General features: G+C 33.6%; 1 protein-coding gene across 1 annotated transcript; it reads left to right on the forward strand.

Annotated features, from left to right (window-relative positions):
- The first annotated feature begins 15,391 nt into the window (after nt 1–15,391).
- On the forward strand, nt 15,392–16,833 carry LOC134279097 (uncharacterized). The gene is made up of 5 exons (XM_062761453.1): nt 15,392–15,462; nt 15,594–15,646; nt 16,037–16,271; nt 16,379–16,495; nt 16,778–16,833. The coding sequence occupies exons 2-5, from the start codon at nt 15,599–15,601 to the stop codon at nt 16,831–16,833; spliced, it is 456 nt and encodes a 151-aa protein (XP_062617437.1). The 5' UTR covers nt 15,392–15,462; nt 15,594–15,598.
- The last annotated feature ends 55,256 nt before the right edge of the window (nt 16,834–72,089 follow it).

The following is a 72,089-nucleotide window of genomic DNA, read 5'->3' on the forward strand; positions in this document are numbered from 1 at the left end:
TGTAAATTTTTATATCGGATTCATAAAGATTCTACTGTAGGCACTAAAATAAATATAGTATTTCCCTTGATTTGTAGTTGGATACGATTTTTATCCAAAGAGATGTGTTATTTTTTTAAACACACGAGATGAGTAACAATCATATCCAACCACAAATGATGGAAGATTCTTTTTATCCCATGTTTAATATTTCACAACTGATATTTTACATATAATATACACTTATTTAATAACTACGAGGTAAGCAGTCAAACTGTTGTCCCGAGGTAGTGTGGAAGACCTGGGAAACTGTTGCCCGAGGCCAAAGGCCTAGGGCAACAGTTCCCCCGTCTTTCCCACTACCGAGGAACAACAGTTTGACTGTTTCACCGAGTAGTCATTGAATAAGTGTTTTATTACATAACCTACTATATAATTATTTAAACTGGAAAAAAAACACATAAAAAATCAATAAAGAGTATTAACAACATTACTCACATACTTATTATTATTTCTATTAATTAGCTGAAAACATAGTATAAAGATTAAATTAATATCTATTATTTAATAATTTAAGTAATACTTAATAAATTGATTGATTGATTGTTTGTGTGTTTTATTTCAATTTAATTGGTTTTATTGCAGATGAATAGTGATGTCGTGATCATCAAAACGCTTGAATATCACGATGACGCTTTAAACAGGCAACCGTTCATTCTGTGGCCCGGTCAACAGTTCGACTGTTTCTTGATCACGAAAAAAACATAAAATAAATCATGAAACAGTTTAAAATACCTAATTACATTTTATGTAGTAGGTTTGGTAATACTGTTAAGTATATAGAACTCCACTTTTATATTTTACTTCATCACGCAAACTCAAAAACCTTTGTAATGTCATGACTGCACTTAGTTCGATGTCCAGGGGGGAAGTTTCGACTATTAATCCAATTCTTAGTTCTTACAACACTGCAGTATAAACCTACAATGTAGGGCTTAAGAATTCTACAAATAAATAAATTTATTGCATACCTATCACTCAAGGACATAATAAGTGCAATTAAGATAAATAATTTGGAAATTTGACTTAACGAATACAGGTAGGTATATTGGCAAAAGTATTGGAAGGTTTCAGAGATCTCAATTCTAAGGTTTCTAAGGTATTGGAGCAGTGCAAGAAAAATCATTCACAGCATTTATATACAATTAACAATTAGAGGGGAAAAATGGCTAACTATATAAAGGGGCAACAGCTCTCAGGGCATTTTGCGTATTAGTTATGTAAACCCACTAATAAGTCAATTGTTTTTAGGGTGCTCTAAAACTTTTCATTTGGGAAAAGGGGTGTAAGTTCTGATAAATAACCATGGTTCAATTATTTACCCAATGCAGACAATGGCTAAATTTTGAAAGTAAGGCCAAAGACCCTTGTTTTGACATTTTGGAGGAATATCAATTCTCAGCAGTTAAAGATGAAGTCATTGTAGATATTAGTCTAGCGAGCCAGTATTATGTTTCATTCTTCCAATAAAGAGGCTGCATTTATCACATTCAATTGTACTTGCATGCATTTGTTGATAAATATTACAGGGTTCCTCAAACCAGGCAAAATTATAGTATGGATTTCTGGCTCTGCTCATCAATTATATAAACAGGGAAGGTCATCAATAGCAGTGAGTGTTAGACCAGGGTGGAGGCTTGGGCTAAAACAAAGAGGGATATAGATTCTGATGGCAAGGGTACGGGGGTTAAAATTTATTAAACTAGTTTAGAAGGTTAGGTACTTGGAGGATCCTCCAACATAATTACTCACACACGGTGGGATCAATGATGTGGGTCAAATTAAGCACATGATTATTGTAAAGAAATAAGTGGGATATTTAATTACTCTCTAGTATCTTCATGAATACTACTCTTACTATATTTTTAGTTTTTTCTCCTACCCTGTATTTCATTGAGATACTCAAGTAATGTTAGAGCAATGTTGCAGGCAAGGAATAGGATAAACTGATGGAAAGCAAAACGGGTACTTCAAATTGGAAGGGGGGGGGGGGGTTATCATGCGTTTCCAATTTATTGGTGAATCAGTACAATATCGTATCACTCAGATGGAACACAATTGTCAGAGTTAGGAAAATAAATTTCCCTCATCAATATTCAGGGGTCTTTTGGGGGTGTTTTGTCAGATGGGTGAAAGCAAAACATTTCCTTGTAAATAACTGCAAAGGCATATTTAGTCCATAGACTTTGGTATTCCTTTTGGCAGAGATAAGTGGTCAGCTTGAAGGTTCCTACCCCCACCATGTGGCGGTGGGCAACCTGAATGTATGTCTGCAAATGCACACATTCCTCATGTGCCCAGTTGTGCCCATATCATCACCTTCAACTTGGTTGTGAAATATGATGTTGACTGTTGTAACGTTGATGTTGACTGTTGTTACGTTGATGTTGATTTGATAATATTTGCATATGTAAATAATTTAAAGTAAAGTGGTGTATATTTAATAAAATGTTGATGTGTCGGTAGCATGATTGTGAAAGCCAACCCAGCATGCTACTTGCCGTTTCGGACGACACATAAAATGTTGTTGTAGGGGGTGAGCCCTAATGTCTGGCGGCCCCAAAGTTGATGTTGATTGTTGAAATACATTTATCTGACCACTGTGGCCAAAATCTGCCATACAATAAACAATAAACTTTTGATGTGTTTCTAATTCTGAACAGATTCATATTAAGCAATGTAGCAAATACAAGCATAGGGCTTATGTTAGTCCATGTATATTATGGATGTCTGGGTAGGATATCCAAAAGGGATTCCTGTCTTTGATAAATACAAAATATCTTATATGAAAAGACACCCCCCCCACCAATCTTTTCGATTTGGGTGCGAGACTAACACTTATCAGTTGAAAAATGTGTATCAACTCTAACCTAAATGACATAGATGGGTGCAGGACTAATCAAAATCAGTCCAACAGTGTGCAAAAAATAACCATGATATATCTCGGGTGGGTTCGAAGAAACAAGTTCGTGTTCCAGGACTTACCACTTATCAGTCAAATGGTGTATGAGAAAAAAAACGTAGTACATCTGGTGGGTGTAATCAACTAAGCAAAATCAGTAAAATTGTATGCGAGACGAAGACTAAATCAAAAAACGTCATGATGTCGGACATAAACATTGATTGTTCCTCCGCACCATCGGACCTTGGCGTATCACACAATTACACTTTAACGCAAAATGTCTCATAGGAAACGAGCCATCAGACTTTGGCATGACCATCGGTCTTTGGCGCACGTAAACACAACGAATCGTTTGGGGTTTGGCGTGCCCATCGGACTTTGGCGTGACCATCGAACTTTGGCGTCGGTAAAGGCAACGAGTCATCGGGGTTTGGCGCAAATCATCGGGTTTTGGCAATTCCATCGGACCTTGGCGTCATCATTGCACTTTGGAGTCTTACATATATACATAAATAGATGAGAATATTAAAAAATGCGCTAAATCAAATATACACTTACATATTTAAAGATCCATTTATATCGTACATGGCAAATAAGTAATACATTTACAGTGTCTGAACTCTTTAGAGGAAACTTTGTAAAACAAAATGAAAGCACTTCATCTCCACTTTAAATTGATTATGAAAAAATGACATACACTGTATGGCGTTAGTCAATAAATTGGTACATTGACAAGGACATTTTTTGCAGAAAGTGAACTTAGCTCTTTACAAATATATTTTTATAGGTCTTAAATTGACTTCCATAAAATCTCTTTAATGAAAACGAAAGATATATTTCATTTCGTTTTTTTACATGTCCGTGCAATAAAAACTTGAATCAAAAACTTACATATTAACACACATCCTAAGGAGAAGTCACACAAATCAGATGTACATTGACATTCTCCTTGACACTGCAGTCCAAAGCTAGGAAATCTGCAGGTTTGACTGCAGTTTATTCCATCATATCCGGGTTTGCACGCTGAAAAGAAAATAGTTATCAAAATTTCAAACTAAAAAATTACAGAAACGTTGAATACTTAATAGGTGAAACATGTACATACTTTTATAAAAGCATATAAAGTCAAAAAGCATACTTTTCCCAATTGTCATGGTACAGATACAATATTAAAAGTTATTGTAGTAGAAAATATATTTTAAATAGATGGCCAGTCTAATTTCTCCGACGAGCCAAAGGAGTTCCTCATTGCATTTTATCTTCCCCAAAGGGATATCATTTAACCTTTCTGACAGGGCGTAATTGAAGAATTCTAAAGCATTCAAACCCTATACCATCAAGTTAATCCGACAGATTTTTGATTGAGGAAAAAAGATAAAGTTAACAGAATCAAGCCGTTTGGTTATTGTAAATGTCTGTGAAGCCCCATTTACACGGTCTGACTTGTAAGATGTGATCTCAGATGTGATTTCAGATCTGACTTCAGTGTTTCATTTACACAGTATGATTTGTCAGACATTAATATTAAAGTTCATTAAAATTTCCATCCAAAATTTTTCTAGTTTACATTTCACAATGGATGATGATAGTTTAATAGCCATTTGTGTTTTAATAAATCTACTTTTTTGATATAGTTCTAATAATCTTTCAGTCTGTTCTGTGTTAAAATTCAGTTCTCTCTTCTGTCCAGCCAATAAAAAATGTCCTCCCAGGATTTCAATAGATAAATCAATATCACATTTTTATTGCAATATACGTTCTCGTATGATTAATTGATATTGATTTATCTCTGGAGAAAAAGTGCAGGAAAAATTTACGTTATTTCTTCTTTATATAGATCAACCTCTCTGACCTTGTCAATGATTGCTTAAAACCATCTGACTTGCCAGACAGAATACAGCATGTCTTTATTCCATCTGAATCCATCTGCATTCATATCTGTTTTATGAGTTTTCCTATTTACACGGTATGATTTGTAGGAAATTGGCAAGTCACATCTTACAAATCGGATCGTGTAAATAGGGCTTGACGGACATTCGCAATAACCGAATCTACTTAATTCTGTTAACTTCATCGTTTTTCCTCAAATATGATTGATTGATTGTATATTGTTTAACGTCCCTCTCAAGAACTTTTCACTCATATGGAGACGTCACCGTATGCCGGTGAAGGATTTCAAATTTTGACCTTTACTCGGCACTCAGGGCCATTGAGCAGTGAGGGATCTTTATCGTGCCAACACCTGCCGCTGACACGGTGCCTCGGTTTTTAGCTCACCTGAGCCAAAGGCTCAAGTGAGCTTTTCTGATCACAATTTGTCCGTTGTCTGTCGTCGTTGTCATTGTCGTTGTCGTCGTTGTCGTCGTCGTTGTTGTTGTAAACTTTTCACATTTTCGACTTCTTCTCAAGAACCACTGGGCCAATTTCAACCAAACTTGCCACAAAGCATCCTTGGGTAAAGGGGATTCAAGTTTGTTCAAATGAAGGGCCACACCCCTTTTCCAAGGGGAGATAATTATGAATTAGAGAAAAATTAATGGCATTTTTAAAAAATCTTCTTCTCGGGAACCACTGGGCCAGGAAAGATGAAACTCATGTGGAATCATCCTTGGGTAGTGTAGATTCAAGTTTGTTCAAATCATGACCCCCAAGGCTAGGTTGGGGCCAAAATGGCCGACCCAAGTTTTACATAGGAATATATAGGAAAAATCTTTAAAAATCTTCTTCTCAAGAACCACTGGGCCAGGAAAGATGAAACTCATGTGGAATCATCCTTAGGTAGTGTAGATTCAAGTTTGTTCAAATCATGACCCCCGGGGCTAGGGTGGGGCCAAAATGGCCAACCCAAGTTTTACATAGGAATATATAGGAAAAATCTTTAAAAATCTTCTTCTCAAGAACCACTGGGCCAGGAAAGATGAAACTCATGTGGAATCATCCTCGGGTAGTGTAGATTCAAGTTTGTTCAAGTCATGACCCCCGGGGCTAGGGTGGGGCTAAAATGGCCGACCCAAGTTTTACATAGAAATATATAGCAAAAATCTTTAAAAATCTTCTTCTCAAGAACCACTAGGCCAGGAGAGATGAAACTCATGTGGAATCATCCTCAGATGGTGTACATTCAAGTTTGTTCAAATCATGACCCCCGCGGTTAGGGTGGAGCCAAAAAGGCCGACCCAAGTTTTACATAGGGATTTTTAGGGAAACCTTTAAAAATCTTATTTTCAAGTACTTCAAAGCTATGATTAGTGATATTAATATGGAATCATCTTCAGGTAGTGTAGATTCTAGTTTGTTCAAACCATGAACCCCTGGGGGGTTAAAATTCAAGCCCCCCCCCCCCAGTAAACTTTCAGTTCTGATCTGATATGTGCTTTTTCCTAGCCAATGTGCTCAGGTGAGCGCTGTGGCCCCTGGGCCTCTTGTTAAGGTCTCATCCGAAAGACCCGCAACTTTCACTTCAAAGTTCGAAGGGCATGGCGAAGGAACAGTTGCTACTCAGTTTAACGACTAGGTCAGTCGCGGCCGAGATACGAACTCACGACCTCCCGATCACGGAGCGAGCGCTCTACCGACTGAGCTACCGTGAACGGTATGAGATCACATCTGAAATCATATCTTACAAGTCAGACCGTGTAAATGGGGCTTAAGAAACTACATTTTCCCGGTGTGACAAACAAGGAAAAATCAGATATTCAACGCATGCGTGGGCAAGTGAGAGAACAACAGAGCAAAGTTTTCGAGATCATAGACCAAAATAGACTAATGAGTTTCTGTCGGTTGTAGAATAAATGTTAGGAGTTTTATTGCTTACTGTCTTAATTTCAGTTTCAGTTGTTATCCATTGACGTTAACAGAGTTGGCACAATGAAAGCTCTATCTTGATGTGACGTTGTTACGCGTTAATATTACTGTCATGGTTTGTTGAAAACCTTTTAAATGTTCTTTTGTGAAAAAATTTAAAACAAACTGCACCGCAACGCGTTGTTGTCTTTTGATTCACTTATGCAATTCAAACCTAGACCCAATAAGCCATAACATGCTTGCAAGAAATTCATACTGACTTCAAATATGCAAAACGATGTTAATACCCAGTGCATCGATTTGTACTACAAAATGTTCACAAACCTAACATCATCAATATTCACGTGTTTATTGGCGTTTTAAAAACTTTTCCTACGTAAAGTCATACATTTCATGGTTAAGTAGTTGTGAGCACCGATTTAAGTGCACAGTAACCAAATAACACCCCTGACCAGTTTTCATAATTCTTGGCCATACAGAAAAAATTATTTCGCATACTTCCTATTTCCCTTTGTATTATGTAATTAAATGAACAAGTCTTACGTTTGCATTTTAAGTTTGTAGAATCCCATGAGAATCCAAAACAGCACTCAGCTCCCGTTTTACTATGCAAAAAGGTAATGAATTAGATCAATATTTCATTATTACCATTTTAATATATCGTAAAACTAATTGATTTAAAAAGAACATACCCTAAACACTCTGATAGTGCACGGTTTTGAAAAAAAGCAGTTATTATCAATTTCCAGACAAGAAAATCCATTTTAATCACAAGTTAGATGCTGTAATTAAAAATGCTGCATCTTTAGCCTTGATATAGAATGATATATATATCCTTATTGATACTAAAAAGAATTATTTCCGCACAGGATTGAAAGAGATCGATTAGATCTGTCGCACCATGTTTTGTCACTTTTACAGCATATCTGACACACATTAGTGCAATTCACTTCCGAGCTAAATTAGACCGATAGATCAGATTTTCAAAAACTTCCTGCATTTAAACGAACACATGTGTTAAATTAGTGGAGATTCACATAACTAATACTCGAGGTGTAACTTAAAACTAGATCATAAGTTAATTGTAATCTCAAGTTCCCTTACATGCTGAGTACTATTTTAATGTAAATAATAATACTTATGAAATATTTGTTCCAAGTTGTACTAAAAGCATTAAAATGATTGAAGTATATGTATGAGAGGGAAAAAAGGGCTCTTTTCTGAAAAGAAAAAAAAAATTGGTCTACCCAGCATGAGTTCTTTAAAAGATACATAATTTATTTAAATAAGTATATGTACATGTATCAGTAAAACTTGTCGTTCAAACGGACAATCTGTACATTTTTGCCTCCTTAAGAAATTTGATTTGGATAGTAGCATACTCATTAATAATACGTATAAAAACCGTTCACAAGAAATATTCAAAAAAAGTAGGGTTAAGGTTGTTTAAAAAGATTGTTGATAAAATTTATGAAATCATCCTCGAGAAAAAAAAAAACTGATAAGAAAATGGCCAACACCTGGAAATTGAACATCAAAATTAAGGGAATTGAGGCTATTTTAGCTTTCTTCATTTCTGTTTTGTTGCTGTGGGTGATAACTCTAAAAAAAAGAAGACCAAAGCTCTGAATAAAGTTTGCGCCGTTTATTGTTGAGTTTCCTATGGTGGCATATTTATGCCATCCACATAACTTTTTGTCAACATAAGATATCACGTCATGTCAAGATAACTTTCGCGTCAAGTCATGATAACTTTCTGATTTGTCGTCAGACACCGACTTTTATCTTGTATAGTCAAGATAAGCTATCATATTTTTGCGATAGCAATCTCGCCACAACGAGATAATTTATCTTGTATCGCGATTAAAAGTTATCTCGTCTTGTCAAGATAGCTATTGCAACAAAACACGATAGCTTATCTTGTCTTGACAAGATATAAAGTCGTTGTTTGTGGACAAACCAGAAAGTTATCATCACTTGACGAGATAGTTATCTTGACTTGACATGATATGCTATGTTGACAATATGCCACCATAGTTTCCAGCTCAAAAAGAAAAAAAACACATAAGTTCAAATATAAAATATAAATCGAATATGCAAAGTTGTTTAATTCAATTTCATATCGATATTGCTTAAATAATGCATTTAGTTCCACCTTTTGATCACGACAGATTTTTAAAATATAACACGTTTACAGAAAGAAAATTGAAATATTAGGAGAAACATATTTGGTATTTTATTTAAGAATTTAAATTTACCATCTTTTTGTCAAAGTTAAGACAAACGGCGTTTTAAAGAACCTTGTTGTATGAAAGTCCAGTTTCACAAACCTAAATTATATAAGATACTTCTGGGAACCTAATTTTTGAAGATTCCAGTATTATGCTGTGATAAGGAATGCAATCGTTAAGTTTTACATAACTGTGTATGTTTTGCTGAAACTATTGAAGTTGTTTTCGAATTGTTTCCGCAACATTGGTTTTCAAAATTGAAATTAATTTAACACCAGTGTAACGATACTTATTTAAGTGACAGTACGGCGCCTCTCATCAAAAACAGATTTGTTAAAATTTTCCGGTACGATTTGGAATCTTTTACTAATGAATGTATACATTTTTAGAAAATTACAATTTTCCTAAGATTCCCAATGTCGAGAATTCAATCTCGGGCTGAGGCGGAAATGGGTATCCATATAAAAGTGAACTTCTTTGCTCTTTACATATATATATATATATATATATATATATATATAAAGCACATTTTACAACAACTCTTAAACTAACATAACTGCCCTAAATGAAGTAATATTAATATAGAAAGCACAAAGAAATTCACTTTTACATGGATACCCACTTCCGCCCCGGCCCGGGGTTGAACTCTCGACCTTCGGAATCTGTCTCCTAGCAGTGCAGGAACAGCGCGCTAGACCGCTCGGCTATCTAGGCAAGTCAAAAAACTTGCTTTCGTTGCCGATGGTATTCTCGCGGCGCTGCCCTACACTATACACGGTCATTGAGAATAGAAGTGAGATACAGTTATTTGGACATTAGTTTTAACAGAGGATTGTTACCAATACACGTTGTAATGAAATTAATTATTATTTATAAAGCACATTTAACAACAACTCTAAAACTAACATAACTGCCCTAAGTGAAGAAATATTAATATTCCGGGGCGGAAGTGGGTATCCATGTTAAAGTGAATTTCTTTGTGCTTTCTATATATATATATATATATATATATATATATATATATATATATATATATATATATATATATAGAGAGAGAGAGAGAGAGAGAGAGAGAGAGAGAGAGAGAGAGAGAGAGAGAGAGAGAGAGAGAGAGAGAGAGAATAATAAATATTAGTGGCTTTCTCGGCAACAATATATTTCTAATAATTCCAAGCATACGATGCTCATTTTACCAAACTATTGTTTTATTGTACTTTTACTTATATTACATAATTTGCTGTAAAATTATTTAATCAAATAGGCCGTTAATTACATTATTTACAATTATTACTTGATTAAAACAATGTAGCAAAAGGGACAGGTTCTAGAACCTATTGAGATCGGTGATTGACGAAAATAATTTGCACTTTTGCTTTTTAATCGGTAACCACAACTTGTCTCTTTTATATCATTTAAATCTAGTTTTGATAGAATAATTCAGTGATGACATTTTATGAAATAACTAATCGATTATTTGTTGTCAGTTTCATTAAAATTTGCCAGTAGCTTAGATCCGCCAACCGGAATAGCCACCATATTCACATTGATGCTATTCCATGGCTGTGTTTAGAAAATTGAAGTAGACTTTTAAATTTACGACACATCAGACATAGGTGAATCCTTTTTAGGGTCAGTAGGCATGTTATGTAGATTTGCCGAACGAAGGTCATTTTGTGCGCACGTGCTTGCAAGAGCGGCCACGTGTAACACGTGAAATGGCCAGTATAATGGATATTGCCGTTACTGTTCTAGTTTTGATGAAAAGTTCTGAAACACATGATGTTAGGATATATTTGTAGTATAGACAAGACGACATGATCAAAATAGCAAGATCTCAAGTGCATGCATGTGCCCTTTGCTCTAATTGGCTGACACTAAAATCTTATTATCTTTTTTTTCATTATCCTTTGAAATTTTGAACATAGTCATACATTATGAAGATCTACAGCATGATGTGTAAGAATTATCATGAAAGCATGCGCATTCACTTGTGTTGCAATCTGATTGGCTGAAACTTCAAATGCCTATAACTTTCTTAGTTTTCAACAAAACGGGATGAAATTTAGAATATGAACAGGTATAATGCTATTAATGATATCGAATTTCTACATTATAATATTGTTAAAACTGAATGCACGAACATGGTATGTGTGCACGTGCGCGCGCAAAATACGTAAATTGACGAATATATTTGAAAAACAGTAGCATGTATAATTTAAAGATTTTTTGTTGATTCTTACGATATATATATGTTAATGGTTTAGACAACATGCCATGATCACATCGCATATGCATCCACGTGCACTGTTCATACAAATGTATTTTGAAAAATGTTTTGCAGGAATTAAGAACAAAAAGGAGTTGGGGAAACTTTGGGGAACATCTGTAGTCCCCGTTACAATTTACACAAGTTATAATATGTAAATATATAATAGTTCGTAACTTTTTCTAATTCGGACAAATGGGCCTTCGGACTAGTGGGCCGTCAGACTTGTAAACCTTCGGCCTAGTGGGCCGTCGGACTAGTGAACCTTCGAACTAGTGGGCAGACCCGATTTTCATCACAACATTTAATTTCATATTTGGAAGTTCACGGTTACTAGATGTAAAATAACTGTTTAAGAGTGAAATATTGTCTATAAATATGTAAAATTCCTTTACTAATTGGAGCAAGTCATTTAATTACCAGATATGAATGCGGCGTGTGATCAGGTCACTTATGACCGAGGCATGGCTTTTGAAAAAACTTCATACAGGTATGCAGATATTTGCCCTTTATAGGTTTATATAATAGAGAGATTGCACAATTATATATAATTTCAATGAAATCAGCATGCATGTATATAATTAATTAAACACAGATACATTTATTTATTTTGTTTCAACGCAGATACTGCATTATGCTGCACTATAACTGCATTATAGAACATAGTGTGATCGCATATCCAACTACACATTGCCATTTATTTACTGATAGCACAAAGATTTAATTCAAGTGCAGATCTAGAAACTCAAAGAAACTTTTTTTTTCAATATTCAAACTCGACACATAGCATATACAATAAAACTTAAGATAACTGAGCTTTTATTTGATAAATAATGCTTTTGAATGTTGAGATATTTTCATTTTTGATGAAAATGGATGAACCTGCCCAGTCGGAAAGCCACAGACGGGGATTGGTCATTATCAGAGATTTTTACGGTCCAACGGAAGACCTACTCGTTGCTTGCAACAAGATCTGTTCTAGTTTATGATTATCGTACATCTTGTATTTCTCAAATTTTGAAATACTTTGTTTATGGAGACAGATTGATAAACAGTAGTATTTTTTTTCACATCTGATGCCGAAAACGTTATTATTTTTAGTCAAACATTTTCTTTACTTAGCAAATGGATCGATAAAGATTTAAACCTTTGCGGATCAGTTATGCATGGATGATCGGATAACCTAGTTCAAGTTAATTCTTGCCTACTTTTATCGTAAGCATTTAAATGCGAACAAGGTATCCAAGGTAAGACAATTTTTGTCAGTTTTAGTTTTCGTTTTCATTTTGAACATGTTGAAGTTCTATCATTTACTTGTTGCAACTGAATAACGAAATTTTAAGATATTTCATTTTTTAATTTAGCTACGCCATAAAATAAATATAGTTTGACAAACTAACAGAAAAGAAATAATTGCCATCCAACGCATTTGTTTCAAGGACCCCTTTCTCCACGACATATTTTTAACAATTTACATGAATTTTAAAAACTATTACATATGACATCTTATAAACATTTTTCGATTGTTTATATACTCTATAAACATGAGGGATAACGTTTATCGTCATTTTTTAGACTCTGTTACAGCTTAACATTCGTCCTGATTTGTGACCATTTGTTGTTTTTGTGAATAGATTTGAACAGAATGGGTGAAATGCGCATGTCAAGATATAATATGTTCTCGTATCATTCATCACAATGTTCACCAAGCGAGAATCAAAGTACAAATGTAATCATGGGATTTTATAACCTCAAGGAATGTATTTTTAAGTACATTATTATTACTTTAAAGCCACTGATTTAACTATTTTTAGAAGCGAAATCTAAATTGTTATATCAAGAACGTAGACACACTAAAAAATCTTGATATGAAAGGACACACGAGTTCACGCAGATAAACAATAATTTGGAAAGGCACTATATTGGGATTTTCAAATATATATATATATATATATATATTTAAAATATTAAGTGTTTTCACTTGAATTGAGCTCACGATTTTAAGAGCTTTTTTAACATGGGGTGTGGCTAAAAGTGAATAAGAATTGGATGTAAACGTAAAACCTGAAATTAGGATATGCTCTTCTTATTTTCATGTAAAGTTGTATTCCCTGAAATTCATAAAAAAAAAAATACATGCATCAAAGATTAAACATTTGCGAAATTTGGACATTTGAGTTTTTGTTAGTGTACCAATTAAGAGACCATTTGCACATTGTCCTTTCAAACTACAATATAAAATATATGCAAGCAAGCGCATACTAACCTTTATAAATCATGCATGGATAATATTCTATGTAAAAAGTGACTGATCTTTTTCATGTTCATAAATAAGTAAATTCTGTAAGCACGAGTGAAAGAATTTGGTCTCTATCTGGAAGAAATCTAGAGGTAATTGCTTGTAATAACCATGTAAATCTGCTTATTGGTCATAAATAGAGAAGACTTTCAAAGATTTACATTTGACCTACTTTGAATACCTATATAGTTTACATATAATTTTTATAATTAACTTAAGTTCACCCTGGGGTGTAAACTAAAACAAAGTACCCTGAAGATTGAACAGGGTTAATGTTTAATTTAACCATGATATTATATGTTCAGATATATTGATGTATACATTGTATTTATCCAACATTTAAAGACAGGTGATACAAACAAATAATGGATCGGTAAATAATTTTTGCCCTATTTCATTACAAATGATGCAAACAACAAATTTGAATTTCTAGAATATAAAGAAATTGTAAACATGTGATGTTCAAAAGTGTGTCTTTCCTAAACCATCCTTGTTAATCAATACAAATATTTTTCACTTGAAATAAAGCATTTTTGTGACAATTTGAACAAAAAATTAAAAATAACGCACTTACGCGGTGAAACATTCATTTTACTCATTTAAACATGACCCAAATTGTTATTTTCATTTTTTTTTTTACATAAGCTTTAATTGTTTGTATCATCTGTCCTTTATAAGATACTGAGTAGTTTAACGGTGATGTAACTCCAATTTATGATAAAACTTGGCCCAACATGGCACGTAAATAAATGTACAATGTTTTAATCATTTTCTCTAAAGAGCAGAGTGTTTATATAAATTTGGAAAGAATTTGCCTACAAAGAAGGTTGTCAAAGGTGTAAATTAATATTAAAATTTGACTAACTAAGTCGCACCCTGGTGCCTTATTTGATTTGTTCCCATCTCGACTTAACTGTAAAATTTAGCATTCCCTTAGTAAGCTCTCAGGTGAATTAAGGTGATGAAGATTTATTTGTTTTTTTTTTTTAAATACTTGGTATTGCATGTATTATTTTTTCACTGTATTCATTAATTTCTGTTAAATTCAGTCTAAAAATCTTTATCATTTAAATTCTTATATCAACCCTGTAATAATATTTACAAAAACTATAATTCCCATTTCGCCTTAGTACCTTTTAACTTTTTATTATCTGTATTTCACAGTTAAGGCTAAATGGGAACACACCCCTTATTCGTTTACACAGAGGCCACGGTATTCATGCTTTAAGTAGTGGGTTCAGAGCTAGCGCTAGCTCATAAGCATATAACAGTGTGACTGTTTAGTGTGTAAGGTAAAGATTTTTAAGATTGTATTAATTTAAATGATTTTTGGTTTTAACCCTCACTTTGCTACGTCATGTTACTAGAGGATATATGGAATCTATTTTCAAACCATAATTTCATTTTAATTTGTGTAATTTTAGAGTAAAATATCTAGTTATGTTTTGAAGAAAAGTATATATTTTACACTTTAATTATTTTTGATTTGTCGAAAATCATTTGTTCATCCATTCATAAAGGGGTTTTAATGCTCAAAATGATAATGGCTGTGGCGTAAGAGAGATAACGCTTGTTAGCTTTAAAAAAAACCATAAAGGTAATATTTTTAATTCAAATTTAAATGGCACGTTCGGGTTTGCATTGAATACTTAAGTGTCGTTTCCAGTGAAGTAACACATTTGATCAAAACTTCGTAAATTGCATTTAGATCTGTCCAGAGATTGGGAACTTTAAAATTTGTAATCAGATTTGATTGGGCAATTAAAACGTTTGAGAATACGAAAGTAATGTTTTCAATATATCTTCTATAGGGTTTGTATGGGTGCGTGCTTGAGGGTGTATGTGAGGGTGTATGGGTATAGGTGTGTGGGTGACCTTTGAAAGACGTAATAACGACTGCAACGAATACAAAAATATCTTGGTAGGTCAAAGCTCTTTATTAAGAGAAAAATGAATGCAAAACAGTTAATGAAAGAAATCTATGTTCAATAAAATTACAAGATTTTTATTTCAAGGCCCATTGTTTAATAGTAAGTTATGATCGATTTTCAGCTAAAATGAAGATGACAGAAATGAAACTTCTTTTTATCATCTTTGTAGCAGCAGTAAGTACATAATTTGGAGTTTGTCAATTTTATCTCTCGACATTATTTAGATTTAAAGAATAAACATCAATAAGCATAAGATTTGCCATTTAAACGATTTTTTACATATACATGTACTGATGTATATGTATATATATAGTGTAAATTACATTTTTGAAAATTAAGGTTCTACTGTATTTTTTCTATTTTAGTTTTCGCAAGTACCTGATTTCACATTGAATATTTTTGTTTTTGAGTTATGAAATGTTTTTTTATGAAAAAGGTCTGTAAAATGTATTAATGATTAAATCTTTTCTTGAATTCAAAAATACAATTTTGTATTTCTGATAAGTATTATAATTATTCGTAAGAAATAAATGACTGCATTTACATGTATCTTTATTCTTAAAGAAGATTGGTCATATCAAGACACAATGTATAGCATCTGTTCCTACAATTCGCTACGTACCTTCATGCCCCAGTGATGAAGAATCGTGGCGAAAAGCCGAATTACAAAAGAACTGCCAAAGTTTAGCCGAAATCCAGACATGTGTTCAAGATTCTTCTAAATTTAAGTATCACTGCCTTGTGAATACCTTTTTGAATGCAACTTTAGAGGTGTGTGCACCAATTCGGTTTCTCACAGGTAACACCTTCTTATAATCATCATTATTAGATTTGCTCAAAATATGTTTATCAGGGCACTGAAGTTACAATAACAATTGCCTATTCAAGTACTATATCTTTTCATAGGTTATTGTGCCGATTTCAATATCCAGGAAAGTAAAGTAACGGAGAATTACAATATTGATTGTACAAAGCTAAGGCCTGCATGTCCTCCTAGATATGAATCTACAGAGATCTATAAATGTAGGTTCCTTTCATTGGCAAGTTTAGCTAATTTGAATAAGCTCAAATACCGGTTATCAAATTCATTGAAACTAAATGATTGTTGAATTGAAATAAGAATGCATTTTATCATTTCAAGACCAATCCTGCTATAAGCTGAAGGAAAAATATATCAAAATTGAAAATTCTTCTGAATTATCTGACTACAGTACCTTGGAAGTCTCCACAACTTCAATTTATGTACACAGACAACTTGAAACAGGGTTTGTATTATAATTTGTAAATGAAATATTTGAAACACAGTGTTTATCTGCAGTCTCAAAGAAAACTTTGTTAGTTTTGTATCTAGATCAGTTTAAACCGTTGCTTTAAAATAAGGAAGTTCGTACTGAAATCTACTATAATTTTAAGCAAATACATACCGAACTAACCGAACACAAACGAATACCAGAGCAAACCCAACGCACTCTGTGTTCGCTCGTGGGCTGCCTCGTGTCCGCTTTTAAAAACTTTAAGACCGTTCTGAGTGTGTCATGGGTGCACTTCGTTTTTGCTCCGTGTTCGCTCTGGATCTCCTTTCGCGAACCCGGTATACCCTTTCGGAATCGTTTTTCGCCAGGAAGACTCTCCCCTTTTACAGTGAAAGCTGTCTAATCCGACATGCACTGGGAGATAAATTCTGTGTCGGAATAGATAGGGCGTCGGATTACACAGTGTAGAAAACTAGGAAAATACTAAAATGGGAAAGAAACTCAACGTCGGAATTGACAGTGTGTCGGATTAGACAGTTTTCACTGTATATGCACTAGGCAAAATTGCTAACGCATCATCCAAGAGAATAAATATTTTACTTTTGAAATCTTGTTTATGATCTATGTGATATATGATTATGTTACTTTGATAAAACAGAAGGCATATAAATGCCAAAGCTTATAAATACCTACATGTTTATTGAAGCGTTTCCAATTTATAGAAGAAGGATATTGAGATAACGAGCAGTAACTTAAAGTCCATCAAACAATACAAAATAGGAGCAGAGCAAACACGGACCTCCGAAACATCAGAGGTGGGATCAGGTGCCATGGAGGAGTGAGCATCCCCTGCTTACCGGTTACACCCGCCTTGTGCTCCTTGTCATGGTCGGGAAATAACAGGAAAATACGTCGTTAATTCAGTTTTAAATATTAGACTAACAATTAGTATGAAAAACGTCAGTCAGCATTTGATTCAATGATAAATTTTATTTGCTGATGTATCGACCATAGAACTTACGAAATGGTGACTTTAAACGAGACTGCTGATATTCTTGTTTCATCAACTTGCTTGTCAATAATTTACCTTGTTTTAGAAATTGCTCATACGTAGAGCATGCTCTTGCGTATCGAATCAACTGAGATATAAATACTCCGTATGTAGGTGCTAAAGGTATATTGCTGCATAAGTAAGGAAAGTTGACGATAGAAAAGTTAAAGTCATCACCTTTATCATAAAGCTTGGTTGTTAGATTACTAATAACTTCTTTTAAAATAAACTATCCAAGTATGAAACAGATGTATCAGACTCTGTGGTATCTTTTATCTCAAGCTCACCAGGATATATCGCATCGACGTAGGAATAGAAATTACCATTGTTAATTGACAATACGTCGTCGAGATATCTAAATGTCCAGTTGAAGGCCACAGCAACTGTTTTCTTCTTTTCACGCATCAGATTTTGCACAAATTCTGCTTCATATGAATATAAAAATATGTCTACTAATAATGGAGCGCATTTGGTAAACATGGGAATTTAATAGAATGTTGGAAGACCTGGTTTCCGAAACCCATATAGTTATTGTAAATCAGAAACTCAAGCATCTCTTAGATGCCAACAACAGAGTACTTTTGCAATCAGAATGTGTTTTAAGAAAATAATTTTGTAAATGACGAATGACCAGTTAAGTAAATTTACGAGTTCGATTTTTATTGAAAAAACAGCTGTCAGTGATATAAAAAAAATCTGGTCTTTAATTTATTGTGGGGAATAGTTGTGTATAAGGTTGAAAAGGCGTAAGTTTTTAAGCTGTTGATTTTGTGATTTCAAATTGTCCAAAAGTTCTTTGGAATTTTTGAGTATCTACATCTGATTCACGCCACTTCTTGAATATATTGTTGAACAGTACTCTTGAAGTTTTCCCTTCACTACTGTCCATATCTTGGTGAGGAGTAAAGAAAGTGGCTTCGTTGAACATTTACTGGAACCCGCAATGTGTCTTTGTTTTGTAAGGATTTTTAAAAGGTTTTAGAATACAATATATATAGAGTAGTTCAAATTCATTTTGGCTCTGTGGAATATTAATAATATTAAAAACTGACAAATGATTTTGAAGAATTTTTTCCTCAGAAAGGGAAGTATGGGCATAAATAGGATTGCCACTTGTAGAATTAAAACTAAGTTTTTCTAAAATACAATTTATATAATGAGCCTTACAAACGAAGACAATGTTGTTACCTGCTTTGTCGACAGGGACCAGTACGTACTGCTCATGTAATCTATCTAATTCTTTTTTAACTTCTGAATTATTAAAAACACAGAAGGATAAGATGGTTTTCATATTGTCCCTCAATCTTTTAATACGTGACTTTAACATGGATCTGATACATTTAATTCATTCTGACAATGTGTCAACGTCTCTAAGGTCCTCTTTATTAACTATATTGACGTCCCCTGCATGTAATAACATGTCCAGCAGGACTATAGTTATAGGGCGAAGAAGAAAATAAACACGATGGACACGTTGGAGGATTATGTTTCAGAAACTCGGTATCCAGGCCATGAGAGTTTTTTTTTTTTTTTTGTAATTGAAAAGTTTAGAAGTAAAAAATACAAACCGTGTCTAATCCACTTTGAAGTACTTTAAAAAATTTTAAATTTTTTTTTTTTTTTTTTTTTTTTTTTTTTGATGTGTGTGTGTGTTTGTGTTCTTTACATTTGTAATAATTTAGCCCCACAAAGTTACACCATGTGCGGCGTTTGACGCAAAAAGAGCGTTTTAAAGCCGCTAGAATGGCGTCTACGGGTTGTGTGGGGTGTCTTTAGACAAATCTGTAAAGAATGAAATATATAAAAAAGATTGTGAATTCCTTTCATGAAAAATTGTTGTTGATAGATTAACAAACATTAAAATGTTCACAATAGATGATCACGGCATTAAGTTAGCAGAATACAATAAGTTGAAAATTAATTGTTTCACAATACTGGGTCAACCAGAAGTTAAGTGGATTGGGTATTTATCCGGATGCCATAGGCAAACGTCGGCCTACACATGCGCAAGAATGCTACAGAGTTTGTCCCTAAGACAACTTTTCATTCAGAATCATTCGCCTTATTCAATTCAGAATATGCCATTCATTGGAAAACCTTGATTTTAGATATTATGCATATCGTATTTATATATTCATTGGTGGATCTGAATATCTCTCTTATACTGCGATACATACACTTTCATCTGCAAACTAAACATTGATTCTATGGCACAAGCGTTTTAAAAAGTAGGAAGAACTTGCAGTATATAGATGTATAACTTTACAGCTTGAATTGAAAACTTCATTCAGCGATTTGTTCTACTTTTAAAAATACAAAACAAAATCATCACTGGCATCAGTTTGTGCAACAAGGCTTGCAAAATAAATTTATCTACAACATGCCAAATACAGTTTGATAAAGACCTACAGCAATGTTTCCATGTGGAGGAGGGGGCATCTCCAAAACAAATCTGCGTGCTATAATGCTTTGCTTCACGTACACCATCAGATCAATTTTCCAATAATAGATTTCTTCCGAATGAATTCAGAACAGATGTCAAGTCCAAGCCGTTATGGGTCACATGTATCAAAATTTTTATAAATGGCAATATCATAGGCTAATCGGAGATTAAATGAAACAATTTTGCTCTATATGAAAGCACTATTAGTCAAAGAAGGCAGATCATTGTAGAAATGTGAACGAATCTACAAGAATATTCACTAAACCTAGAAATTTTCTTTAATTAAATTTCGGTTAGAAACACATACATGCATATCATGCATATGGTCCACGTATTGTCCCTTTTTAGAGGACGCAACTTGTTTCATTTATAACCGAGGGAGTACTGTGGTAACCTCACAAACCACCTTTATCGATCAAGAATTTCATAGCAGGGCAAAAATGGTGCGCAGTGCACATCTGGATATTGGTTTTCGGACAAGAAAGTCGATCAAGGACATTTAATGACCCCATGACATTGTCAGTCCCACTGTTTTTAAGATAATGACATACCATATATACTAGTACTGATTCCGCAAATGTTCAATTCAAAAATAAGAATTACCACGTGGCGCGTAAGCAATTTTGTCCAGTGTTTTCAAATACAAAAGTGGAATCGTGGAAACGATCATTGATCATGTTGTTGTTTTGCTGCGATCGATAGATATAAAATGTACCTGTAAAAAGGGACATTATAAGGATCGTTGATGAATTTTAAAACATTCGACGAAGAAATATTATTCATTTTCTTTATTTTTTTCGCGCTCGATATTGTATTTTTTAATTTAGAACGCTAAAAAAAGAATAAAGGGTGTTGAATTTATTTTTAATGTATCGGATTAAATACAAGTGAAACTGTCGAGAGCATCTGAACAAAGACCTTTAAAATTAATGCCTAAAATACTTTTATAGCGAGCGCAGAGAGCTCAATAGACTAACGTGTAAGAACAGAGGAAATTCGGAATTGTACATACGTCAAGCAAATTTTGTTTTGAAACATTCCCAGAATTCCTGCACTACTGAATGTCCTTTGCGCGAATAAATAAATAAATAATAACGAAAAGCTTATATATATCAGGCTTTCAGTTTGTAGAAATCTTTCAAAGAAACAAGAAATAACTCTGCAATGTTTTTCGACAAAAATTGCACTAGTTCTATAGTTTCAAATAGACGCTCGGCTTTCTCCGTAAGCTCCGACGAGCTTTGTGACGTTGTATGACGTCACGGCTAGTCGGGATTTCTCGTGCGGCTTGACGTTCGAAGTGGCTGATTAATTTTTTAAGTGTTTTTGATGGTACTGCGCTCGCCCCAACGGTCACAGCGTAAAACATATATTCCAGTTGTTTTGCTAAAAAGTACTGTAGATAACTAGATTTTTGCGATATCTTATTTTCGCGAGATAGTCATTTACTCTTAAGACTTGAACAGTGAGATGGTACTTTTTTACAAATCAATTGAGACTGGTTGTACACGTAATATGTAAAGTTTTATTTATAGCAGTTTTCACATTCATAATACATATTTTTATATATTTGTTATAGGCTTCGGAATTCTTAAGGTTTCTGTCAGAATCAGAGTTGTATTAGAATATAATAAATTTGCTCTGGGTATTTTCAAATAAAAAATTTTAAAAAAGTTTTTGTAAATGTGTTCTTTTACTGGTTCATGACCCCATCCCCACCCCTGTACATACATGTGCACACACAAATGATATGTTTAATAATTCTTTAGCAAAAAATATTTATGGATATTTAAACATAAATAAATATTGGGGAAATAAACAACACAATCACAACCTTAACGAAATAATCATTTTTGGCAAATGGGGTGGCTGGTGGGTTCGAAAAAAAATCAGACAGTGTTATAAAATAAAATTATTAAACGAGAAAATGTCATGTAAATGAAATTTTCAGCAATAAATACCATTTTACATTGTATAAGATCAACGCTTTAGATATTTTATCCCCATTGATAGGATATGTTTGCCGTGTTGATTAATTTGTGAAAGTTTCTTTAGTGAGTATTTTAAAATCGCTGAATTTCTTCTCGTGAAAAATAAAATACTCAATTTTTATGGAAAATCGCTAAATTTTTCTCTCGCTAAAAATTCCATTTACAAGGTATGTATTTTAACAGTGTATGAATATTTAAATTTTTCTATTCAACCTATTTGTAGTTCACAGTTGATTCTATTCCACAAACACACTCATTCTCCCAACACGAACACACACCGACTATGGTAAAATATTCAAACATTGTGTGTAATTTTTAAAAAATCATATTTTTAGGGCTCCTACAGTAGCATTAATTGGAATGGGAACTGCCTTGGCTATATTTGTTTTCATCAGTATTTCCTATGCTGTGTTCAAATTACGCAAAAGATTAATATGTAAGTGATTCAGAAGGAAGATATAAGCAAGACATTATAAAATTATGTGGTATATTGAAATAAACATCAGTATGACTTCATGCATATCATTATGAAATCTAAAGATCTTATTTAAGAATTTTTTAATTCTGTTAGCTAAATGTGCAAATTTACGTCATAAAGTTGAGCTTGAAAACCTATAATGAACTACCTCCATTCAAATAAATTGTCAGAGCGGAATTTTATTACACATATTCGTATGCATTGTTTCATGAAATATATTTCAAAAATTTACAGCCCATCAAATGTCAAGGTATGATACAGAAGACGCAGGTAAGTAGCAGACCTTTTTCCGATTATCTTGCATGTACATGATTCATTTAAATCAGTACTCGTGCAGCAATGTTAAGGCTTCCCAAAGCTGTAAATGCGTTCAAAATGCAACACTGCACTGCACGCTAAATTTGGATTTTTATTTGTAAGTTCGTTGGCCTTTTAACACAATTATTATTAATTAACTGTCTCAAAAATAAACTTGTCGCAACATCGTGAACCCAAAATAATAAGCAAGGGAAAATTTATACTATTACTCTAATACAAAATATTTCACAATAATTTAAATTTACGGACAAATTTGAGAGTAGTTTCAAATTAATAGAGTCTTATGCATTTAAACAAAGCCATCGCACATTTTTTCCAAGCAAGATTAAATTAGAGGCCTGTGGGAAACTCATCTAACAGATTTTTCACAAAAGATTTCAAATAAATTATTAATTATCACCTGCACTAGACTCTTTTATACACGTCATAAATTCTACCGCTATCCACGTGTATAAAAGGGTAAATGTCAAACGTATATTTTAAAACATACGTTGTATTTTGATCAAAGTGACCTGACGTCATTTCCAATTACTAGTATGTCGTCATATCTTTGTACTTCAAAGAAGTGAATGTACAGAGTACACTGCAACTTAACATTCTCTGGGAAGCCTTAACGTACGTGCACATCTGAAATAAGGAATTACAAAAACTTTTTGAAATGAATAATTGCATCCTTCTAATCAACACCCAAAGTAGAATGCGAAATGAAAAGGGGACTTTGCCTATCTTGACCTGTAAACATAGAAGTTATGTAAAACGTCGTTACTGAGGCCACAGATCAATGCTTAAAACACACTTTTTTTATAGGAGTGATGCTCATACACTGTACTGATCGCGTTGAAACGAATGGAGAAAGATATGATACAGGTTTGCTATTCAATATATATATATATATATATATATATATATATATATATATATATATATATATATATATATATATATATATATATATATATATATATATATAAAATGATTGATAGAAATCATTTAAATTACAAATTTAATATAATTCACATTTTATTGGTTAAAATCTCAAGTAAATGGGTTTATGTCGAAATATGTTTGACATTTACCAAGTATATCGTGTACTTATTAAGTCACACTCTCGATTCAAAGAAAGCAGCCGAACTTTTCAATTAAAAGAACATATCCTTTATTTATATGCAAAAATGGTTAAGATCTATTAAATGTATGCTCTTTTGGAAAAAATATTCCGAAACTCGGTTTTAAGGACATACGCAACATACATTACCTACTGATAATTTACCAAAGATATTCTAAATTTAAACTTATTATATCATTACATGTTCTTAGACAAAAAATCAGGATGCCTTACCAGGGGTATTGAAAAAGATATCGAATTTTGAAAATTTTGCATTATTCAAATAAAAATGTACAAAAAATATAAAACATGAATTCCAGATTTTTTTTTTTTATCAAAAATTGTTTAAGAAGAGGTGTACAAATCCATATATAGACATTAAAAATATTGCACACAGGTCCTTCATTCAGTGGAACTCTTCAACTTCTGGGAAACACCCAAAAATGTTCAAACTACGTTGCGTATGACCTTAAATACATGTATCCCTAGCCTGTATACAGAAAGACGGTAAAATTTAAATATAATCACCGTCAATAGAAACGCAACACCCTAATTTTAGGAAGAAAATTAAAAACAGTTTATAACTATGTACCAAAAAAGTTAGGACACCTTTTACTTTGCCAAATCAGTTATTTTACGTTGAATGAGTTTCATTCCATTACCGGAAGTTGCTTTTTAGCCCTCTTAACAGAATTCAAAATTTTCCATTTTTAATAAAATTTTAACAATATTTTGGGTTTCCAAGGTTTTAAAACTGTTTATCATAAGTATTTTACTAAAAGGTCGGGGGAAAATCCTTCTTTCTTTACCGGATGTAATGCCTATATTTGCTCAAAATGACTGATAGCAAGAAGGGGGGATGTTTTAAGAGTTATGTGTTACCTTCTAAAGTTTAATGATAACATTAAAAATGAATATATTTAGGCAAAAAGTAAATTTACAAAACATTAATGCTCCATTTAAACATTAAATGTTATTTTTAGACCTTAGAAAGAAACAAATACCCGGTAAATCTTCAAACATCCCCCCTTCCGACCATTTAATGAAAACGTGCTAGTCCTCCATATACAACAAATGCAGCCCGATTTCTACCATGTATTAAGTTTATTAATGTCTTAATCTGAGAGAAATTAATATTCTTGGGCATTATTAAATACATGTTTTTCAGATATTAGGGTCGAATTTTCTCTAACCTGGCGTAGTGTAGCAACATTTTGACTTTCGGTCAAGAAACTGTCATTTATGCTATTGAAACACATGAGCCTGATGAGTCGTTATATAGTGTACATTTGTATCTGTGGCTCTTTTTTTTTCTTTATTTTGAGAATTTCCAGGATTAGCAATGAAAATCAGTCATTTTGAGGAAATATAGGCATCACATCCGGTAAAAAAAAGAAGGATTTCTTCCCGGCCTTTTAGTACAATACTTATGATAAACAGTTTCAAAACCTTGGAAACCCAAAATAATGTTAAAATTTTATTAAAAATGGAAATTTTTGAATTCTGTTAAGAGGACTAAACAGCAACTTCCGGTAATGGAAAGAAAATCATTCAACCGTAAAAAAAACTGATTTGGCAAAGTAAAAGATGTCCTCACTTTTTTGGTACATAGTTATAACCTATATATAATTTTCAACCTAAAATTAGGGTGTTGCGTTTCTATTGACGGTGAGTATATATTCTCTCGATATTTATTGATCAATGGCACTGAGCAAAGGGTTAACATTAGAATTAATGGCTCCTTTAAAATTTCCAACCAATATTCTGTTTGATAATAATATGATTTTTTTCACTGGAAAAAATTACTTGAACATCCTTTTACAGCACATAAAATACGAGTACGTCATTGTGTACCAATATGACATACTGTAAAACGAGAACATTTGGTGCATACGTATTTTAGCGCAAACGCAAGTGGGAATGCATTGGCGCAAATAAATTTTAGCGCTTGCACTTGTCAGTAAAATATATAAATGTGATAATTTATTTTGTTTCTTTAATCCACACCCGTATTGACTTTTTGGTTAGTCAAGCACGGAAACACATTTATTTAGTACTCCCGTATATCAGTAAACATTCGTTAACTTTACCGCGTGCGTGTTGTTATCACATGGACCTGGACCTGTTAAATTTTATTTTACTTATCTATTTTCAATTAAAAGAAATTGAGTATTTACCCATTTAAATCATATAAAAACAATGCATGCATCGACAGAAAATTACTTAGATAAAACGGTAATTACCGTCTTCCTTGGAAGACGGTATAGTATAGTTGAAGTTTTTTACAGTCTTCGGACTATGCACTTCCTCTCTTTTGTGATTGGTAGAAATTGCATGATGAGAAAATTTTCAATTATTTCATTGGTTGAAATGCTGTTCAAGGCAAGGGAGATAACTTTCTGATGATCAATTTTTCGTACGACTTAACAATTTTGCAAGATTTCCAATCTTAAAAAAATGACAAAACGAACAACAAAATCAGCAGTAATTATTTCTTAATAACATGATATTTTTTATAGCAATAAATAAAAAGGTCTCTTTAATTTCATTATAAATAAAATTTGATAGTTATTGCATGCAGGCTTTACAATTTGTTATTATTCTTTTCCCCTTTCTTGTTTGAAGAGTGAATGGGAATCAGCCGAGGTTTGCCGAAAGCTCTCGGCCAGTCAAAGCACTCGGAATTCCTCGGATGACTCGTACCTCGCACATAACCTCGGACGTCAACGGTGAACTACCATCATGCTGATTCAGTCATGTGATTTTATTTGAATTTCTTTCAAATGTCATACATTAATTGAAATCAGATTTATTTTGTTGCACTCCAAACAATTAATTCTTGCTTTCAAAGCCTTCTAACATGACGTTGTAATCAAAACCAGGCCTCAGGATCATGAAACAAACTTAGACTTAAGTCAAATTTTCAATCACCTATAAAATATTTATTTATAATGGAATTTATTTCTAAATTTGCAGATGTGAACACCTCTGTGGAAGAATATTAAATATATTTTAATTTTGGTCTGCTTGATTTCTACAACATTTTATTATAAAATAAAGATTTTGGCTTAAGCTTAAGATGTTTCATGATCCCGGGGCCTGTTTACGATAAAGAATTGCACAAATTAAAAAACATTTTCGAAGAATGTTATGCAAAGCGAAATATGAATTGAGTGACAAGACAGTTTCCGGCAAAGAAATGTAAGGATCTGATGCGTATTCCTCCACTAATCACATCCGAGGTTTGAATGGAGCGTAGCGGAGTCAGCCGAGGATTGCCGATTGCAGTCAAAGTTTACGGAGATGACCGAGCGACAACCGTGGTAGGGCTAATGCCCGACAAAAGCTAATTTAAAATACAAAATCAATAAATTCAAAGGAATTATACGGCCTGTTAAGTATAGATCTGTTTACTGTTTAAAATTGTTGCTAAAGACGGTAAGCTTTTTTGAAAAGCTCTACTTGTCCTAATAAGGAATTGCCTGCAAGCTCAATCGCCATGCTTGATTGCATTGTTTACCTCGAGGCGATAGATGATTGACACGCTGAGAAGCCAAACCTTGAAGGTTCTAATGATAATAATCGGCTAACAACTACCGGGTTAACAATAGTTTAATTAAATTATAATTTGACAGAACTTTCTGTTTTCCCAATATGTGCAGTGCTCGTGTGTATATAAAATCCAATGACCCTTGGACATTACGTAATCACGCGTTCCGGTTTACATGTACTTATGTAAAAGCTTTGAACACACACAAAAAATGACATTTAGAAATCCTTAAGCGCACAATACATTTTAGCGCTCAGGAGCTCTTGCGCCAAAGACGCTAAAATTAGTAGTGCGCCAAATATTCTCGTTTTACAGTAGTGTCGACAAATTGCGATCAGTGAGTTAATTATAACCTGCTGTATGGGATTTAACTAGAAACAATCTTTATTTAATGTATGGATATGTTTTGTTGTTGTTTATGATGTCAAAACAGTATAAAGTTGCAAATCAGTTTATTTTCTGTTATTATGAGGAATATCTATTTTTGTGTGATTCCACCCTTTGTATTAGCCAAAAGCACCTTCAATTACAGTCATTTTAAACAATTTTTTTTTTATAAAATATAATGATTGATTGATTGTATGTTGTTTAACGTCTATCATGAGAATTTTTTACTCATATCGAAACGCAACAACTTGCCGAAAGAGAGCTACATTTACAGTTTGTCATTTACTCGGCACTCAGGGTCATTGACAAGTGGGGGATCTCTTTCGTGCCAGTACCTATTGCAACACTAGACCTCGGTTTATACGGTCTCGTCCGAAAGACCGGTCTCTATATCCCAAAGTGGGATTCGAACTCTCGACTCAAAGTCATAAACGCTATATGAACGCCGAAATTTGTGTGAAACAAAATGATTCATGATTTGAAACGCATGAAGTGTTGTGAAAAATTAATATTTTCCACGAAATTTTACTACAGACGTCGTTGTAATAACAAAACAAATAATCAATATCTGGCAATTAAGAATTCAGTCTTTTCATGAATATTGATGAAGGAAGTGTGTAAACAGTTGGCCTATATATAGACACGCATGTCCACGGGAAATCACAGACAACCAGGTATGTTGCATTTTGACAACAATTTTAAAAAAAGACTAAAAACGATCTCGTTGCCAGCAACGACAGGTATTCCGTCCGATTGCGGAAAAAAAAAAACGTAAAATCGAGCTAAAAAAGTAAAAAAAAAAATGGACACAAGGGGGATTGAACCCAAGTCGCCAGCATGAAAATCCAACGCGCTAAATATTACGCTTTTTGGACCTCTGCTCTACATGTACATCTATACCTCTGCAAAAGTTCTGCTGCCTTAGAATTATGAAAGGCGTATCACTATTTAAAATTTCACTCTAAACGCAACGAGTTAATCATCCCTCCTTTTTTTTTGGAATGTAAATACGTTCTATTAAATAGGTGTCATAGCTTCAATGAAATTAAAAAAGAACGTAAACGTTCTTAAAGCCTAAAGTTCGAGGTTTATAGAGTATATTTAATAGCCATTCTCTGTAACCACTTAAACTTCGTTGCCACGCATGGTCACTGATTTTGATGAAACTTTACATATGCTTAGTACTTGACACCAGAAACAAATATCAAACAAAATTTCGTTGCTATGTGTCTCGGCAACAGCCGGTAAAGTTTGAAAAATCGAGATTTTCAGCCACTTTAATTCTTGACTGTGTCTTAAAAAATAGAAAAAGCAAACAAACCATTCTCACAAAAACATGACACCTTGATGTCACTTATACTGTAAAGAAACTGTTTAGAATATATCTCTAAGTAAGAGGTAACCAAGGGTACATTTGGAATACATTTAAAATGCTGAAATATGCTGAAAAACACTCCGAATTCACTAATGGTAGGTGTTACATGCTCAAACTCAATCAACGACTTAAGAAAAACAAAGAAAATGTTTGACCTTAAGTATATAAGTGTCAGCAATATTTTTCTATAAATAACTTTAATGGTTGCAATTGTAACACAGTGTAACCATGCAAAACCAGTAACTAAGATTGGGTTAATGCTAAGGTCTTGAGGAAAAACATGAAAATTCAAGACTGGCAAATATGCATCCTTAGGACCTTGCAACACCAAAACCATAAGAAAAATTGGGTATAATTGCTACTTTGCAGTGTTACCATGGAAACAAAGTGCCAGTGCTTCAAAGTTTTGTGAACTTAATATCAATATGAAACCCTGTGTGCCAACTTCGTGCATCCACTCAGAGATTGGATGATAGTCAAAATTAAAAGTCAAGTTAGCTGTTAATAATTATCAATTATAAAAATTTGGGAATCTATATTTAAGGGTACGTATCCAAGGAAAGAAAATATTTTTCAGGTTTTTAAGCATATATTTTCTGCTTATTTCCATAGCAACGCTCTTTTTAAAGAATCCAATCTGAATTTTTTTTTAAAAAGAAAAATTGGAGCACACCAACATCTTTAAAAATTGATCATTAGTTATGAGGAAATGTGCTTTTTTAAAACATAGGATCAGATTTAAACATACAGAGAGTTACTTTGAAGGTTCTCTGTGGTATAAAAACCTTGGCAACCATTGCCAACCAAAATGAAATATCATATTTTGTTCTTGGTATATGTTTCAAGGCTCTTTTTTCTATCATTTAGTCACATTTCATACTATGATTCCTTTTTATTTTTACGTTTATGACTTTAATTCAATGAATATTTTTGTTTTACTTTTGAATACTTTGTTACCATAGTAAAGTATGTATTAATTGATTTACCAAACATGTTTATCATGCATTTGAGAATCTGACCTCCAACTTTTGGAAACTGTCATTGCGAATTGTTTTCTTTCCCGCAAATGTTAACTATGGGGCTCTAAACATGTTTAAAAATGCCATTTTTCGAACTTTAAGACATGTTGCCATGGTAACATAGCAACCAATTTTTGCCTGATTTTAGATAAGGGTATCAATGACTTTTATCATAGAGAGTTTGGAGAAATTCTGTGACTATGCGTGCCACAGCTCCTATATAAAATTTCAAGTCAATTTCATTACAAAGAATGGCTCTTAACACATTTTACAAATACCATATAGTATATAAGCAACAAACACTAAAGCAGTGAAATGGCTATGAATTGTTAACCTTTTTAAATTTCCTGTTTATCTCAAAAGTAACTACCAATTAGTTAAAGTTTTATATTTACATTTGCCAATTCATGTCATATCCCAATTTTCATTGGGATATGACATGAAGTCGGTACGTGATCAAATCTATTATAACGCCCTTCGGGCGTTTTAGAATTTGATCACGCGACCGACTTCATGTCATATCCCAATAAAACTCTTAAATGAAAAGGTTGAAATGTTTCGCCGAAAAACATAGTTCGTCCCACGACGGTCAAAGAATCGGATACCATTTATGATCAATAATTTGAATCAAATCATTGAGAAAAAAATGTTAATATAAACTCCATTAAGCGATCTTTTACAAAATGGTTTTCTTATTTTTGTCTCTTCAATTAAGATTGATATGACACAAGTGTACATGGTATACTTACTATATTCATTGATTTTTTTCATGAAAAACTATTAATATGATGTAAGATCTGTTTTCCGAGTGCAAATCCAAAGTGCAAACGCAAATCTATCGAATTTCATTTGCACATTTAGTCTTTTCTTTTTCTACTTTGAGAACCTGAGCCAAAACCAATAATAGAAGACGTTAGTTTGACACAGAATTGCAACGTAACTATGATGTGACAATCCAAGTATTCCTTTACATTTCATTTGTCTTTATGTTACTTTCATTCAAGCAAACGCCCGGCTGCCTCCGTAAACCCCTAGTGCGAAATGCCGGAGTTGACAGAGACAGCTGACATTTTGGACACGCCTGAGATTTTTAAATGATAACATCTAGAGATTAGATTTACCAATATTAGAACAAATTATATATTTAGCTTTTTAAGAAGGGCCTCTATTAACATTCCAAAAAGAAATGAAAAATATTGCAAAACAAGAAAGTTCGAAATTACATTTTCTTAATCGCTTGTCGTAAAGAACGGAAGTATTGACAACGAACGAAAGGTCGCATCCTAGATAGTATTTATCACGATCTATAATCCCTGAAAGTTTCACATTGATATCATTTACCGTTCTTAAGATTATCCGCAAACAAAATGTCATTTTAAAATCAGAAAATGGTCTATTGGTCTATGTTTCAAAAAATCGCTCAGATAGATCAAGTTCATGTTACGACACATCTTTTCTGTAAATATCATTCAATTCCATCCAGTAGTCATTGAGGAATCGCGTGCACAAAATTTTGGGAAATAAAAAATAATAAAAAGAATTATAGCTAGAAACGATCTCGTTGCGAGCAACAAGAGGTCTTCCGTCAGATTCCGAAAAAAGAAAAATCCAGTAAAATCGAGCTGAAAATTGCTTAAAAGATCTTTGGACACACTGGTAACTGAAACAGCTAGGTCACCAGTGTGAAAATTCAACACGCTATCTATTACGCAATTTGAACCCCTACTCTAAATTTACTTTTATGTACATGTAATTCTGCAATAGTTCATCTGTCTTAGAATTATGAAAGGAGAGTCACTATTCATAATTTCGCACCAAATGCCACGAGTAAATCTTTATGCCTTCTCTTCTGAATGTTCTATAAAAATAAGTGTGATAGCTTCAATGAAATAATAAAAGAACGTTCTTATCGCCTAAATTTCGAGATTTAGAAAGTATATTTAGCACATTCTACACATTAAATATCGTATCTATGTAAGTAAAACTAAGCAGTGAAACGACTTTGAATTTTTAACTTTTGTATATTTTCTGTTTATCCCCAAAATGGACTCTCCCGATTAGTTACACTTTAGTGAAAGGGTTGGAATGTTTCGGCAAAAAAACATGCCTTGCACTATGACAGTCAATTTATGTTCAATGACTTGCATCAGATCTATGAGAAAAAAAGTGTATAAAAACTTCTTTAAACTCTCCTTTAAAAAAAGTATTCTTATCTATATATTTCCTGTTAGTTTAATATGACACAATTAAGTGTGTATAGAAAAAACATTGATTACGTTTTAAACTCTCTGTATAAATTGTTTCTTATAAAAAAAATTACTTATAACTATGTTTTAAATCTGTTTTCCGTGGTGCACAAAAAGGTTTTAGATATCACATTTCATTTGAACATGTAGTCTTTTCTTTTTATACTTTGATGATACGCCACAAACAATTATGGTAGAAGGCTTAAAAAGACCTTGGATAAACACTTTAGTTTAACACAGAACTGCAACGTAACTACTTCGTGAAAATCAACGTATTCATATACATTTCATTTATCCTTATATTTCTTTTGTTCAAGCAAACGCTCAGATGCTTCTTTAATCCCCTACTCGCGAAATGTCGGAGTTGACAGAGACAACCGCCATCTTGGCCCCGCTTCAGATTTTTAAATGTTAATATCTAGAGAGTAGATGCATCAACATTCAAACAAATCATATAGTAAGCATCAATAAACGGGACTCTATTAAGATTCCAAAAATAAATGAAAAATATTGAAAAACAAAAAAGTTAGAAAATATGAATTTTTTTAATTCGCACCTCCTTACGACAGGAAGTACTGACGACGAACAAAAAGTTGCGTCCAGGTTAGTACCTATCACGATCTATATCTTTTACCGTTTTTGAGTTTAATCGTGGACAAAATTTTAATTTCAGAAAATGGTCTGAACTTGGCACCAGAAGGAATTTCCAAAAAATCGCTCGGATAGATCAAATTCATGTTACAACACATCTTCACTGATAATTTCATGTAATTCCATCCAGTAGTCTTCGAGAAATCGCGCACACAAAATTCGAAAGTCAAAAAAATAATAAAAAGAATAATAACTAGATGCGATCTCGTTGCAAGCAACGAGTAGGTCTTCCGTCCGATATCTGATAGAATAAGTCCTGTGTTGGGATAAATCCACTGATAGGATAAAAAATGTCAAAAAGGCACAAGAATTCTTCAAAATATGTTTAGAAACAAAAAAATATAGGATCTGTCAATTCCAATCGCGACCGTATGTGCTCAAAACTACTTTCAACTCTACATCACGCATGCAGTAATCATCCCTGAAAGTTTCGATGAAAAATACTCATTTTTAGACAACTTCCGGTTTGAACGAACCGTACTTCCGGTGGAAATATTAAGATGCTACGTATTCTTTAAATCTCTATAAAAACAATTACAATCATTAGAAAATAGAAAAAAATCTCTATACATATATTTAAATTACATGTACTTCCGGTTTACAACGGAAGTGTCGACGGAAAAAATGAACAAATTAAAAGTATGCATATTGTTGGGAACATTATTTTGACCATCTTTTGTTCAATATTGTTAATCAAAATATTCACGCTTTTCGAAATATAAGGCGTCATAGATTTACCATTCTAGCCCCCTGTGACCCTTTATTACGTAACATATGATCAAATTTTTAGTATATATTGTTGCAAATCGTTCAGTTAAAAATATTTTCTTCAGTAATGTATCACAAAATATTGATCATTAAAGAGTTAAGGACGACAGACTTTTGGCCCCTCTATGCCCCTAATTTAAAGGGCTAACCCCATTTTCTTGATATGAAATGAAAGATCTTACTATATTGCACATTTTTTATTATATATGTTTTAACAGAATATTAACCAGTAAAAAGATATAAAAGAAAACGTATCAATTTTTGCGAGATGCGTATGAGCCAATTTTTTAGCCCTGGTGAGCGTCGATGCATTTTTACCTGGAAAGCTCTATATGTAAAATGTCACATCTACTATTCTTCTTCTACCTTCACTGAAAATCGCAAGTCGATATTTTTAGTCGTTTAGGAGGAGATCTCAGGACAAGCGGACCCTCTAAAAATCAGAAAATCGTCCATATCTCACGGCCGGAAGTGACGTCATCAACGACGAAAATTTCCGACAAGGATCAGATAAATATCGATCAGATCTGAACATTTGGTGAAAATCGGTCCAGCCGTTTCCGAGAAATCGCGTGCACAAAATCGGTAAGAAAAATAATAATAGGGAAAAAGAAACCGAACGAAAACAATAAGGTCTTCCGTTGGAGACGGAAGACCTTAATAATAAAAAACAGTGCAATAACTATAAGGTCTTCCGTGAAGACGGAAGACCTTAATAATTACTAGATATGAAACTCGTTGCGAGCAACGAGTAGTTTTCCGTCCGATTCTCAAAAAAACAACGTAAAGTCGAATGAAAATTGTTATAAAAAATTCAAACACATGGGGTATCTTGAAAAGCTATCACTTAAACTATAACCATGGTTTAGGATAAGTTTTCCGTTTGCAAAAACAAAAGGTTGTCATTATTGTATATCCACTTGTAGTCATGTTGTAATCTACTTTGAGATTAAAGCAAAGACGTAAACATTTGAGGAAATCTCGGATTAAAACTCTAGTTCTAAACAGAATTGCAACGTAATTGCAACGAGACAATCCTACAAATCCTTCACATTGTATTGATTTTCATGAAAAAATTTTCATTCACCCAAACGCTCGGCTGACCCCAGAAACCCTGATTGCTAAATGGCGGAATTCTCGAAGACAGTCGCCATTTTGGACCCGCTTCAAAATTTGAAATGCAAATATCTAGTGTGTTGATTGATCAATCTTAAAATAAATCATATATTTTTCTTTTGCAGTGAGGTCTTTACCAAAGTTATTCATATCGAAGAAAAATATTGAAAAAAAAAGTTGAAAAAAATGCACATTTTAAATTCGCAACCTGTAGCAACCGGAAGTACTTATGACACGAGCAAAGGCAAATTAAATTGCAAATCTATAAGCCATGGTCTTTTCTCTCCGACAAGTTTCCAGTTCATATTTTGAGCCGTTCTCGAGATCCTACGAGGACAAAATTGCATTTAAAAATCAGGAAATTGCCCATAACTTGGCACTGGAACCGAATTTTCCAAAGAACGGAATTTTATATAAAATTCATATAATGACCTATAATTCCTGAACAATTCATTGAAATGTACATAATAGCATTCGAGAAAACCATGCAAAATTCAAAAAATCGTCCAAATGGAAGGTTGCAACTTGGGAATTTTTAGTGGCTTAAAATTTTCTACATAAAGGTAGAAGTCCGAATATCCACAAAAAAATGTCGAACCCTGCATCTAAATTTAGTAACAGCTCATTTGCATATTTGTCGAAAACCACACAAAATTTAATGGAAAATGTATACAAATTGATCAAGTTAAAAAGTTACCTTTTGTCATCAGTTTATTTTCAAATTTTGTTTTATTTTCAAAGTCAGGGTCCAATTAACACAATTAATGAGGAAAAACTTAATTCAAATGAATATTTTATTTTTTACACATCTATTTATATATCCTTAATAAATGGGTATGATTTTTTAGCCATATTTAGATGCTCGTTTCTCTCAAGACCAAGGTTGAAATTAAATTAAATTAATTGTTACTTTAAGAATGATCTAAGGTCTACTCTGTATTAAAATATTGAGCTTGGGAAAAAATATCTACATGTTGTAAATTATCTTTGAAATACCATATTTTGCTACAATTTCACAAATTTTAAATATCAGTCTTTTACCATATTTTTGGATTATTTCTATGATATTTAAATGAAAAAGAGAAGATTCTTAATCTAATATATTTTTTAGAAGAGGAATAATTGATTTGGATACTTCATATAACTTTCTTTTGCTTATTTTAGACCCTTGTTACCAATTTGCTGGAGTTAAATTGTTATCTCCCCTTGTTGGAACTCTTTTGTATTATTGGGTAAAAAGTAACAGGTATGTCAATATGGAAAGAAGAAAGTCATGTATGATCATTTTTAGTTATTGTGGAGCATCATTGCACAAAGAGAGAGGGAAAACTTATTTTAAGATATTTGAATGTAAGAAAGAAACAACAACTTAGCTTGAATAAACAAATAACAGGCCTATAGGAAGCAATTTCAGTGCGGGGTAGGGGGGACAACCTACATTATCAATAAAAAAAATTTCATAGAAAGTAAAAAAAAGATAAAAGGTTGACATCAGATTTTTTTTTATTTGGGACATATACATGTAGTATCTATGTTTTCTATAGGGTTCCGTCCTCGGGGAATCTACATGTATTTCATGGTAATTAACAGTTACAAAATTTTTCCTAACAAGTACAATTGAATAGGAAATTAAATCAAATAATGACATATTTTTAATCAAAATATACATTTGATATTTTGTTTAAGGCACCTGGCCCCGTTCAAGTTCTAGATCATTTCATTCACTCAAACCATTTCAGGTATACATTAGGACAATGAAGAATATTTACAACATATAAATTCAGGTCAGAGGACAAGTATATGATATGCATAATCAGAATATGAAAAGGAAAAAAAAAAGAAAAACACATATGAAACATGTAATAATGAAATAAGCGTGGGGAAAAATCATGGAGGAATGACTAACTAAAATCATATATTTTCAATATAAACGTACGTAGTTTTCTTAGTGTCTTAGCAACTTGTTTTGTCATCAGTTGAGAAAATATAAGAATACAAACAGGTATTTGTTTGCATACTCTCAACAAATTCAACAATAATTGGTAATTTCAATCTACATATCAATTGTTTACGTTTCATAAATTTAGTGTGTTTTTGAGTTAACCAAACACCGTCATTCCCAGGCATATTTTTAATTTTACATTACATACTTTAAACTACTGTGTTACCAAACATTCATATATTGATAAAGTCAGATCTCCCATTTAAAATCATCAGCTCAAAAGGAGATGCCACCGATTTAGGTACCCCACCGATATAGGACCCTCCACGATAATTATTGGCAAAATTATTCGGGGGTGGGTATTAACCCCCCCCCCCCCCCCCAAGAAAACATGAGTCGTTTCTGCTGTCAAAACTTTGCTAGTTTGCAGTACAAAGTGGTAAAAATTTAAAACCGGCTATAAACATGATAAAAGACTGGATTCATATTTATTCAAATTTGGGGGGGGGGGGGGGGGGGGGGGGGGGGGGGGGGGGGGGGGGGGGGGGGGGGGGGGTATCAAATTTTGTCAAAATTATTTTCAGAACATTATTAATAAAATTGTATAAGGCTTTGTGAATTAATATTCGATACTTTTTCTGAATAACCATAATGGTATTATTAATACATGTACCATTGCACACAGAGATAAATTGTTTTTTAAATGTTAAATACGTATCCACTGAAAACAGTTGGGGGAGGGGGTGTGTCAGTCGAGCAAGGTCAGAATATTAAATATACGAGTGTATCTAGTACCCAATAGTTTAATTCCATCCACCTCCACACAATTTACATACTAATATTGAAATGGATGAAATAATGAAAAATGAAAGGGTTCTGGAGGGGTGTTGCTAAAACGAGGAACGGAAAAGGGAACGGAAAACGTATTATATTTTTTTTTTTATTTTAGATTAAATACCGTATAATTGGAAATTTTAGCGAGACGCAAATTTGGCGATTTGTTCTTAAAAATTGGTATTTTATTTTTAGCGAGATGTAATTTTAACGATTTTAGAAAGCTCTCTTGAGAAGCTATAACAATTAAAGCGCAATTAATTTTTAGCGATATTTAATTTTAGCGACCTTGGCACCCTCGCTAATAATGCCAAAATTAAATCCTCGCTAAAAATTCTACTTATACGGTACACAAATTTATATATTTATAAATTCACAAATTTATATATTTATAAATTTAATCCCCCATTATTTAAATCAAGTTGATTTATTCATGTTCATAAAATCTCTTATTCACGAAAATCGCAGTCATAGCAGTGACAATTTTGAAAGGTTTGGGGGGGGGGGTAAATTAAACTTACCTGAAAAGAATTTCCCAAGCGAAAAAAGAAGACAATTGTTTGATTCGGGAGGTGGGATAAGAGTAAACTCCAGCATCTTTCATTTTCTTTAACTCCTTTATGGAGTTTTTTGTATAATATCCCCTGCCAGTATTTTTATAAGATTGTACCAATTTAAAATTGGCAGAAAGGCAAACTACTAGCTGCAGAACTGTAGCTCTCCGAAAAAATATATATTGATAGACCTGAGAGCTACAGTGCCACCCATTGAAAAAAACTATATATTTATTGCGGACAAAAAAGTGCGCTGTTTCTCAATTTATTTCTCTCTGCTCTTAAAACTGTCATCTCAAAATTTTACCAACCGTGTGTTTCTAACATATTCTTTCACCGTTTCCACAACAAAACATTCCTTATAATTGTTTCTAATAGCCCTCCTAGACCTGGAATTGAAATCATCTAAGATTTTGCCTATTTATACTGCCATTTTGGTTTGCAAGATAATTCGGTCCAACGCGCTTCGTACAGATGTAAACCACGCCGTTAATTGATAAAGGAGTAAGGACTTTATTGAAATCTAGCATTTTTGCAATTGAGGGAAGAATTTAGAAGAATTAATCCAGAACCGAGCGCATTTTTTTTTTTTGTGCACAATAAATATACATTTTTTCAATGCGTGGCACTGTAGCTCTCCGGTCTGTCAATATAATATTTTTTCGGAGAGCAACAGTTCTGCAGCTAGCAAACAACTTTCTGAAGGCTCAAGTTTTATATGTTCAAGTCTCAAAATTTATATGAATGATACCGAGTCCGTTTGAATTTATATACTTGTAATTTCTCTTTTATCAATTAAAAAGAAACTAACTTACAAAATGTAAGGAACATATATTCGTATGATTGTTGAAAAATTGCAAGTATGCCAATACAATTTATAATTGTGCTTTTTTGCATTTCTAAACAATTGGCAAAATGCTAATCCTCATATTACGGGTAATTTCTGACAATTTAGTTTTATTTAATTTTTAATTTTAATATTTTTCAATCTTAATTATTATTTCAAAGAAAAATTGTTACATGTTTCAACATCTAACAACAATTGTTTATAATTTAAAGGACTATATTTGACTTTGTAACCCATTTGAGTTTGAGCAATTTTTTTGAAAATTGGCAATTTGTAAATCCCCATATCTCAAGTATTTATTATTCCCCAAGCTCAATTTTTTGCAAAGATAATGTTTAGAGTTATATCTGTATAATAAAATCAAAAACATTAATTTCAAAGATTGGTCTTGGAAGATTTTGGTCATTAAATTTGTAATATTTTTGGCAATTCTTGAAAATTGGCATCATGCCAATTTTCAAGAGTTGTCTGCCCTTTGATATATTGCATACTTGATTATGATAAATGTCAATTTTGAAAGAACATAGTCCTATGTTACTTAGAAATACCTTAATGGAAATGCAAGTTTAATTTTGAGTAAAATAATCAAATGTGAATTTTACCATTTTTCATGAATTTTTTAAGTGCATTTGCACTTAAATGTGCAAAAAGGAGGTGGCGCTGCCCTACGGCTGCCGTGTTGAGTGATGGGAATTTTTTTGGTCATTTTTCAATAACATATTATAAAGTCTAACTACCCACCAAATTTCATTAAGATATGACAACCTTCGATTTGGAGAGTTCTGCATGGTTTTCTCGCGGACTGGCTCTTAACAATGATGTTTAAGCGATGCATAATTTTTAATATACTCTTATTCTTTCTCCAATATTTCCAATGCAAAACATTTTAAAAAGTAACTCGCTTCATAGCAACAAACTAATATGTTGTGCGGTATTGAAACAAAAAATTTCTTTAAATAAATTTCTCCAGTTACATGAGTTAATTTGGTTCATCATTGAATACTCGGTTTGGTCAGTTTTTGTTAGGATAAGTTTGTTCTTTAGATTTTGACAATTTTTCTTTAGAAAGAATTATATGGCAAGTGAGACCTTTGCTGAAAATAGTATAACCGCAAAACGTTCCGACCGATTAAAAGGTTAGTCGTATCAAGGTATACATTTTGACATTTACTTTTCATATACACAAAAAGGCTAAAAAGACGTTTGAAGTTACATTCTGTTTTTATTATTTTGATCGGGGAATTTTATGTATTATTCATAAGAGTACTTTTTCAATTTCTATAGTTAAGAAAAAAATTTAAAAATTTTGAATCTTGCTTGAGAAATCAGACTAGAATAATTTTCCAACGCTGATGTTCATGAAGCTAATTCTGCGTTGTCACCATAATCAGAACTAGTGTTATTTCTAAAATCTTACTTTATTTACAATTAACAACGTTCTTTATAATGATATAATTTAATAGATAACAGCAAGATATACACATACTTAACGGTGATGTTTTTAATATCATTAAATCACAGGACTATCTCGGAACGGCAAAATGTTATAAAAACAGTAATTAATACTTTAAGAATTGACCAATTACCCTGTGATCTCAGTCTGAAGAGCTGTAATTACCTCCAAAAATTCTTGATGTGTAAAAACAATAAATAAAAATCTATGCAGCGCTTTTCTTCCTTAAAAAAACAGAAGGGATTTTAAGGAAACTGCGCTCAAATTAACATATATCTAATTTTTTCCGACTAACCGATTTCGGATTTTCTAACCGATTAGCATCGTTCCGACCGATTAATCAACAATTTACCGGTTACGAATTGCCATATATATATATATATATATATCAGAAGTCCATGAATTCACAGTGGTCGGTATAGTTGTATAGTAAAAATAATTAAAAAGAAAACACGAAGACAACAAAGTAAAGCGTTAGCCCTTTCATTAAAAATCTTCAGATGCTTTACAATCAAGTTTTTTAACTGTCACATAATAACGCCTTCTATGACGTCATAATTAGCGGAACGTAATACAGTCTTTATGACGTAATTCTCCCACCAGTTATTACAGGAAAGTCAAACAATGCTATTTAGCTTTGGTTTTAAAGTAGTGATAAAGTGTTTTTCTTTTTCTCTTCGTTGAATTTGGTTTCCAGACATCTTATAGAACGGGAAAACGGTAAATTGTCTCTTCCCGCATATATCTAAATGTTCACTAAGTTTAATTTGTCTGTATTGCGGGTTATTAATATGCTGTTTGTGGACTCTTATCCGAGCTCTCAATGTAGTGCTAGTTTCTCCGATGTAAAATTCGTTACAACTCGGGTATGTTATGACATAAACTAGGTTCTTAGTTTCACAGGACATGTCAGCATTTACAGTGAAATTTCGGCTCCGGAAGTCGTAGCTGGTTCCCTCCACAATATAGTCGCAGGTACCGCATCTTGGGTCTTTGCATTTTGTTATGGAACAATTCTTTTCCTTGAAACTGGATGTACACAGAATTCTTTTTAAATTTTTAGCCTGGCGTTTGCTATTTATAAATTGAACATTTCGGTAAATTGCGTTTGAGTTCTCATTCTCCTTTAGTATCAGGTTTAATTGTTTTACCACTGGTGTAAGGTTTTGGTTTCGTGGATTGTGGGTATGAACAAAAGGTATAATTTGTTTTTCCTTCCGATTGTCACGTGTCGTAAGTAGTTGTGTTCTTTCATAAGACTTAGCCTTTTTTTATACCATCGTCCACTAGTCGTATAGGGTATTTACGTTTCACAAGAAAAGATTTTAATTCCTCTAGTCGTAAATCCCTTGTGCTTTCCTCACTCACTATGGTGCAAACTCTTCTTGCCACACTCAAAATAAAAAATTGCTTAGTAATTTTTTTTTACTTACTTTAAGTAATATGATTACTTAAAATAATTGTTAATTACTGACTATGATTGAGTATTACTAAGGATTACTAAGTAATTCACGAATTACTTAAAATTCCTTATTGTAAGTAAATTAATTACTTAAAGTATATTAGAATTAATTCAAAAAATTAATATAAGTAATTTTAAGTAAAAAGATTAACTTAGATTTCCATTATCGCCCTTGAAAATATTTTTTAATAAAAGAAAATATTAATCAAATGTTTATAAACAATTCTGCTTCTGAAATTTTTGTTACAATTAAATGACTTATTCGTTAAGAGATATAAATATCTCAATTTACGTCGTTTAAAGTAACCTAGTATAAATGTTTTAGATAAGCTATTATAAATAATTAATGAAAATATAAGCAATCGAAACTAGAAATAAACATCCTTACAGCAATGTAGTATGTAATGAGTTGACTATAGAGATGTCCTTATTATTATACTTCTGTTAATTCTGACATGACAATCAAATTAACATGTCATGATCTCTCTAATCAGAGAAATATTAATATAATTAATTAAATGATTAGTAATTTGTTAACTTACATTAAGTAAATGTCTACTCAAGGCTACTTCTAAATTACACACAAAAACCTTTGTATTTCAAATACTAAGTAATTCATTTTTTTTTACTTATTTTAAGTAAATTATTTACTTGTCACTGTTTCTATAATTATAAAATTATATTACTTAAAATTACTAATAAATATTGTAAATTACTTATCATGATTGCTATGGTGACAAACTTTTTTACTTAAAAATTACTTAAAATAAGTAATTCGTTTACTTGATTTGAGTAAAAGTAAGTAATACTTTTTTTGAGTGCAAATTATATGGAATCGCTCTCTTAGTATGGTTTGGATGACATGAGCCGAAGTGTTAATACTGATGTGTATCGGTGGCTTTGTAATATATATCAGTAGTTATCCTTGTGTTCTTTTTCTCCACTAACACATCAAGAAATGGTAATTTTTCATCATTCATCTCTAAAGTAAATTGAATATTGGAGTTTAGTATTTTGTGAAATTTCGTTAATTTCTCCATGTCGCCGTGCCAAATAATGAAGCAATCGTCCAGGAATCTTTTCCAGTTTGTTTCTATCAAATCAGCAAATTCTTCTCCCCATACTTTAATAAGTTCACTTTTAATTAACGTTTCAAGGTAGCCTAAAGTTAAGGTTGCATATGTTGGCGCTACCTTGGTACCCATTGCAGTGCCTTTGGTTTGGATGTAATGGTTTTCGGCAAATGCAAAAGTATTGTTATTAAGTACTAATTTCAATCCTTCCAAAATAAAATCATGTTGAAATCTGCTGTTGATCATATCCGGGTATTTTTCCATCCAAAACTTTACAGCCTGTATTCCTAAATCTGTCGGTATATTTGTGTATAAGCTCACAACATCAAAGGTAACCAGTTTTGCATCTTGACATTACTGGGGAGGTGGTTTAGAAAGTCAAGGTCATCTCTAACATAGCTAGTTACCTTTTTACAGAGAGGTTTCAAGAGAATATCCAGTAATTGACTGAGTCTCTGTGTAGGTGCATTAAGTCCTCCAACTATCGGTCTAAAACTCAGGTCTACTGGATCTGGACAGATGATGTATTCCTTGTTTTGATTTTTGATAGCTTCCTTTATTATAGCGGATTTATGCACTTTAGGAAGTCCATAAAATTGGCTTTCCCGGAAGTCGAAATTGATTAGATAGTCCTTCTCTTTTTCTGTTACGTCTGGGCATAGGGGTCCATGAATTAGACTTTTTATTTTCTTCATGGTTTTTCTATCATCATTTCCATGAATTTGTTTGTAAAAATTGTTATCCTGCAACATGTCCAAAATTTTACTCTTGTAAAAATGATTGTTCATAATAACAACTGCGCCCCCTTTGTCGGTCTCCTTGATTTGGATCCGTTCAAAGATTTCTCAGTGCCTTTTCTTCCTCTTTAGAAAGATTTGCCTTTATGTGCTGAAAATTCACAGGTAAAGAAATATTTTCAAGTGTTTCACAGGCAGCATCAAGTGTCCGATTCCTACCTTTTTTTGGATTAAATGATGATTTATTTCTTACAAGATCACTTTCTTCTCTGTCTGATATGTCATTTTCCTCGGTATGGAAATATTCAGACAATCTCAAACGTCTAGTGTATGCTTTCACATCAGTTTTTAATTCCTGATTATTAGCCTGTGGTGTTGGCGTATATTTTAACCCTTTCAGCAATTATTTTATCTCGGTTTCTGTCAGTTCTCTGCTGGATAAATTTAATATTTTAGGGTCTATTTGGTTATTTTCTTTTGTCGATTTAGATGTTTTCTCACCTTCAACACTTTGAGTATTTACCATTTGGGTTTGTATTTCTGTCCCTGGTTCGGCTTGCCTCCCCCTAAAAAAATTTTGTGCACCTTTCCCTATATATGTAACACGATCATTCCTGTAGTAATCGTTTGTACTAATTCCTGTGTTTCCTCCGTAGTTAGGGTTTTGGGTATCTCCTACATTGTGTTTTCTCCGATAGTGTGGCTTCCCATATTTTTTTTGTTTTTACGGAATGCAAAGTTATTCGTCTTTTTTCCTTTGTTTATTTTCTTTAATGGTCGATTAGGGCGCTGGGGATTTTGAGTGTTAACTGGCATATTTGGTCCAGTAGATTTTACAGCTGCTGCATATGTCTTAGCTTTTGACGATGGGATTGTATTTTTTCCAGAGGGAGGTTGTTTTGGTGGTTTCTTCTCCTTAACTGGTTTCTTGTCGTAGTTTCTTTCATAGTCAAGTAGCCATGTTTCTGCATAACGCCACCTGTTGACGGATTTGTGCTCTTCATTCTCACAGTCAGATATCCACATACCTTGAAGCATTTCTAAGACTTTGCCGGAGGCCCTTTTTGTCAACTCTTTTCCATTTGGGAGTCGAAATCAGCTACTTTCTTGTAGATATTATTTGACCTTAGTCGAAATAGTTGAATTTCTCCGTGAATCCGTTGTTTCACTACTTCTATCCTAATTGCTGTTTGTTCCTCTGGTTCTCCACGAATCGGCTTTATTCTGAATTTTCTAGGCAATATCGGCGTCTCTCTGTCTAACCATTTTTCATATTGTTCAGCGTGATTAGCATTGTTGATTTGTTTCTAAAACATCTGTTTCCTTATGTTAAGTGTCCGATTCCAAATTAATGGATTTAATTTTCTGTTTAACTCTAATCGCTTCCTTTCGTAGGGCTAATTCATTGAATTCCCGCTGTAATAGTTGAGATGCGGTACCTGCGACTATATTGTTGAGGGAACCAGCTACGACTTCCGGAGCCGAAATTTCACTGTAAATGCTGACATGTCCTGTGAAACTAAGAACCTAATTTATGTCATAACATGCCCTGTTTGTAACGAATTTTACATCGGAGAAACTAGCACTACATTGAGAGCTCGGATAAGAGTCCACAAACAGCATATTAATAACCCGCAATACAGACAAATCAAACTTAGTGAACATTTAGATATATGCGGGAAGAGACAATTTACCGTTTTCCCGTTCTATAAGATGTCTGGAAACCAAATTCAACGAAGAGAAAAAGAAAAACACTTTATTACTACTTTAAAACCAAAGCTAAATAGCATTGTTTGACTTTCCTGTAATAACAGGTGGGAGAATTACGTCATAGAGACTGTATTACGTTCCGCTAATTATGACGTCATAGAAGGCGTTACTATGTGACAGTAAAAAAACTTGATTGTAAAGCATCTGAAGATTTTTAATGAGATGAAAGCGCTAATGCTTTACTTTGTTGTCTTCGTGTTTTCTTTTTACTCTATATATATTTATATATATATATATATATATATATAAAGCACTAAAAATGACCAACGACACGAAAAATAAAAATTGTCAAATTTTCGGGACGCCCTGTCCCTTCCTCAGGACAAAGAAAAAATTTAGAAAGTCATAAAAACAAAGGAAAAAGAGAAACAAAAACAACTAGCACTACTACTAAACTACTAAACACTAGATATTTACATACTTAATTACATGATGATTTGGAAATTTTTAAGAACACTAATAAAGAAAGAAATCCGGACCGCTATGAAATGCGTCCGGTCTATCGGGTATACTCGGGTGAAGTGCGATTTACATAATTGAACGAATTAATTATGCTAATTAATTACGACAATCAGTAAATCGTACATTGTTTCATTCTCTCAAAATGGCGTAACTTTACTTAATAAAGAATAATCGAAGAAAAACAATATAGCAGGGATATTTGAATATATGAATTATGATCAATTATAAATTTTGAAATATTTAAGGACTTATTACCGGGAAAAAATAATTAACAAAGGTGTAAGCAATACATAGTTGTGAGAGTTGTTCGAGAGTTGGTGACGCAAATTAACTGTAGAGTTTACACTAAATTGAGAGAATAATCTTGTTTAGTATCATCAGGAATTGGGTCTAGTTTACGTTCATTCTGGTGAAGTCATTCAGTTTGTTAATACCATTAGGGCGGAATGACTTCAATCTGTGCATCCAGAACTTTTCTTTGCTTTTTCTCTGAGCATCTGTCCATCTTGGGTTATGGTCAATCACCACTACTGTCATGTCCTCCCATTTGTGACCCTCAAGGTTGAAATGTTCCCCAACGGGTTCATTGAGTTTTTTGGTCCTAATTGTCGAACGGTGGTTATTGACTCTCCTGCGGAGATCTCCTGTTTCACCAATATACTGTTTGGAGCAAACTTTGCAACTGATGAGATAAATGCAGTTGTCAGTATGACAGGACAAATTCCCTAGTATTTTGTAGCTGCGGCCTGTAACAGGGCTGTTAAAACTGTCTGTGTCAGTGCTGTGCTTACAAAGAAGACATCTTCTGTCAGAGCAAGTTTTAAAGCCCCCGTTAGGTAATGGGTTGTCCAGTCTGGTTCTTACTACCATGTCCTTTAGGTTCCTTGGGCGTCTGTATGCAGCCAATGGGCGTTCCTTAAAGACCTCTGCCATTCGTTTGTTTGAATGGAGAATTGGTAGGTTCTTTTGAAGGATACCGCTAAGGTTCTTAAGGACGGGATGGTATGTGGTTACCAGAGGGACCCTGCCGCTATTGTCTTTCTCCTTGTAGCGTAATAGGTTTTGCCTGTCATGTCCCGCCATCTCATCAATAGCTGTTTGTACGGTGCGGGCATTGTAGCCTCTTTTGCATAAGTGGGACTTAAGAAGACCACTTTGCTCCTGATATAAGGCAGGGGACGAACAGATGCGTCGAATTCTGGTGGCTAGACCCTTAGGCACTCCCTTAAAAGTGTGGGGGGGATGACAGCTAGAGGGCATAAGATATAGGTGGGAGTCTGTGGGTTTGGTGTGGAGACTGAATTCGATTTCACCATCAATCAGGGTAGATGTAGTATCTAGGAATACGTTGTTCGAATTAGATACGTCTACTGTAAATTTGATCGATTGATGAAAGGTGTTGGCAAACGTAATGAATGCCTCGAGGCTCTCATTACGTTTGCCAACACCTTTCATCAATCGATCAAATTTACAGTAGACGTATCTAATTCGAACAACGTATTCCTAGATACTACATCTACCCTGATTGATGGTGAAATCGAATTCAGTCTCCACACCAAACCCACAGACTCCCACCTATATCTTATGCCCTCTAGCTGTCATCCCCCCCACACTTTTAAGGGAGTGCCTAAGGGTCTAGCCACCAGAATTCGACGCATCTGTTCGTCCCCTGCCTTATATCAGGAGCAAAGTGGTCTTCTTAAGTCCCACTTATGCAAAAGAGGCTACAATGCCCGCACCGTACAAACAGCTATTGATGAGATGGCGGGACATGACAGGCAAAACCTATTACGCTACAAGGAGAAAGACAATAGCGGCAGGGTCCCTCTGGTAACCACATACCATCCCGTCCTTAAGAACCTTAGCGGTATCCTTCAAAAGAACCTACCAATTCTCCATTCAAACAAACGAATGGCAGAGGTCTTTAAGGAACGCCCATTGGCTGCATACAGACGCCCAAGGAACCTAAAGGACATGGTAGTAAGAACCAGACTGGACAACCCATTACCTAACGGGGGCTTTAAAACTTGCTCTGACAGAAGATGTCTTCTTTGTAAGCACAGCACTGACACAGACAGTTTTAACAGCCCTGTTACAGGCCGCAGCTACAAAATACTAGGGAATTTGTCCTGTCATACTGACAACTGCATTTATCTCATCAGTTGCAAAGTTTGCTCCAAACAGTATATTGGTGAAACAGGAGATCTCCGCAGGAGAGTCAATAACCACCGTTCGACAATTAGGACCAAAAAACTCAATGAACCCGTTGGGGAACATTTCAACCTTGAGGGTCACAAATGGGAGGACATGACAGTAGTGGTGATTGACCATAACCCAAGATGGACAGATGCTCAGAGAAAAAGCAAAGAAAAGTTCTGGATGCACAGATTGAAGTCATTCCGCCCTAATGGTATTAACAAACTGAATGACTTCACCAGAATGAACGTAAACTAGACCCAATTCCTGATGATACTAAACAAGATTATTCTCTCAATTTAGTGTAAACTCTACAGTTAATTTGCGTCACCAACTCTCGAACAACTCTCACAACTATGTATTGCTTACACCTTTGTTAATTATTTTTTCCCGGTAATAAGTCCTTAAATATTTCAAAATTTATAATTGATCATAATTCATATATTCAAATATCCCTGCTATATTATTTTTCTTCGATTATTCTTTATTAAGTAAAGTTACGCCATTTTGAGAGAATGAAACAATGTACGATTTACTGATTGTCGTAATTAATTAGCATAATTAATTCGTTCAATTATGTAAATCGCACTTCACCCGAGTATACCCGATAGACCGGACGCATTTCATAGCGGTCCGGATTTCTTTCTTTATTAGTGTTCTTAAAAATTTCCAAATCATCATGTAATTAAGTATGTAAATATCTAGTGTTTAGTAGTTTAGTAGTAGTGCTAGTTGTTTTTGTTTCTCTTTTTCCTTTGTTCTTATGACTTTTTAACTTTTTTCTTTGTCCTGAGGAAGGGACAGGGCGTCCCGAAAATTTGACAATTTTTATTTTTCGTGTCGTTGGTCATTTTTAGTGCTTTATATAAATTTCCATCCGTGACCTTGTATCTACTTGGTAGATCCGACATTTAGGATATACAGTGTTGTTGGTTTTTTAGTGCTATATATATATATATATATATATATATATATATATATATATATATATATATATATATATATATATATATAAAGCACTAAAAATGACCAACGACACGAACAATAAAAATTGTCAAATTTTCGGGACGCCCTGTCCCTTCCTCAGGACAAAGAAAAAAGTTAAGAAGTCATAAGAACAAAGGAAAAATAGAAACAAAAACAACCAGCACTACTACTAAGCTACTAAACACTAGATATTTACATACTTAATAAATTACATGTTGAATTCGAAATTTTTAGGAACAATAATAAAGAAAGAAATCCGGACCGCTATGAAATGCGTCCGGTCTATCGGGTATACTCGGGTGAAGTGCGATTTACATAATTGAACGAATTAATTATGCTAATTAATTACGACAATCAGTAAATCGTACATTGTTTCATTCTCTCAAAATGGCGTAACTTTACTTAATAAAGAATAATCAAAGAAAAATAAGATGGAAGGTATATTTAAACATATGAATTATGATCCATTATAAATTTTGAAATATTTAAAGACTTAATACCGGGAAAAAATAATTAACAAAGGCGAAAGCAATCAATTTGCGTCACCAACTCTCGAACAACCCACATAGCTATGTATTGCTTTCGCCTTTGTTAATTATTTTTTCCCGGTATTAAGTCTTTAAATATTTCAAAATTTATAATGGATCATAATTCATATGTTTAAATATACCTTCCATCTTATTTTTCTTTGATTATTCTTTATTAAGTAAAGTTACGCCATTTTGAGAGAATGAAACAATGTACGATTTACTGATTGTCGTAATTAATTAGCATAATTAATTCGTTCAATTATGTAAATCGCACTTCACCCGAGTATACCCGATAGACCGGACGCATTTCATAGCGGTCCGGATTTCTTTCTTTAATAGTGTTTATAAAAATTTCGAATTCAACATGTAACTAAGTATGAAAATATATAGTGTTTAGTAGCTTAGTAGTAGTGCTGGTTGTTTTTGTTTCTATTTTTCCTTTGTTCTTATGACTTCTTAACTTTTTTCTTTGTCCTGAGGAAGGGACAGGGCGTCCCGAAAATTTGACAATTTTTATTGTTCGTGTCGTTGGTCATTTTTAGTGCTTTATATAAATTTCCATCCGTGACCTTGTATCTACTTGGTAGATCCGACATTTAGGATATACAGTGTTGTTGGTTTTTTAGTGCTTTTTATATATATATATATATATATATATATATATATATACTGAAAGGAAAAAGAAACAGGGTAGCATAATGTTCGAAAAAATTTTGACCAGATGACCTAAAATTACAAAAATTGGTCAGAAGAGAAATTTAGTTACTGTGCACATAAATCAGTATTCAGAATTACTCAACCATAAAATTTTTTACATCACGTAGGTAAATCGCTAAAAAGCCAAAAGCACGTGCAATTTGATAACGACGAGTTTGTCAACAATTCTTGTTGCATTATTTAATGCATATGATGTATGCACATCGTTTTTCAATATTAAGAGACATTATGAATTCCTTGCAATCTTGGCACAGTTTACGGAAGGTCAATGCGGTCTCGTTTTCGAATTGCCTAATTAATGAAAAAAGGCAACAACGGTTTACTAAGCAGTTTCTTGTAAATTTTCCCCATAAAGCTTGTTACCCGTTGTCAGTGAGGGTCTGGATTGGTTTTCAATCAACCGTGACGATGACGTCAACGCGAAACAGAGCCATGTTAAGAGCGGGTTATTCGTCCTGCTATGTCTTAAATCGCCACCATACTACCACAAAAACAGCCATTTACACAGTAGACTATTATAATCATTACATTCGTACGAAATTTGAAAGAAAACAATTCCGCAATTTGATTTTATGAGCCAGTCAACTTACTGTTTTATTCATCTCAATGGCGCATGCGCGCGCCGTTTGACTTATGTTTTTGGGTGGTTACCCATGCCAAATACAGTCAGGGTCTGAAAGATAAACACTCTAATGAAACTCCATGCAAAGGAGAAATAAGGCTCTGACAGATGCACGGGAGAGACATTGAAGATAATGAGAGTTTTCGATTTTCACTTTTGGGGGGTATCGTCATTTGACCTTCAGTACCTCATGAATTATTAGACAAAATGAAATGGGAATTTGGTAATATCTTTTTGAAAGATGAGTTTAAAAGTTAGATATAAAAATTAAATCATATTTTAAGAAAAACAAATTTAATTTACCTCAAAAGTTTACCCTGCGTTTCTTTTTCCTTTCAGTATATATCGATTTCACAGAAAAGCATATCGACTACTTCATGGATTTTGTTCACTTTATGATTCGTTGTTATGGTTTTCAGTGCTTGCTTACGGGGTTTGGTCAAAAAGTTCGAGATCCATCTCTATATTTACAAAACCACAATTCAGATTAGAATGAAATTTGGCAGATACTGTAATCTTACACGTGGTCCATAAATAGCACGTGATAAGTTATGTTTTGCTTCATGATTGTAACGTCAAAATCTGAAAATGACGTCAGTTTGTAGGTGACTTGTGACAAAAAATGGTTGATTTAGCCTAACTAAAAAAAACTAGCGGTTCTAAAGCTTAAAGCATAATTTGGAAACTCCTTTACAGTAGCATATAATAACTTGTACAAGGTTTATGAAGATGAAGAACTTTCAAGAGGTTAAATCAATAACTGAGTTGATTGTTTTAGTGTTGGAAGAGCGATAGTTAAAAATGACATTTGTTCTGTTGCCAAGTGAAAGCAAGCTGAGGAGGAGGTGTATCCCTAGTAGATAGTACATCCCTTCCCTTGGGGAAGATTTAAAATAAATAATGCAGACGAACAGCTAATTTTTTTTTGTTTTACGTAAGTTATTCAATTAGTTCGTGTACTCTTTAATTACCCCTCGTATATTGGTAGAACTTTTGAAAGGAACATGCAAACAGGCGATGGTCTCGCCAAACCCCAACAGCTCATGGACTGTAGGGACGCCAACATAAAATGGTATTTTGTGAAAGTTGTTCCACATGTTTTAAATAATTGGGGTTAGTTTTCTTTCCTCATAGATCTCACAAAAGGTACTGACGAGGAGTTGGAAGAGGAAGAAGACTTTGTTTCTAACAAATACTTCCGCCTTTGTCCGTAAGTTACACTAAATTTTGTTTTATCTGTGTGTGTTTTAATTCATTTGTAAAATATTTGCATATAAAGAATGTTATAAAACTTTAACACCTTTCATTCAAGGAAAGACAGAACTAAATTGACAGAAGAAGAGAAGCTCAAAAATGGTTTGGTTTTCTTTTTGCTTCTTTCATCAGTTACATGTATCTATTGATATACATGGATCTACTTTAATCCTTAATATTTTTTTTATTTAAAATGTTGATGTTATCAAAAAAGGAAGATTTGAGGTAGATTTTAATTAAAATTTTGAATGAATGAAGATATACTGAAGAAGTTTAGATGAAGTTTGCAGTGTTTTTTCCTTTTAGAATAAGGTATTGGTATTTTGAGAAAAGGTTTGTCAGAACTTCTACCATCAAACCTGTTTACTACAATTCAATTCTTATAAAATTTTAATTATACCACCCGCTTGAAAAGCGGGAGGGTATATAGTAATCAGTATGCCCGTCCGTCTCTCTGCAGATGTCTGTTACGCTTTGGTGTAACCATCTCATCCGCAACTCCTTCTATGCCACTGAATGAAATTTGATGATACCTTCACAGAATCATAATGCATATGTGCATCTCTTGTTTTACTTTTGATTGGACCCATATTTTGGGTTTTCCAGAGAGAAACACTGGACTGACATTTTTTTCTATAGTAGTGAAGGGTATACATCTCTTATCCGTAACTCCTCCTACACCATTTGAAAAAAATTAGTGATACTTTCCCAGATTCTTTTTTTTTTACATGATGCCATTGTGGACCTCCTATGTTACCTTTTGATATGCATGACACTTATTTTGAGTCTCCAAGAGCAACACAGGGACTTTGTCATTATAATCATATGAAACGCAGGGGTATCATTTAGTGAGCTTATACAATGTAGTACCTCTAGTGTCAATGGAGATTATACAATATTTTGTATGTATAAAATTGTTTACGAAAAAACAAACAAACAAAACAAAAACAAACGATTTTTTGGTGGAAGGATACCAGTATTCAAAATGAAACTCTAAAAAATGTTTACTTTTGCTAGACTTTATAATGGCAATATCTATGTTTGGTGTGGGAAACCAAAAATATATGTCTGGTCAACAAGTAAAATAAAAGGTGCACAATGGTAATATATAATAAAGATTCTCTGGGAGTCTCATCAAATTTCATTCAGTGGTATTAGAGGAGTAGCGAATAAGAGATGGGTACCCCAAAGCATAACAGACGACGGACAGACATACCGATTACTATATACCCTCATCTTATCAATCGGTTACATTTAAAATATGAACAATCTGAATGCATTTTAAGGTAGTAAGATTTTCGTTTTTTATACTTTCCGGCTGAAAATTAAATTATAAGGAATGAATTTAAATTTTACACCTACCCAAATTAACTGATATTACCTGGGTTGAAACATTTTACGTTTTTTATAAACTGCTTTGCCTATCAATCAACTCGACGTTACGTTTTTTAAAAAAAATGTTGTTACGAGAGAGAGAGAGAGAGATGTAAACATGTATCAGGTTGTCATGTCGCAGTTATGATCAGGCTGTCCGAAGGCTTAAGGAGGATCTCTACACCTATAAAGAATAACTGATTTTTGTTGCATGTATTTTTTTTTAGTAATAGGCTCCATATCCGATAAAATAAGGTTCCAAAGTATTTCAATTTATTTTTTAGAAATATTTGAAATATTTCAATTATTTTGTTGAAACCCCTTCTATCTATATTTTTAAAAGCCCAGTGCTTTAAATTTCTCTTTCAAGTTTAATGTTATAAAATATTGAAATATTAACAAACAGTTAAAATAAAATCAACATAAATTTTATTTAAATTTACAAAAATAGCTATAGACAAACGAAAAACTAGAACAGCATTTTCTTGAGAATAGCTGGTTGGATCTTCTCCAATATCTGAAAAGATATATAATATCAAGGGGTAAAAACAATGAAAAAAGAAATTGAACAAAATGGATAAACTGTCAAAAATTTCAAACATCACAATAATTCAGGTGTGAGAGATCCGCTTCAGGAGTGGACTAAAATATCTTGATACTGTTTTTTTTTTATATAAACTTCAAATAAAATCTGCTATAACTTGCACAAGTATTGAAAAAAACATGTCAAGCAAGAGTATTGAAAGAAGTTCGTATTGTACATTTATTGTTTTTCAAATGAGTTTAGGCGAAAACCATCACGTTTCCAGTCAATGACAAAGACAGTCATGTATTTAGTGAATTCATGGTATTGAGAAAGGTAGATTTACTTACCGTTTTTATCCAACTTCCATGTGTTATCCAGTGCTAGATATAACAAAATATGTAAACATGGTATATGGTCAAAAGCGGGTAAAAGAAATTCCTATAACCAAATTCTAAAACCTGCACGTTTCCCATACAAATAGCGGATAATTTATGTTGATCAAACGTTTTGGTCATGCAGAATTCCAGTTACTGTCCAAACATCTTGGTGATTTCATGAAGAGTTTAAATTTCACAGGGTACATGTATAACCATTCATTCGGTATCATCTAGTCAAAGGAAAGATATTATATATGTCTTATCTTATCAAATTTCCATTTATGGGTGATATATTTTGCTGGAAAGCATATACATGTATGTTAATTGAAGAAAAAAGAAATTTCTGAGTGTATGGCGTTTTGACACATAATGATGAATTAGCTTATGGACAAGCCATTTTTTATAACATTTTTTCTCGCCTAAAAATCTTATTCTAATAAGTTTGTTAATATATCATAAAATAATTAAATAAGAAGAAATTGGATAAATTGACAAACAATTCATTTTAAAGAAAGGTTACGTATTGGTCAATACACTGTATTAATTGAGATAGTACAATGTACATTCCATCCATAATATCGCATGAAGTGTTATTTTCAGTGATTTATCGGTGTTAAGTGAATTTGAATTAGATCATTTGGGACCAAACTGAAATTTCAACCAAAGTACCCCATGTTGTGACGTTGTAGAGAGCCCCCTTAAGGACAAATGATACAAACAAAAAATGTATGCCTGCATTGGTATATTTTTTTTTACCTAATTTTATTGTAAATGATGCAAATAATAAATTTCTAGAATATAAAGAAATTGTAAACCTTATGTGATGTTCAAAATCCTACCCTTCTGAAACCGTCCTTTTTATTCTATACACATATTTTTCACTTCAAATTCGATTTTTTTTTTTTTTTTTGCAACTTTGAATAAAAAAATTAAAAATTACGTGGTGAAACTTATTCATTTTATTCTTTAAATCAAGACCATAATTGTTATTTTCAATTTTTTGACAAATGTTTGTTTGTGTCATATGTCCTTAAAATGCCTTGAAAATATACATTTTATTCTGAGCTTGATTTTAATTTTAATATGTAATTCTTGTTTGAAATTGCAGACACCTTGAGATAGTAGTTTAATCAGGTTTTATTTTAAAGCATTTTAGAGATGTCACTTGACTGTGTTGATCACATGACGGGCATTTATGATATTCATACATGTTTCACAAAAAATATCTTTGGCACAAGTGCAAAACAAAATTATTATGCAAGGTTTGTTACAAAGATCAATTCATCATGATCTAATTTAGTACATAAAAAGTGCTGGGGGCAGTTTTAATTTTTACTCCTTTAGAAAGCATATTACAACCCTTACCGAAAATATTGCCTTCCTGCAAATATTTGCTGCAAGTCTGCAGCAAACATTGCTGCAAGCTTGCAGCAGACATTGCTGCAAGCTTGCGGCAATGTCGCCAAAGAAAGCATGATAATCTATACAAAGCCTTGGTGTTTGCAGCAAGTTAGCGGCAAGTCTGCAGCAAGCTTGCTGCAAACATTTTACCATGCAAATGAGGTTTGCTGCAAGTCTGCAGCAAACATTGGATTTTCCAAATAAGGAAACCTTGCTGCAAGCTTGCGGCAAACATTGCTGCAAGCCTGCCGCAAACATTGCTGCAAGCTTATTGCTGCAAGCCTGCCGCAAACATTGCAGCAAGTTTGCTGCAAACATTGCAGCAAGTTTGCTGCAAACATTGCTGCTAACTTGCAGCAAACAATTTCCTTATGGTTTTGGCACATTCCTTTGTACAAGCAGCAAGTTCGCAGAAAACCTTTGTCCTGACCTAAATCTGTTAAGTTTAGAGAAAATCCACCACATGTTTCTGAAATGATGCAGTTTTATGAAGTTATGATGGCCCTCTTTACGTTCCTAGACAAAGTTTTCATACCTTTTTAAAATCAAAGTGCAATTAAGATAGCTTTTTATATGAACAGAACTTTATATATAATTTTTAATGAATATTTCCGTGATTACACATTTACTAATTAATTTGATAACATTTAACTGATTTGGGGTCCATTAATACTTTTAGGAAGTATACATATGTGATATCAAAAAGAGGACTGAAATTCATAAGACACAGATTTAGATTTGACCTAGCATTTACACCAGTTACTCAAATTGCTTTTAAGAAACATTCTTTCAAATATCAAAATAAATCAAAATCATTTCTTACCAATTAGATATCTTGGATAGAATGAACACCTACATCCAGAGTTTGGCACTTTTAATCATTCAAAACGATGTATTTTCGCAACAAAATACTGAAATGTGTACAACTTCAATTCTAACATTTCAAAATGGCCAGTTTTGTGTTGACCCAGTACAATCTGCGTTTCACTGGCTGATTTGACTTGTTTACTGTTCTTGCGAACTTCCTGCAAACATTTGAATAATGAAATTTTTCCTGCGAACTTGCTGCAAACATTAAATTGGCGTGTAAGTTTCTTGCAATGTTCCTGCAAACATGTTGGGTTCCTGCGAATTTGCTGCAAGCTTGCAGCAATTGCTGCAATGTTTGCCGCAAAATCGCAGCTAGTGGCAATCATCTGCGAACAAGAAAATTTTCTTCCTGCGAACAATTTTGTTTGCTGCAAGCTTGCAGCAGACTTGCTGCAGGCCTGCAGCAAACATATCAGTTTGGTAAGGGGAGAAATTATACTTATCAACACAGAAGGGGTATTTTTCACTCTTTATCGCGATTTCTACAAAATTGGATAGCTACACACAATCCTTCAGCAATATTCAGAGGACATACTTTTCTTGTAGATTCACATACTTTAGAATATCTTCAAATTTTCCTTGTTTACCACTTGTGCCATTCCAATATAAACACAATCTATAAATTGTAACTCTGTCTATGGACATGTAAGGGGGGCGTTTCATATATCATAGTTCGCTATCTAGCAAGCGAAAGGAATAAAAATATTTAAATTGAAATCTGAACATCATAACAGCACACTCCAGCTTAAAAAAAATCCTAACACTTGAATTAATCAACATGTCATATAAAAATTATGACACTTTCCCCGTTATGTCAGCTCAAGTAAGCAGCGATTTGACGTATATTCTATTATGACGTCATATCCAGGTAGATCAGAGAAGTTGCAACAGTTTGACATTTTACGTGCTGCCTTATCCTAGCTTCGGTTTCATGAACTCCAGACATGCCAATATATATTAAATGAATTTGCTTGAAGATAAGTTATATTATCGTAAGTTTTATCCATAGAAATATACTAGCTACGCCAAGGTTTATCATTTATTTTTTAAAACGTCTATTGCAGAAGCTGCTACCGAGTTGTTGGTATCTTCTAACGAAGGTAATTGTACCTGTACTATCAGTTTTGTCAGGTCTGGTGAGAAACTTGTTTCATACACAATTGTTTTGCATTTCAGTAAATACACTGTATATTTTGAAACGAATTAAAACCAGGAAGTTTGTTTTTAGCTTTTATAGCACATTAAAATTAATAGTCCAATGTTAGATTCATTTATCCAAATAACGAAATATATGTGTAAGAAAGAGGAATCATACGTGCATATATATCTGAGTAACTTTGTGTAAAAAATGATCTTGGTCCCCTCTAAGTAGTACGAATCCTTCGTAAGGAAAGTACTTTGGGTAAACTCAGGTGAACTATTGCAATCCGTTTTCGTTCGCCGTCGTACGTCGGTCATAAAATTTTGAACATTTAAGCTTCTTCTATGGAACCACTGAACCTATTTCAACGAAATTTGGCATACAGTATTTTCATGGTCTGTATCTCTCTGGGGACTGAGGGGTGGAGCCAAAACCACCTAAATTACTGCAATCTCTAAAAATCATCAATCTTGAACATCAAATTGTTGGCATGATTGTAATAAGCAGTACCTCTACCAAATTTGTGAAATTCACAGCCCCTGTGTTAGGGGCTTTGGTGTTTGGACTGTGCTATGTAGATCATATAGTGAAAGTGCATTATTTCTTTGAAAATCTTCTGCTCTGCTCCAGGGTATTAAACAAACTAACTACATACATAGTTATGATGTCCACGAGTGCCTCTTCCTGAATTATGAATTTCATTGATAATTCATTCATAAATGTTAAATATCTTATTAACTATGAAACGTCCAAACATTAAAATATGTAATAAAGTATATGCATGTATAGGTGTTAAATTTTAATAATTTTAAAACGCTATATTTCTACGGGCTTTTTGTCTGTTTTCTTTGATGGAGTTGCAAAATGGAACTCTTGTCCATTTCTTAGCTCTGTTCTTTTTTTTTTAAATTATTAGAGAAAACCACACATATATAAATTGTTAAAGTTTAATGGCGATTAATGGCCATGGCAGCACTACAATTTTCAGGAAATTACATTTAATTACTGGTTACAATCGTAACCAAGGTTACCGACCCAAAACCCATTGGGCGATTTTGGCAACCCAAATGGCAAATGGCAAATACATGTAAATGAAAATCATCATGAAATGGGCAAATACATTGGGCGATTTGACAACCCAAATGGCAAATGGCAAATACATGTAAATGAAAATCATCATGAAATAGGCAAATATAGAAATGAATATGAAATAGGCAAATATACAAATGAAGCTGTTAAGCAACCTACTGGCAAATAATACATTGCAAATATTTCATCCAGTCTGACACAAATAAGCAAATTGAAATTTCACACATATTGAAAATAATTATGTACAGTTGTAGCGAGCCCTGGGAACAGATGCTCACTAAATATAACCCTAATTAAGTTCAGCTAAAGATTGCGCCAATGGACACTATGTGTCCACCGCCACAATGGCGGTAGCTGAACGCTTATGATTAACCCCCCCCCCCCCCCATCCCACCTCCCTCCATTTTAAAGAATGGCAAAGCAAATAAATTAACATTGCATACCAAGACAAATGAGTATATAACAATCACATTAGTTACAGTGTACATCTATTGTGTGTCTATTTTAGTTTGCTTTACATTATTTAGTCAGTGAAATAGAGTGCCATGGCCATTAAAGCCCACCCTTGGCATTATAAAATTATGCAATGCTTTCCTCTAAGTTTCAACAAATATCACATTGCCTTGCTCTGACAGGTGCACCCCATCCTCTTAAAGTAGAGTATGATCAACCAAAGTGAACTCTGGGCAACAAATATATCCCCCTTGATGTGCCAGAAGTTTCATTGCAACAAAGCTATAAACTCGAAACCTGACTTTATTAAGAGCATGGTTGTCCCTAGCTTTACTCCAAATCAATCTAGGTAATACATGTAAAATTGAATCAAAAGAATTTTTTATGCTATAATGCAAAACACATGATGGAATGTCGTTGCCATCGCAATGTAGAACCAGATTATAATTGTGGGGTATCTTCATACCTTATCATTAATTTGATTTTTGGGAGGAGATGTCAACATCTCATGCCGCCTTTTCCCTGCCACCAGATATTAGTTTCATGTGTATAATCCAAATTGGACCCCCCCCCCCCATTTTGTCTAGCATAACCAAAATCATGCCATATTATTGCCGATCCAAAAATACATATTCTTACACCCTCTGAAATATTTGTAAACAAATATGATCATATCTAAAATAAGATTTTGCATAAAGGTATTAGAAAACCTATCAAGCTATACTGCTTGGGGTGCTTAAGAAGTAATACAACCAATTGAGTCTTTAGCCATTAATGAATTTGAGGCTGGTATTCTTATTTATCTCTTGTAAGCTTTTGATCCCCAACGACCTAATTTTTGATATAATTGGCAATCTAGCATCTACAGAACTTTGCAGTCTTGACATGCCTACCACCATCTTTTTTCATAACAAAGTCTCAAGTACCATCAAATTTACATTTAAAGCTTGTACCTGACAGATATGTTCTTACCGTAGCAGGTCTTTGTATTGTGGAAAAGACTTACATAGGCAGTGCCTGCTGTCCAAACCTATCATGTTAATTCATAATAAAATATTGTTTAAATAAAATACTGTAGCAGATGACAGATACTTTAATGAACAACTAGCAATAAATTCTATTATCTATTTTTCATCAGGATGCCAAATCGAATGTGACCCACAAGATAATAAGACAAGCCTTGAACTGTATATTGTTTAAACTGGAACAAGCTAAAAATTGTGATGTCCCTGATTACTTCAGTACCAATCCATTCATTTGGCCTCTTGAAAAACAACCAATGATTCTTAAAGAAAGCACCACGACCTCTGAATTCCATGCACTGTCAGTAAATAATTGAAGTTGATCATCATCTACCCAGTCAATTTGTGGAAAGTAACAGCAGCCATAAAACAAATCTAAAAAAAAAAATAAGCCACACTTCCAAGTCCTCCTTAACCACCACAGAACCCCTAATAATGTGATGTGGTTTACAGACCCCTTGCATGATGTCATAAATTATGCCTAGTTAATGCCCGGCCTGACAGAGTGACACACAAACAAAAATTAAACAAACCTGCAAAAGCCTTCAATTCCTTTAGAGTAGCCTTCTTGACATAAAAATGTTGATCAAATCCTTTTAACTATTCTACTTCTCAACTGGGATTCTTAACATCATTTCAACCGAATATAACTCAAAACCCAAAAAGGTCAGGGGAGTGGAAGGCCACACTTTTTATCATCGGCTATTGAGGGGACACCTAACTGCTCGCATGGCCCCACAAAGAATGACATGAGTTCGTCACATGTATTCCTACCTGCTCTACCAGGAAACAAAAAATCATCTAAGTAATGCACAACAGATTTATGTCCAGACTGTTGCTTCAATATCCATTCCAAATATGATGAAAATTCCTCAAAAAGACTACAAGAAACCACAAAATATTTATTTTAAAACCTAAAAGCTCAAAGATCTGCTGGGTGAACAGGAAGCAACCTAAATGCAGACTTGAGGCCAATTTAACCCATCAAGGCCCCCTTACCCAACAAACTTAGTAACCTAACCGCATCATCTAATGAGGAGTAATTGACTGAGGAGAAAGATGGATCAAAAAAGGAATTAACACTCGAGTTTTCCGGTTAAGATAAATGATGAATCAACCTAAATGATCCAACTTTTTTCGGTACTAAACCTACAGGTGAATTAAAGCCTAAGACTGGGAAAGGGTCTTGAATGGAATGGGCCAGTAACTCTTCCAGCATTAGTTTTTAAAACTTTTTTTTTTTTTTTTTTTTTTTTTTTAGAATTCCAAGCTCATTATCTCTAACTGACTTTAAAATAAAACAATTAGTAGCTACCCTTTGGACCATTGAAATTTAGAAACCTTCATAAAACCCCTTTAGCAAAATTTTTAAACTCTTCCTATTATAATCATAGTTTTGTAAATAAGCTGCAAGAACTTCTACTTTAACTGGGGAATAACCTGGGTCCTGCAGATTGTGGTGCACTGGGGAATCATGCTCAAGGCTGGGGTGGTCTTGATGAAGGTCCCTGGTTCCTGTATTATAATCGGTATCTTTGACCTGAAAGATCTCTTGAAGCATATTGATATTTAGCAGACGGGCCTTTTTACATGGATTAGGCCCGCTACAGTTCAAACATTTATGTAAATAATGGCACTGCTGTTTTACACAAACCCGATAATTGTTATAGTCATAGCATTTAACACCCCCCCCCCCGAAGGTTTTTGCACCAGACCAATAAATGATGGTACCATGTACAGTAGCTAAAGCTCCTGATCAACTATTCTTCATGAAACACTTGAATTTCTTGCCATTCTCATTCGAAATTGCTCAGTATAAAACTTCCACCTTATTCTGACAGCCTACCTGCTAGCCCCTAGACAAACAGTGTGGATGTATTTAAACAAGCCAAAAAAGAAATTCTGTAGAGTGTACTGTTGCATAAACTTAAGAGATAATCAAAAATGCATGTCTACTGCTGTGCATTTGTAATTTTAACTGTAGCCCATTTTGGTTCAATTAATACTTGACCATTAGAGACTGTTAGTGTTTGCTTATCAACCATCCGTCCGGATTGGATAGAAGCTGTCCTAAATCAATGATTCGGCCTTTAACATTTTTTGTTTTATTCATTCTGTAGCAATTGCCCCCAAACTACCACAAATACCATTGGTCTCATTACCTGTTGTATCAACATGATTGGCAGTCTCTACATTGACATCAAATTCATTGTTGGAACTAATTGAAAAAGTGACCACACTTGTCGTAACCATGGTAACAATAATGTCTGTCCAGGGTATGTTTTCCTCTGACGAAACTTCTGTAGATTCGACTGACCCACTTTTTGGTTTAGGCCCACCCGTACGTGCTGATTTCCGCTGCGCCGACTTGGTAGCGGGTTTAACTCTAGGCATTTTCTGAAACTACCAACTTTGGAATAAGAAATACAATATAGAAATAGGTCTTATAATAAAGTTATTAATATTTTTTTCTTTTTAATACTGACTCAACGTTACGACTTATACACTTTTGTTAAAAGCGAGCGCAGCGAGGCGGCGCGAAGCGCCGCTCGCGTAGCGAGCTCAATAGACTAACGTGTACGAACGGAGGAAATTCGGGTTGAAATCTGCACATTGATCCAAGAAATTTTTAGGAGTCCATGTGAAAACATTCTTCAATCCCAATAGTCCTTTGCGGTGCATAGCAACATGGTGGCTAAAACATAGCAACAACTTACTTGAAAAAAATTACAAACAACGATTTAATGCAATTTCCATGCCACAAAACTATCGTTTGCATTCTAACTCAACAGGATTTTTTATTTGACGTCATACTTTCGTCACTTAAAAGCTCGGGTATTTCCGATTATGTCGGAAACTTCCGAAAAGTTAGGAATCTCGATCCCGATGCCTGGGAATTGATTTTGTTTGTTTGTTTTTTTTTTCTTTTCTTCTTTTTTAATGAACTGAGGATAGGCAGTGGAAGTCAAAGCTGTGTTAATGTTTTTGATAGTAATTAAATAACTGCGCTCGCCCCAACGGTCGCACCGTAGAACATATTAAAATCATTATTATTATATTTTGCTCAAATATTGACTAAGCGTAAACGACTTTTCTGTTATATATTACGCATGTGGTTTTTCAAAATCGAAAAACATCCGAAAAGGCATGTACATAATGATGTAAATACACACGAAAATAAAAATTGCTAGAAACATTCTCCTTAAATTTCATGCATAACATGAAATTTTTTAACACAATATAAAATAAATAAACAAATTTTTATCTTGAGATCCAGCATACTGTATGTCTGCTCCCCTTCGTTCTCTAATGGAAAAAGGAAGTCCCAAGGATTAGACTAAAATACCAAAAGTTGAAAGAACGGGGAAACACTAATGACCCGATAACCCCGAATATGGGCCTCTCTAATAACGCGATTTAATTTTAAGCAATTAAATCGAATTATTTTCGTTACTGTTATTCACATCAACATAGAGAAACCGTTTTAGTCATTTTAAATACTAAGGACAAGAAATAATGTCCTAGTCTACCAAACATTTATGACTGGTACATTTCTGTGAGAGTGAATTCGGAAACAAAACACCTGATCATAGTCCAGTGGGCAGCCTGTGGCAACGCAGCGGCCATTTTTCAAAAAGTCTAATTTCAACCCCATGTATATAAATCGTTATAAAATTCTTATTTATCAAAGCATAAGCACCAAAATTTGAGGAAATATGATGAATAAAACAGTTTTAAGAATTTTCATTTCTATTCAAAAATGCAGGATAGTAATTACTTTTCTGCGGGATTTTAAATATTCCATATTTTAATTGCAACTTTTGAGTAGCGTCGCCTTCCTACACCAATGATTAAGATGTTTCTTTTAAATTTGAATAATTTAGGTAGTTACTCCATATTTGTCCATAAATTGGTTAAATCTATATACGAAGTTTCATTAATGTATGACATAGGGTTCTTACAAAACAACGCTTGTCTACGGAATTTTGGGACAACCCTCGTACATAGTTACATGTATGAAGAACAAGAGTGTCTCTTCCAAAATTGTGAAATTCATAGCCCCTGGGTCAGTGGTTCTGGTGTTGTACTTAGGGCGGGGCTCTATAGATTATGTTGTGATAATGCAGTACGTGTAATTCTTTAAAAATGTTCTCCTCTGCTCCTGGGTATTAATCAAGCTAACTTAGTCCAATTATATTGAGCAAGAGTGCCTTTTCCAATATTTTGAATTTCATGGCACCTGGGTCAGCGGTTATGAAGTAAGGGGGGCTCTAATGATTACATAGTGAAAATGCATGAATTCTTTTAAAATCTTCTTATCTGTTCCTCGGTATTAAAACAATAAACTATGTACATAGTTATCATGAGGAAGGACGCCTCTTCCAAAGCTGTGAATTTCATTGCCCCATGGTCAGGGCTTCTGTGTTGGGGGTAGGGGGGGTGGGGGGTGGGGGGGGGCTCTGATGATTAAATAGTGAAATCCACTAATTCGTTGAAAATCTTATGCCAGAGATCTAAGTATATATTTATGATGAAGAAAGGTGCATTTAGCAAAATGTTTAATTTCAGGGCCATTGGGTCAGGGTTACCGGAAGGGGTGGGGTAAACCGTCAGAAAATAAATTAATGGTTGAATTTCTGCTCTGTGGTATTAATCAAACATTTATGGTGAAGTAAGATTTATGATAAGATTTCAAAAAAATTCAAATATGTCAGTGGTCCCTGTGGGATGGGGTGCACAACTGGTTAAATAGTTGTAATGCATATTCTCTTTATTACTCTGATCTACCTCTGGATACTAATTGACCTAAGTAAGCATGTGTATAATTATGATAAGCAGTGATGCCTCTTTCAAATTTGAATTTTATGACCTCTGGTTCAAACACAAACCAAATTCAATGGTTGGAAAGATGTTACATGATACTCAGGTGACATATAAGGCCCGCGGGCATCTTGTTTACATTTGTCTAACGTTTACAATCAAGTAAAGAGAAGTGGTGCTTTGTTGTATCCCTGCAAATTTATTTTTTCAGACTTTGAGAAGATTTTCACTCTATATTATTTTGTTTTTGCTGGTCAATTTTTTTTTGTATTCGGGTTAATTTCATTTTCAAAAAATCCCGTTTAAGCACACGTCTTTATGTGTTAAGCGCATCTTCTTATGTTCTCTTTTTAGAATTATTTTTTATATACTTAATTTCAATTATCTTTACTTATAGAGTCCACAAGGAATTTTCTTGATAATGCCAAGTCTGCAGACCGTTTCTACGAAGAGACAAAAGTATTCAAAAAAGTGAAAAATATTTTCATGACAAACAATGCAGTCATACTGATAGGACCTCCAGGATTTGGAAAGACACAAACCGCCATCCACATGATGATGACTTTTAAAGAGGAATGGATAATTCGTAAAGTGGAAAATTACGTTGAACTAAATTACATAGAATGTGCCAAAAGGACCATTGTCTTTATTGATAACATATTTGATGGAAAATCAACTGAGATCGCAGAATGGATGGAGCCTCTTGAGAGACTCAACAAACTTATCAGAAGTATGGATAAGAATGGAACGCAATTAAAAAAGAACGAAGGGGGAGAAACAAAAGAAAACAAAGGAGAAGGAGAAGAAAACGAAGCAGAGGAATTAAATGAAGAAAACAAAGGAGAAACAATAGAGAAGAAAGGACGAAAAATAAACGAAAACAAAGAAGAAACAAAAGAAAACAAAAACGAAGAAACAATAGAAAACACAGCAGGAAAAACAATAGAGAGGAGAGGAGATCCTAACAAAATCAAAGGAGGAGAAACAACAGAAAACAAAGGAGAAAAAAGACAAGAAAACGAAACAGAGGAATTAAATGAAGATGACAAAGGCGGAGAAACAATAGAGAAGAAAGGACAAAAAAAAGAAAAGAAAGGAGAAGCAAAAGAATATAAAGGGGAAGTAGTAAAAAGAGAAAATGGAGAAGTTAAAGTAATTGTTACAGCAAAATCGGGTATCATCGAAGAGGCTTGTGAATTATTTAATAAAAGAACAATTTTTTGGGAGGACTGTATCGTGAATCTCTCAGAGGAAAAATATGAATTGAAAAACAACGAGAAAAAAAGAATTCTTTTAAAACAAATCGAATTTGCAAATCAAAAAAAGGGCATTCGACCCCCCGATTTGTCAGATATATTCTGGGAAAGAGTCACAAAATCTAAAGCACATATCGGATTTCCTGAGTGTGCTCATTTATTTGCATTTGAAGAGGCATTTCGAAAAAAAGGTGAAGATTTCTTTTCATGGCCGACGCAGCTAGTTTTGATACAAATTCAGGATGTTGTTACAAATGACAAAACAAATAGAATTAAAACGTTGCTTCTTTTATTACTTCTTGCTGAAATACACAATAGAAACAAAGATCAGGAATCAAAGTATAAGCCAGATATCAAGAACGAAAAAGACTGTGCCAACTTTGTGAAAAAGACATGTAGACTTGGTGATTATTTTCAGCCTCTAAATTTTAAAAATTTACAAGCTGTGGTATCGGAATTAACTTGGTCTTTCATACGCGAAACTGGAGAAAATTCCTATCAATTCATTCATCAGAGTGTTTTTGATGCAGTGGAGACTTATATTTTTCGATCTTTCCCAATTAAATCTATTGTTCTTCTTCCTCTTGATGTTATACAACAACAAACAAATGACAAAGAGGGGCTTCATTGGTTGAAAGATGAGCATTTTAGATATCTAGCGAAAAGATTTATTACCGAGATTAAATGTGGAAGAAGTTCGCATATCTGTGAATGCGAGATTTTAAAAAGGACAGAGTTTATTAAAATTTTTCATGTTGCAGTCGCCAATCTGGATAAAAGAGACCTTGTTGATTTTTTCAATAGGAAAAGTATAGCATATCCTAGGCTCCCCATCCTTTTCTGGCTTGGACGCAGTGAAACTACACAGCTATTAAAATGCTTACACTCAGTTATCGAAAGTGCACGAAATGACAATCTTTGCGCTGTAGAGCACATCTATTATTCTTTATATGGAGAATGCACAAAAAGCGGAACCCTCAAATCGTTGGGTTCCATGAAGGTTGACAGAATCAAAAAAGATGTTAAAGATTATATTATTTCCTTCAGCGACAACATGTCCAATACTGTTCTGCATGTTGTGATACAGTCTACCAGAGAGGATGATTTCGCATCAAAAATTGTCAAACAATTAATAAAGGATAATGTCGATATCAATGCCAAGAACAGAAACTGGGAGACTCCCTTGATGCTTGCTGTTAAGGTTACTTGGCCCATAAGTCGACAGCTTGTCATTGAAGAATTGGTCAAGAATCATTGTGAGATTAAAAGTAAGGATCGTCACCAAAATTCTGTCTTTCATTACTGCGTCCTTGAAGAAACTGATCATGATGACATGACTTGCGCGAAAATATTAGATATACTTTTAAAAACAAACGAGAGAATAGATCTATCCACAGAAAACACAAAAGGTTTAACAGCTTTAAATTTAGCTTGTAAAAACACCAGGAATAGTAGAATTTTAAGTATTTGTACAATACTTGCCTACGATGGTCCCTCTGAGCAAGAAGACAGTAAAAAGAGAGAAAAGACACAATCGGCTATCCATGAAAAGAAAAAAGGAGGTGATCCATCTGATCATGTTAACAAAATAGACAAAGATGGGAAGTATCCCATTTTCAATGCCATTTCGTGTTTAACAGGAGAAAATGAATTAGTAGAGATGGAGCGGCTACTTCGAGTTTGTATATTGTTACTATATGGAGCTGATCCAACCATCATAAGTGATGACAATTATAGATCTGCTATTGCTTATTGCAAGGACAAGGGCTACAGCGACCTGGACGCGATCATGGAATCAATGTTTAATTCCTGTAAAAATGACGAAACATCGACTGATTCTCTTATGATCGAAGCTTTAAAAAAGGGGTTAAAACGACTCTCAAAAACACATGCTACTGGTGATCATACCAGAATAACCATGAAGTTTTCAAACAAGGTTCAAATATCAGAGGAACTGAAGAACCTTCTATCAAATGCAGTGCAATATTTGTCAAAAACACAGTTATAGACAGTAGGTAAATACACGAACAAAATACTTTGACGCATAAAGAATACCTAGAATTCCTTAGGTACTATTGTAAAAAAAAAAAAAGACTGTTGAAAGCGCATTTTTACATGTTTTCTTAATATGGCCATCTTTTTTATGCGTCTGCGTTTATAATTGCACTGTTTACAATTAGTATTCTTAAATGATCAAAGAAATTATATATCTTCACATATTCTTTTCATTTTTGACTACATGCACTCTACGTAATTAATAAAAATATGCCAAATCGTGTTATATATATTATGTAAATATCAAAATATTTGAGGCCAGTTAGGGCCGAAAATTGTCTGATAAGTAACAATGAGTAAGGAGTATAAGACGAAAGGTGCTCCTTTGGTGCGTTGCACCTCGTTCCAGTCCCATATCTGACATATTAGACCATCTGAGTTTTGTATCTTGCTTACATCTTTTCAATATACATTGTGTTTGATTATTGTCATAATATGATACTGAGGCCGGCGACCAAACGTATATGCAGCAGATTTGTGTACAATGTTATGCGTGAAAAGAAAAAAAAACACTAACTGTGGCCTTCAACTCAACATTTAGACATCTCGACGACGTATGATTAATTAACAATGCTTATTTCAATTCTTATATCAATGCAATTAAACCTAATTATCTCCCCTTGTTTAAAGGTAACAACTAACACTATGTTAGTATAAACAGAATCCCTTGGGCCCATGATAACTTCTTGTGTTGGGGGTAAAAGGGGGGGGGGGGGACATTGATGATTATAACACAAGTTATCATGGACCCAAGGGATTCTAAATTTTTAGTGATTAAGCCTTTAGATTCCTTTCTTATGATCCATTTTAATGGCTCCTCTATTTTCTTGATTGGTCATTATTTAAACAAATGTAAATCTATATTACCTTTTTGATGCTTTAAATCGATGGTCAATCATGGCTTTGTGAGGAATTTTTAACGGTTTTTCCCCATGTATTCCTACGTAAAACCTTAATCACCCATTGTGATCCCACTTTACCCCCAAGGATCATGCCCCACCCTACCCCGATGATCATGATTTGAAGAAACTTGAATCTTCACTACCAGAAGATACATCTGCATGAGTTCCATCTTTCTTGGGAAAAAGATTTTTCAAGACACCATTACTTTATCACTATATCATCACTATATCATAATCATCTCCCCTTGCAATAGGGCGTGGCCCTTTATTTGAACAAATCTAAATCCCCTTCACCGAAAGATATTTTTTGGTTTATATTAAGTTTGGTTGAAATTGGCTCGGTGGTTCTTCAGAAGATTGATTGATTGATTGATTGTTTATTGTTTAACGTCCCTCTTGAGAATTTTTCACTCATATGGAGACGTCACCGATGCCGGTGAAGGGCTTCAAATTTAGACCTATACTCGGCTCTCAGGGCCATTGAGCAGTGAGGGTTCTTTATCGTGCCAACGCCTACCGTGACACGGGACCTACGTTTTTAAGGTCATATCCGAAAGACCCGTGACTTTCACTTCTAGTGCCGAGCGCTTGGCGAAGGAACAGTCACTACCTTTGTTTACGTCTTAGGTATGACGCGGCGCAGCGATCGAGAATCGAACCCGGGCCTCCCGATCACGAAGCGAACGCTCTACCACTAGGCTACCGTGACCGGTTCTTCAGAAGAAAATGAAAATGGGAAAAGTTTACGACAGCAACAAGGTTACACCAGAAGCAGTCTCCCAGTTATAAATCAACTAGTATGCAACAATTGGTGATCATATAGCCAAGTATCTGTCCAGTGTCCTTGTTGTCCATATTATTTTTCAATTGCGTAATTGTATTGCAAAATTACTTGAAGAAAACCCTTGCAGACGTCATACTAATTGCTTTAGCATGCTCTTCGAGGGCCAAACACCGTATACAGTGGAAAATGTTTTCTGAGTTTTTAATTACATGTAGACCAAACACAAAGAACACGTAGAAAAAATTTAATTTTATTCCTTCAAAAAGGTATATATACGATTTTTATTTTTTCTATGAACTAGTTATGTTCCTGTCAACATTGCAGTTATAATTTATCAGCAAAGACATTTAATTGCCCCATTTTCTACTCAAGTACCATTATTATATAAAATTTACATCATAAACAAGTTTTAAATTAGAAAAGTGAAATATTAATTTTGTTTGGTGGTGCATAAGAAATTAGTATCATAAGACCCAAAATTCATCAACTTACAAAGTTTGATAATATTCAGCCAGATATGACTGAAGATATTATAATATAATTATAAAATACCATAAGTAGGTCACAGTGACCTACCTTTTGATTTAAATTTTCTGAGGACTCAAGATACATTAATTGACAAAGACTGATGATTCTAATTAAATAAGTACCTGAGATATTCAAAAGTAGGTCACCAAGACCTACTTTTCAGTCAACATTCTCTGAAAACCCAAGATGCATCCTCTGACAAAGTTTGACGATTCTAAGCCAATTACTACCAGAGATAATTAAATATAGCCCTCAAATGTCAAAAGGAGGTCACGGTGATCTACTTTTTGGTCAGTGTTATCCAAAAACCCAAGATGCCTAGACTGACAAAATTTGATGATTCTAATCCAATAAGTACCTGAGATACTGTAAATCGTTTTAATTTCACGGTGTTCAAATTTCACGATATCTCAAACAGTACCAATTGCGATTGTTTTAATTTCACGCTGCAAGAAACTAATTCAAAGTTTTGTATAAGCATTTAAACGTTTTAAACGCTAATAATACCATTCACGATGGGTTTAATTTCACGGAAAAATAGTAAAACGCGAACATAGCGAAATTAAAACCTTCGTGATTATTTGCCAATCTACAGTATTCAAAAGTAGGTCACCGTGACCTACTTCTTGTTGGACATTCAATGAAAATCTAAGATGCCTCAACTGACAAAGTCTGATGATTCCAAGCCAAGAAGTACCAGATATAATTAAATATAGCCATAAAATGACAAAAGTAGGTCACAGTGACCTACTTTTTGGTTGACGTTCTAAAAAAACCCAAGGTGCCTGAACTGACAAAGTTTGATGAATCTAAGCTAATACATACCT

The sequence above is a fragment of the Saccostrea cucullata genome, unplaced genomic scaffold, assembly GCF_032062105.1.
Source record: "Saccostrea cucullata isolate Sc308-1 unplaced genomic scaffold, CSIRO_AGI_Scuc_v1 ctg1317, whole genome shotgun sequence".
Taxonomy (NCBI): Eukaryota; Metazoa; Mollusca; class Bivalvia; order Ostreida; family Ostreidae; genus Saccostrea; species Saccostrea cuccullata.

Excerpts from the sequence above, each read along its gene's own strand:
- LOC134279097 (XM_062761453.1), top strand. The coding sequence starts at position 15,599 with ATGAAGATGACAGAAATGAAACTTCTTTTTATCATCTTTGTAGCAGCA. Across the intron at positions 15,647-16,036 it reads TTATCATCTTTGTAGCAGCA|AAGATTGGTCATATCAAGAC; the intron begins GTAAGTACATAA and ends TTATTCTTAAAG. Across the intron at positions 16,496-16,777 it reads ATCTACAGAGATCTATAAAT|TGTTTATCTGCAGTCTCAAA; the intron begins GTAGGTTCCTTT and ends TTTGAAACACAG.